Genomic DNA, 72089 nt, shown 5'->3' on the forward strand with positions numbered 1-72089 from the left:
AATAAGAATTTTGGCTATAGGTTATCCAAAGCTTGCATTTTTTCATTTATTGGCTCATGCTTTATTTAAGGCATTATTATTTATATGTGCAGGTTCAATAATTCATAATTTGAAGGATTCTCAGGATATTCGTTTTATAGGATCAATTGTTAATTTCATACCTTTAACTTCAGTTTGTTTTAATGTTTCTAGTTTATCTTTGTGTGGAATACCTTTTTTAGCGGGATTTTATTCAAAGGATTTAATTCTTGAGATGGTTTGTTTAAGATGAATTAATTGTTTAATTTTTTTTCTTTATTTTTTTTTCTACTGGTTTAACTGCTTCTTATTCTTTTCGTTTGTTTTATTATTCAATATCTGGTGATAATAATTTTTATTCTAGATTTTCTTTTGATGATAAGGGTTATTATATTTCATTTGGAATAATTGGTCTATTGTTTGTTGCTGTTTTTGGTGGTAGTCTTTTATCTTGATTAATTTTTCCTATTCCTCATGTGATTGCTTTACCTTATTATTTAAAGTTTTTAACTATTACAGTTGTTATTTTAGGTGCTTATTTAGGTTATTTATTTCTAATTTTGATTTTTCTCATAATTTATTTTCTTTAAGTATACTTTCTTTTGTTAGATTTGCTGGTTCTATATGATTTATACCTTTTCTTTCAACTAAGTTTATTAGATATATTCCTTTAAAAATAGGTTATTATTCATCTAAGTCATTTGATTATGGTTGAGGTGAATTACTTGGTGGTCAAGGTTTATATAGATTATTTATTTATTTAATTGGTTATATTCAAGGTTGATATGATTCTAATTTCAAGATTTATCTTTTAACTTTTATTTTTTGAATATTTATTTTGGTAATATTGTTTTTCGTTTACTTAAATAGCTTAAAATTAGAGCGTGACACTGAAGATGTTAAGGAAGTATTTTTACTTTTAAGTATTTATAAATATAGATATATTATTTTTACAGTGAAAATGTAATGTTTTATTTAAACTATATAAATTTTAGAAATGTTAACGGAGTTTAACCGCTAATATAAAAAGTTAGCAGCTTTCATATTGGCTTTACATTTCCTTAATTGGAACTATTATAGTTCAATTATAGTATTAACAGTAATACGCCTCTTTTTGGCTTCAATTAATAAGAATAAGGGTAGTACATACCAATCTTCCAGGTCGAAACTGACTGCAATATTTCGCTTCTTATTCTATTTAAGGTTGATTGATAATATCAATACTTTTTGAATGCAACCCAAATGTTATATTTAACTACAACCCTTTATTCTGCTCATTGTAATGCTCCTTGGTTTCATTCATGGTATAGTCCTCCTAATAGAACTAGAATAAAAAATATTGTTGATACTGTTCAGATTATAATGTCTGAAGTTTTAAAAATAATTACAATTGGTAGAATTAGTGCAATTTCTACATCAAAAATTAAAAAGATTACTGCGATTAGGAAGAATCGTATTGAGAATGGTATTCGTGCTGATCTTTTTGGATCAAACCCACATTCAAATGGTGATCTTTTTTCTCAATCATTAATTAATTTTTTTGATAGTGTTGTTGCCAGGATTATAACAATTATTGGAATAATAAATCTAATGAAAACTCTTGTTGATAGAATTAGAATTGTTTTTCTTGATTTATATCAAGCTTTCTGATTGGAAGTCAAATGTACTATTTATACTAGAAAAACAAATATCTACCTCATCAATAAATAGAGATAAATAAGAATAATCATACTACGTCTACGAAGTGTCAGTATCATGCTGCTGCTTCAAATCCAAAGTGATGTCTTGGTGAAAATTGATTTATTGAGTGTCGAAGTAGACATGTTGATAAAAAGATTGTTCCAATAATTACGTGTAAACCATGGAATCCTGTTGCAACAAAGAATGTTGATCCATAAACTGCATCTGCAATGGTAAAAGGTGCTTCTCAATATTCATATGCTTGAAGTATTGTAAAGTATAGTCCTAATAACACTGTGAAGAATAATCCTTGTAGTGCTTGAGTATGATTAGATTCCATTAAACTATGATGTGCTCATGTTACTGTTACTCCTGATGCTAAAAGAATAGCTGTATTAAGTAATGGAATTTGTATAGGGTTAAAGGGTTGAATTCCTATTGGAGGTCATAGTATTCCTAGTTCAATTGTTGGTGCTAATCTTCTTCTAAAGAATGCTCAAAAAAAAGAAACGAAAAATAATACCTCTGATGCCATAAATAAAATTATTCCTCATCGTAATCCAATTGATACAAATCCTGTATGTAATCCTTGATATGTTCCTTCTCGTACTACATCTCGTCATCATTGAATTATAGTTAGTAGGGTAATTCCAAATCCAATTATGAATAAGTTAATATTAAATAGGTGGAATCATTTTGCTAGTCCTGATACTAGGACTATTGCTCCAATTGCTCCTGTTAATGGTCAAGGTCTATAGTCTACTAAGTGGAATGGGTGGTTTGAGTGAGTTGTTAACATAGGTTTAATATACTTCTCTAGAATATAGAGTTCTTAGAATTGAGAAAACATAGGCTTGAATTATTGCTACTGCTGATTCTAGAATTAATAGAAGTATTTGTCCAATAATTAGTAATGAGATTAAGTTTATTGCTATAGATGGTCCTGTGTTTCCTAATAAGGTTAATAATAAGTGTCCTGCAATTATATTTGCTGCCAACCGTACTGCTAATGTACCTGGTCGAATAACATTACTAATTGTTTCAATTAGTACTATAAATGATATTAATGCAGGCGGTGTACCTTGTGGTACAAGGTGTGTAAATATATGATTAGTATGGTTAATTCATCCAAATAATATAAATCTTAGCCATATAGGTAGGGCAATTGCAAATGTTAATGCTAAATGTCTTGTTCTAGTAAAAATATAAGGGAATAATCCTATGAAATTGTTAAATAATATTATAATAAAAATTGAGATGAAAATGAATGTTGTTCCATTAAATGATTTTGGTCCAAGAAGTGTTTTAAATTCATTATGTAAGGTTAAATTTAGTTTATTTCAGATAATGTTAATTCGTGATGGTGTAAGTCAAAATAGTGATGGGATTAATAATAGTCCTAGAAATGTTCTAGTTCAATTTAATGATAAATTAAAGATGTTAGTTGATGGGTCAAATGTTGAGAATAGATTTGTTATCATTTTCAATTTAAGTTTTTTATTTCAATTGTTCCTTTTTCTGCTCTTTTAATAAGGTTAGGTTTAAATGAGAAGAAGTTTATTTGATTAAACAAGATTAATGTAGCTGAAAATATAATGAATAGTGAGAATCATATAAGAGGGGATATTTGAGGGATTTGGATATAATTTCCCCATCAGAAGTAGTCGTTAATTTACTATTATTTGGTTTAAGAGACCATTACTTACTTTCAGTCATCTGATGAATTTCAAGGTGTACTAATTTTTTTTAGTTACTTTAGATTGACACTCTAATGTTATTTATTTTAACTAACTCCTTAAATTATCGTAGATAATCACTTAATAAATAAATTTACTGAAGTTCTTTCAATTACAATTGGTATAAATCTGTGGTTTGCTCCACAGATTTCTGAGCATTGTCCAAAGAATAATCCAGGTCGATTTATTGTGAATGTTCCTTGATTTAACCGACCTGGCGTTGCATCAATTTTAACCCCTAATGCAGGAACTGCTCATGAGTGAAGAACATCTGATGCTCTTGTTAATACTCGTACTTCTGTATTTATTGGTAGGATTGTTCGGTTATCTACATCTAGTAGTCGGAATCCATCATTTTCTAGGTCTTGTTCTGGTGTTATATAAGTGTCAAATTCTACGTCTATGAAGTCTGAATATTCATATCTTCAATATCATTGTCGTCCAATGGTTTTAATTGTAATTATTGCATCTACTGAATCATCAAGTAAATATAATAGTCGTAATGATGGAAGGGCAATAAAAATTAATGTAATTGCTGGTAAAGCTGTTCAGATTGTTTCAATTAAATGTCCATGAAGTATATTACGGTTAGTATAGGCAATAAATAATATATAACTTAGGGCATAACCTACAATTACTGTAATTAATAATAATACGACCATAGTATGATCATGAAAGAATGATAATTGCTCCATTAATGGTGAAGCTCCATCTTGAAGAGATAAATTTGATCATGTTGCCATTAATAAATATTTTCTAATAAAAGGTCAAACCTTTATTTGTAGAGCTTAAATCTACTGCACTAATCTGCCATATTAGAATCTAGACATTAATGGTAATTCTGAGTAACTATGTTCTGCAGGAGGGTTATTTTGTAGTCATTCTGTTGATCTTCTTATGTTAGCTCTAAATATAATTGCTCGGTTTGTAATCATTCTTTCTCATAGAATTACAATGAATATAATGATTCCTACAATAGAAATTGTAGACCCAATTCTTGATACTACGTTTCATGATGTATATGCGTCTGGGTAGTCAGAGTATCGTCGAGGTATTCCTGCTAATCCTAGGAAGTGTTGAGGAAAGAATGTTAAATTTACTCCAATGAATATAATTGTAAATTGGATTTTTAATCATGTATTATTTATAGTTAATCCTGAAAATAGTGGATATCATTGAATGACACCTCCTATAATTGCAAATACTGCTCCTATAGATAATACATAATGAAAGTGGGCTACTACATAATATGTATCATGTAATACAATATCAAGTGATGAATTTGCTAATACTAATCCTGTTAATCCACCAATTGTAAATAGGAAAATAAATCCTAGAGCTCATAATAATGGTGGATTGAACTTGAATTTAGTTCCATATAATGTAGCTAATCATCTAAATACCTTAATTCCTGTAGGTACAGCAATAATTATTGTTGCTGATGTAAAATATGCTCGTGTGTCAACATCCATTCCTACTGTAAATATATGATGTGCTCATACAATAAATCATATTAGTCCAATTGATAGTATAGCATAAATTATACCTAATGTTCCAAATGATTCAATTTTTCCTCTTTCTTGACATACAATATGTGAAATAATTCCGAACCCCGGTAGAATTAAAATATAAACTTCTGGGTGTCCAAAGAATCAAAATAGATGTTGATATAGAATTGGGTCACCCCCTCCTGCAGGGTCAAAGAATGATGAATTTAAATTTCGATCTGTTAATAATATAGTAATAGCTCCTGCTAAAACTGGAAGTGAAAGAAGGAGAAGTAATGCTGTAATAGCTACAGATCATACAAATAAAGGTGTTTGATCTAAAGTTATACTTTCTGAAGGTATATTAATTGCTGTTGTAATGAAATTCACTGCACCAAGAATAGATGATACACCTGCTAAGTGCAGTGAAAAAATAGCTAGATCTACAGATGCACCCCCGTGTGCAATAGCTCCTGCTAGAGGAGGGTAAACTGTTCATCCTGTACCAGCACCAATATCTACTATAGAAGATGTAAGAAGAAGGGTTAGTGAAGGTGGTAGTAATCTAAAACTTATATTATTTATTCGTGGAAATGCTATATCTGGTGCACCAATTATTAGTGGAACAAGTCAATTACCAAATCCACCAATTATAATAGGTATTACTATAAAGAAAATTATTACGAATGCGTGAGCTGTAATAATAACATTATAAATCTGGTCATCCCCAATTAGAGATCCGGGTTGGCCAAGTTCAGCACGAATAAGTATTCTTATTGATGTTCCTACTATTCCTGCTCATGCTCCAAATATGAAGTATAAAGTACCAATGTCCTTATGGTTTGTTGAGAATAATCATTTTTGCGGTAAGATGGCTGAATTTTAGGTGGTAGACTGTAAATCTACTTATGAGATGTTTTCTCTCTTATCATATTTAGGTCTTATATTCAATTATGATTCTAGACTGCAATTCTAGAGGTGTAAAATTTTACTAAGGCCTAAAAGATTATTCTTTTAATTATAACTTTGAAGGTTATTAGTTTGATTAACTTAAGTCCTTAGTATAATGAAATTAAGGTTGACGTTGAAATCAATCCTATTGTTGAAATTATTACTGTTATAGGAAGAATGTTTCTTGATTTTTGGGACTTTATCTTTATAGATCACGAATTTTCTGTGTATGATATAATTAGAGCTGAGAATCTAATACGTATATAGTAGTAGAGTGTAATTGTAGTTAATACAACTATAATAGTTATAATAGTTGTTATATTGTTTTCTATTAATGATTGTATTACAATTCATTTTGGTAAGAATCCAAGGAATGGTGGTAGTCCACCTAAAGATAATAAAGATAAGAATATTATGAATTTAATTTCGGTTTTTATATTTCTGGCTGAATAAATTTGATTTATGAAAAATAAATTTATTTGCTTAAATAATAAAACTATAATTAATCTTAATAGTGAGTAAATAATGAAGTATAGTTCTCAGATGTTTTCTCTGACTGTTAATGATCTAATTATTCAACCTAGATGTCTGATTGATGAATATGCTAAAAGTTGTCGTAAGGATGTTTGATTTAAACCTCCTATTGCCCCAATAATAATTCTTAAGATAATAATTGTTCAAATAAAAGTTCTTAATTGAATACAATAAGATAAGACCATTATTGGGGCGATTTTTTGTCATGTTATTAATGTTAAACAATTATTTCATCTTGATGCTCCTATAACTTCTGGAAATCAGAAATGGAAAGGTGCAGCTCCAATCTTTAATAATAGTCTAGATCTAATTATTATTGATGGGATAAATTCTGTTTCCCATCCCATGGGATATTTTATTTGAATTAGCAAAATTGAAAATAATAATATTGTCGATGCTATTGCTTGGACAATAAAATATTTAATTGATGATTCATTTATTATTATATTTTTATTTCTTGTTAGGAGCGGAATAAATGAAAGTAAGTTGATCTCAAGTCCTATTCAAACCCCAAATCAGGAATTTGATGAAATGGACAGGATCGTTCCTATCATTAATGTTGATAGGAAGAGAAGTTTTGTAGAGTTGTTGGTCATTAAAAAGGAGAGGATTGATACCTCTATAAATGGGGTATGAACCCATTAGCTTGTTTAGCTTACCTTTTTACATTAAGGTGTATGATGCACGTTAGTTTTTGATACTAAAGGAGGTAGTTTAATTCTATCTTATGTAATTTTAATGAAGGTAATTTTATTTACTTTATTTACCCTATCAAGGTAACCCTTTAATCAGGCACTTCATTTATTTAATATATAAATCGAAAGTTTTTTTTTTGAAATTCTTTTATGTATTATTTTGTTTAATTAGGATTAATTTATCCTGCTCATTTTATTTTTTTAATATATATATATATAATAAATAATTTATATTAATATATTACATTTAATTGAAATTAAAGTATTATAAGTTCATCTTACCATTATCAATTGATTATTTTAATGCAATTATTTACCTAGGATTATAGCTACTTATGTTTTAGCTTAAAATAGGTTATTATAATATAATATATATAATAATATGTAATTTAATATTTAATATTATTATAATTGGATATAATAAATAAAATTATTAATTTAAATATAAAATATTATAATTAATATAAATAATTATATTAATTATAATAATATAATTATGTAAATTATCTATAATTAGATTATTTAACTAATATATATGAAAGTTAACTTAATATAAAAAAAAGAATTCATATTAATAACATATTATATTAAATTACATACTTATATAAAATATATTTATTATATTGTTTAATCTTTCTTTATTTATTAGTGAAAAGAAAGATTAAATAAGAAAGAATATAATACATTTATTGCTATAGTTGTTCCATATTAATCTTTAATTATATATAATAGAGAAGTTGTTGTGGTCATACATAGGGGCGTTTCTTTTTTTTTGTTAATGTTTGTGGTTTTTTTCTTTTTTTTTTCTTTAAATATTTGAATCTTTTATTTTTTCCTGAATTAATAGATTTAAAATTTTCTTATTTTTTATTTTTAAAAGTTTTATTCTTGCTTGTTTATTCACTTTTTCTTTGTATTATATGTAAGTTTTGTTAGACTAAATGTTCTTTTTGCAGTAATTTGATTTAATTAATAAGTGATTTTGGATTTAGCAATTGATTTAGTATCGGCATAATTCGTGCCAGCAGCCGCGGTTATACGATTGATACAAGTGAATATTATTGGTGAAAACAGTTGTTTATATTATTAGGGTTGAAATATAAATTTGTAAGGTGAAATGTTAAAATTTATTTGTGGCCCTTTTTATGAATCTGTGAAATTTAAATAATAAACTAGGATTAGATACCCTATTATTTTAAATGTTAATTATATTTACCAGGGTACTATTAGTTAAGGTCTTTAAACCCAAAGAATTTGGCGGTATCTCATTCCATTCAGAGGAACCTACCCCATGATTGATAATACACGATTTACTCTACTTAATTTATTTGTTTGTATATCTCCGTTATCAGAGAATCTTTTTAGAGTTATAATTCTCAAGATTTATAATTATAAAATATTTCAGGTCAAGGTGCAGCTTATAGTTAAGAGGAGGTGGATTACAATAGATTTTTGTTTATAACGGATTTGATAGTGAAATACTGTTAATGAAGGTGGATTTGATAGTAATTTAATTTATTTAATTTAACTGATATTGGCTCTGAGATGTGTACACATCGCCCGTCGCTCTCATTATTGATTATTCTATTTTATTTTAAAGTAGCTTCAATTTAGATGAGATAAGTCGTAACATAGTAGATGTACTGGAAAGTGTATCTAGGAAGAGTTTCAAGATATAACTTATTAGTAAAGTGTTTCATTTACACTGAAAATTTTTCTGTGCAAATCAGGATATCTTGATTATTTATTTTATTATATTTATTTTTTGTTTATTTAATTATTTAATATAAATAATTTTATTGTATTTTTGTCTTAGTATATTTTATAGAATTGATTTTTTAAATTATAGTTTATTGGTAATGTAAGTGTTTTATGAAATATTATTTTAAATTTTTTAAGTAGATTTTATTTATTGTACCTTTTGTATCAGGGTTTATCAAAATTTTAGTATTTATTTTACTTGTCTCGATTTGGGTTGATTTATAAATAATTTATAGTTAATGTATCTTAATTATTATTAAATTATTTATAGAAATGAGATGTTAATCGTTTCCCAAGATATCTAGTTTCTTAAGAAAAAATTTAATTTTTTAAAGTTATTTGTTTTTATTTAATTTTTTAAGTAAAAATATTAACTTATTTATTCTTTAAGGGATAAGCTTTGAAGTTAATCACCTATAATTTATTTTATAGAAATATAATAGTAAGCTTTAAACCAGCTATCTTTAAGATTACGTTTTAGTTCATTATTTTTTATTTTGATTTTATAAATATTTTAGGTTTTTTATTAAGATTATTAATTTAATTTTAAAATTTTTGTAATAATGATAGAATTAGTATATTTATTTGTATGAAATTTTTACCTTGTGAACTTATTATAAGGAACTAGGCAAAATAGATTTCCGCCTGTTTATCAAAAACATGTCCTCTTGTTTATATTTTGAGGTCTGGCCTGCTCACTGAGCGTATTTTTAAAGAGCCGCGGTATTTTGACCGTGCAAAGGTAGCATAATCATTAGTCTCTTAATTAGTGGCTGGAATGAATGGCTTGACGAGAAATCAACTGTCTCTTAATAAATTTTTGAATTTAACTTTTGAGTCAAAAGGCTTAAATTCTTCTTTAGGACGAGAAGACCCTATAGAGCTTGACATTTTACTTTTATATAGTTTTTTGTTTGTCTTTCTATATTTAATGATGATGTTTTGTTGGGGTGACATGAAGAATAGATAAACTCTTCATTATTATATCATTTATTTATGTTTGTTATTTTGATCCATAATTTATGATCATAAGATTAAGTTACCTTAGGGATAAGAGCGTAATTGTTTTTGAGAGCTCATATCGACAAAGCAGATTGCGACCTCGATGTTGGATTAAGAAAAATTTTGGGTGCAGGAGCCCAATGATTAGGTCTGTTCGACCTTTAAATTCTTACATGATCTGAGTTCAGACCGGCGTGAGCCAGGTCGGTTTCTATCCTAAGATTGTTAATCCATATTAGTACGAAAGGACCATATGGTTAAAATATTTTTTGTTATATTGATTAATATTAATTTATTTACTATTTTGACAGATTAATGTGTTGAATTTAGAATTCATTTATGTAGATTTTTTCTACAAATAGTATTGATACTTTATGATTTATTTATATTTATTTTGAATTTTCTTTTATTGGTTATTTGTGTTTTAATTAGTGTTGCATTTTTAACTTTACTAGTGCGTAAGGTTTTAGGTTATATTCAGATTCGAAAGGGTCCAAATAAGGTAGGTTTTGTTGGAATTTCTCAGCCATTTAGAGATGCTATTAAGTTAATTTGTAAGGAGCAGCCAATTCCTATTATATCTAATTACCTACTTTATTATTTTTCCCCTGTTTTTAATTTAATGATTTCTTTAGCCGTTTGAGTAATTTTTCCTTATTTAACTTATATGTGTTCTTTTTCTTATGGATTTTTATTTTTTTTATGTTGTACTAGATTAGGTGTTTATACTGTTATAATTGCTGGTTGATCTTCTAATTCAAATTATTCATTATTAGGTTCTCTTCGTTCTGTTGCTCAAACAATTTCTTATGAAGTTAGTTTAGCTTTAATTTTATTGTCTTTAATTATTTTAATTGGTAGTTTTAATATGTTTGATTTTATAAACTATCAGCTTTATTGTTGATTTATTATTATTTCTTTTCCTTTAGCTTTAGCTTGTTTTGCTTCTTGCTTAGCTGAAACTAATCGTACTCCTTTTGATTTTGCTGAAGGGGAATCTGAGTTAGTTTCAGGATTTAATATTGAGTATGGTGCGGGTGGTTTTACTTTAATTTTTTTAGCTGAATATACTAGAATTGTCTTCATAAGAATGTTATTGGCTTTAATTTTTTTGGGCGGTGATTTTTATTCCTTTACATTTTTTTAAAGCTTGCTATTATATCTTTTGGTTTTATTTGGGTTCGTGGAACATTACCACGGTTCCGTTATGATAAATTAATGTACTTAGCTTGAAAAAGTTTTTTACCTTTATCTTTGAATTTTTTTATTTTCTTTGTTGGTTTAAAGATTTTATTTATCTCATTTGTTTAGTGAAATTTTTTGAGAAAAGTTAATAGAAGAGTTAAACTTCTAATTTTATGTTTTCAAAACATATGCTTTTCCTAAGCTAATTAACTTTATTCCTTAATTAATTTATCTCATGCGTTTGCGACATGGACATTAATTAAGAAATATGTGAAGTAAATAATTGTTAAGATTTGACCTGTTATAATATAAGGTTCTTCAGCAGGTCGTTTACCAATTCACGTTAGTAAGCATACAACAACTACTATAATTCAGAATAAAATTTGATTAATAGGGTAAAATTGAATGCCTCGGAATGGTGTTTTATTATAAAATGGTAAAATTATTAAGATTCTAATTGATAAAAATAATGCAATAACACCTCCTAACTTATTAGGGATAGATCGTAGAATTGCATATGCAAATAGGAAATATCATTCTGGTTGAATGTGAACTGGTGTTACTAATGGGTTGGCAGGTACAAAGTTATCTGGATCTCCTAATAGGTAAGGATTAATTAAACATAGTATAATTAATAATGATGTTATTATTACAAATGTAATAGAATCCTTAAAGGTAAAGTATGGATGGAATGGAATTTTTTCAATATCTCCATTTAGTCCAAGAGGATTATTAGATCCTGTTTGGTGAAGAAAAAATAAATGAATTGCTGCTATAGCAGCAATAATAAATGGTAATACAAAATGGAATGTGAAGAATCGATTTAATGTTGCATTATCAACAGCGAATCCTCCTCATACTCATTGGACTAAATCTGTTCCTAAGTATGGGATTGCTGATAATAAATTAGTAATTACTGTTGCACCTCAAAAAGATATTTGGCCTCAGGGTAAGACATATCCTATAAATGCAGTTGCTATAACTAAAAATAAAATCACTGTACCAATTATTCAGGTATGTATATATATATAAGATCCATAGTAAATTCCCCGTCCTACATATAAGTAAATACAAATAAAAAATATAGGTGCTCCATTTGCGTGTAAGGTTCGGATAATTCAACCATTATTTACGTCTCGGCAGATGTGTACTACACTACTGAATGCTATTTCAATATTTGATGTATAATGTATAGCTAAAAATAGTCCAGTTACGATTTGAATTACCAAACATAACCCTAATAGGGATCCAAAATTTCATCAAAATGAAATATTTGTTGGGGCAGGTAAGTCAATTAAAGAGTTATTAATAATTTTAATTAAAGGATGTCTTAATCGTAAGGGTTTATTCATTAGTAATTATCTTATTTTACGAATAGGTCCCTGATTAATATTGGTGATTTTAACAACTGCTAGTAGTGCTAAAAATAAATAAATTATTATTATTATTGTAATAATGAATGTTGGTCTATTATATAATTTTTCTAAAGATATTGTTATTTCTTGATAATTGATTGAATTATCAATATTTATAGTTTCGGTGTTTTTGAAAAAGTCTATAAATATAGATATATCTAGAATAATTAATATTAATATGATAAATACTCACATTATTAATGTAATAATTATAGTGATTGATTTAGGCTGAAATATTTCGTTTGATGCAATTCTTGTAATGTAAATAAATAATACTAGTATACCACCAAGAAATGTTAAAAATAAAATATATGATAATCAATACCTTTCTATTATTGTTCCTGTTATTAATCCAACTAGGAAGGTTTGAAGGATAATAAAAAGCATTATTGATATTGGGTGTCTTAATTTAATAAAATTAATATTTATTACATTTGATAATGATATAATTATTATTTTGATCATTTCAGGGGTTAGTTTATTTAAAATACCGGTTTTGGGGACCGATGATGGAAGCTTTTCCACCTCTGAAGTTTTAAAAGTGGGGGCTGGACTTATTTCCGGTTTACAAGACCGGCGTTTTTTTTAAACTATTAAAACTAATGTTTATATTCTCTATTTTTACTTCTTTATTGATTTATTTTGCTGGTGTTTATGTTTTTTCTTCTAAACGTAAACATTTATTAATGGTTCTTTTGAGATTAGAATATATTGTTCTTTCTTTATTTATGTTAGTTATTGTTTTTCTTATTGAGTTTGATTATGATTATTTTTTTCCTGTTATTTTTTTAGTTTTTTCTGTTTGTGAGGGTGCTTTAGGTCTTTCTATTTTAGTTTCAATAATTCGTTCTCATGGTAATGATTTTTTTAATTCTTTTGGTTTATCTTTAGGTTAAAGTATTTATTTATAACTATTTTTTGATCCCTCTTTGTTTATTAAATAATTGTTGATGGTTGGTTCATTCTTTAATGTTTCTGTCGGGTTTTGTTTTTATAATTTGTGTTTATTCATATGCTGATTTGAATATAATTAGATATTATTTTGGTATTGATTATTTTTCTTTTAGTTTAATTTTACTTAGTTTTTGGATTTGTTCTTTAATAATCACTGCTAGAGGTTCAGTTTATTTAAGTTCATATTATTCTAATTTTTTTGTTTTTATGGTTTTGATTTTAATAATTATGCTTTATTGTTCATTTGCTAGATTAAGTCTTCTTTCTTTTTATATTTTTTTTGAGGCTAGATTAGTTCCTACTTTACTTTAAATTTTGGGTTGGGGTTATCAACCTGAGCATTTGCAGGCTGGTGTTTATTTAATTTTTTATACTTTGGTTGCTAGATTACCTTTATTATTAGTTTTATTTAAGGTTTATGATTTTTCTAATACTTTATATTTTCCTTTATTGGTTGATTTTGATTCTTATTATTTTATGTTTTATGTATTTATAATTTTGGCTTTTTTAGTTAAGATACCTATGTTTTTGGTTCATTTATGACTTCCTAAGGCTCATGTAGAGGCCCCTATTTCAGGTAGAATAATTCTTGCTGGTGTTTTATTAAAGTTAGGTGGTTATGGTATTTTTCGTGTTATAAAGGTTATTTCTTATTTCGGTTTAAAGTTTAATTATTTTTGATTGTCTTTAGGTTTATCTGGGGGTGTTATTGTAAGATTTATTTGTTTTCGTCAGGTTGATTTAAAGTCTTTAATTGCATATTCTTCTGTTGCTCATATAAGAATGGTTATTGGTGGATTGATGACTATGAATTGATGAGGTTGTGTAGGTTCTCTTTCTCTAATGGTTGGTCATGGTTTATGTTCTTCTGGTTTATTTTGTTTATCTAATATTATTTATGAACGTTTAGGTAGACGAAGATTATTAATTAACAAGGGTATAATTAATTTGATGCCAAGAATGGCTTTATGATGATTTCTTTTAAGATCATCAAATATGGCTGCTCCTCCTTCTTTAAATTTGGTAGGTGAAATTAGATTATTAAATAGAATTATATCTTGATCTTCTTTTAGATTCTTTGCTTTGATTTTTTTATCTTTTTTCAGAGCTGTTTATACTTTGTATATATATTCTTATTCTCAGCATGGGAATTATTATTCTGGTGTTTATACTTGTTCTCTTGGTTATTTTCGTGAATATCATCTTTTACTTTTACATTGATTGCCTTTAAATATTCTCTGTTTAAAGGGTGAATATTTCTTTGTTTAGTTTGCTTAAGTATTTTAATTAAAAATATTGTTTTGTGGAATCAATGATATGAAGTTTTTCATCTTAGGCCGTGAATTTATTTTCTATTTGTTCTTTGAGTTTTTTTTCTTTGTTTATTTCGAGAACTATAATTTTTATTTTAGGTATTTATTATTTAATAATTGATTATAGAGTTTTTGTTGAGTGAGAGCTTTTCAATTTAAATGGTTCTATAGTTGTTATAACTTTAATTTTGGATTGAATATCTCTTATTTTTATATCTTTTGTTATATATATTTCTTCTTTGGTTATTTATTATAGAGAGGATTATATATCTAGTGAAAAGAATATAAATCGTTTTATTATTATTGTTTTAATATTTATTCTTTCTATAGGTTTTTTAATTATTAGTCCTAATTTAATTAGAATTTTATTAGGTTGAGATGGTTTAGGTTTAGTTTCTTATTGTTTAGTTATTTATTATCAAAATGTAAAATCTTATAGTGCTGGTATATTAACTGCACTTTCTAATCGTATTGGTGATGTTGTTATTTTAATTTCTATTGCATGAATGTTACATTTTGGTGGTTGAAATTATATTTATTATTATGATTTTATTTCTAATTCTTTTGAAATAAAGCTCATTACTATATTAATTGTTTTAGCAGCTATAACTAAGAGAGCTCAGATTCCTTTCTCTTCATGACTTCCTGCTGCTATAGCAGCTCCTACTCCTGTTTCTGCTTTAGTTCATTCTTCTACTCTTGTTACTGCTGGTGTTTATTTATTAATTCGTTTTAGACCAATATTGGATACTTATAATTGTGGTTGATTTTTACTTTTAATTGGTTGTATAACTATATTTATGGCTGGATTGGGCGCTAATTTTGAGTTTGATTTAAAGAAGATTATTGCTCTTTCTACTTTAAGACAACTTGGTTTAATAATAAGAATTTTGGCTATAGGTTATCCAAAGCTTGCATTTTTTCATTTATTGGCTCATGCTTTATTTAAGGCATTATTATTTATATGTGCAGGTTCAATAATTCATAATTTGAAGGATTCTCAGGATATTCGTTTTATAGGATCAATTGTTAATTTCATACCTTTAACTTCAGTTTGTTTTAATGTTTCTAGTTTATCTTTGTGTGGAATACCTTTTTTAGCGGGATTTTATTCAAAGGATTTAATTCTTGAGATGGTTTGTTTAAGATGAATTAATTGTTTAATTTTTTTCTTTATTTTTTTTCTACTGGTTTAACTGCTTCTTATTCTTTTCGTTTGTTTTATTATTCAATATCTGGTGATAATAATTTTTATTCTAGATTTTCTTTTGATGATAAGGGTTATTATATTTCATTTGGAATAATTGGTCTATTGTTTGTTGCTGTTTTTGGTGGTAGTCTTTTATCTTGATTAATTTTTCCTATTCCTCATGTGATTGCTTTACCTTATTATTTAAAGTTTTTAACTATTACAGTTGTTATTTTAGGTGCTTATTTAGGTTATTTATTTCTAATTTTGATTTTTCTCATAATTTATTTTCTTTAAGTATACTTTCTTTTGTTAGATTTGCTGGTTCTATATGATTTATACCTTTTCTTTCAACTAAGTTTATTAGATATATTCCTTTAAAAATAGGTTATTATTCATCTAAGTCATTTGATTATGGTTGAGGTGAATTACTTGGTGGTCAAGGTTTATATAGATTATTTATTTATTTAATTGGTTATATTCAAGGTTGATATGATTCTAATTTCAAGATTTATCTTTTAACTTTTATTTTTTGAATATTTATTTTGGTAATATTGTTTTTCGTTTACTTAAATAGCTTAAAATTAGAGCGTGACACTGAAGATGTTAAGGAAGTATTTTTACTTTTAAGTATTTAGAAATATAGATATATTATTTTTACAGTGAAAATGTAATGTTTTATTTAAACTATATAAACTTTAGAAATGTTAACGGAGTTTAACCGCTAATATAAAAAGTTAGCAGCTTTCATATTGGCTTTACATTTCCTTAATTGGAACTATTATAGTTCAATTATATTATTAACAGTAATACGCCTCTTTTTGGCTTCAATTAATAAGAATAAGGGTAGTACATACCAATCTTCCAGGTCGAAACTGACTGCAATATTTCGCTTCTTATTCTATTTAAGGTTGATTGATAATATCAATACTTTTTGAATGCAACCCAAATGTTATATTTAACTACAACCCTTTATTCTGCTCATTGTAATGCTCCTTGGTTTCATTCATGGTATAGTCCTCCTAATAGAACTAGAATAAAAAATATTGTTGATACTGTTCAGATTATAATGTCTGAAGTTTTAAAAATAATTACAATTGGTAGAATTAGTGCAATTTCTACATCAAAAATTAAAAAGATTACTGCGATTAGGAAGAATCGTATTGAGAATGGTATTCGTGCTGATCTTTTTGGATCAAACCCACATTCAAATGGTGATCTTTTTTCTCGATCATTAATTAATTTTTTTGATAGTGTTGTTGCCAGGATTATAACAATTATTGGAATAATAAATCTAATGAAAACTCTTGTTGATAGAATTAGAATTGTTTTTCTTGATTTATATCAAGCTTTCTGATTGGAAGTCAAATGTACTATTTATACTAGAAAAACAATTATCTACCTCATCAATAAATAGAGATAAATAAGAATAATCATACTACGTCTACGAAGTGTCAGTATCATGCTGCTGCTTCAAATCCAAAGTGATGTCTTGGTGAAAATTGATTTATTGAGTGTCGAAGTAGACATGTTGATAAAAAGATTGTTCCAATAATTACGTGTAAACCATGGAATCCTGTTGCAACAAAGAATGTTGATCCATAAACTGCATCTGCAATGGTAAAAGGTGCTTCTCAATATTCATATGCTTGAAGTATTGTAAAGTATAGTCCTAATAACACTGTGAGGAATAATCCTTGTAGTGCTTGAGTATGATTAGATTCCATTAAACTATGATGTGCTCATGTTACTGTTACTCCTGATGCTAAAAGAATAGCTGTATTAAGTAATGGAATTTGTATAGGGTTAAAGGGTTGAATTCCTATTGGAGGTCATAGTATTCCTAGTTCAATTGTTGGTGCTAATCTTCTTCTAAAGAATGCTCAAAAAAAAGAAACGAAAAATAATACCTCTGATGCAATAAATAAAATTATTCCTCATCGTAATCCAATTGATACAAATCCTGTATGTAATCCTTGATATGTTCCTTCTCGTACTACATCTCGTCATCATTGAATTATAGTTAGTAGGGTAATTCCAAATCCAATTATGAATAAGTTAATATTAGATAGGTGGAATCATTTTGCTAGTCCTGATACTAGGACTATTGCTCCAATTGCTCCTGTTAATGGTCAAGGTCTATAGTCTACTAAGTGGAATGGGTGGTTTGAGTGAGTTGTTAACATAGGTTTAATATACTTCTCTAGAATATAGAGTTCTTAGAATTGAGAAAACATAGGCTTGAATTATTGCTACTGCTGATTCTAGAATTAATAGAAGTATTTGTCCAATAATTAGTAATGAGATTAAGTTTATTGCTATAGATGGTCCTGTGTTTCCTAATAAGGTTAATAATAAGTGTCCTGCAATTATATTTGCTGCCAACCGTACTGCTAATGTACCTGGTCGAATAACATTACTAATTGTTTCAATTAGTACTATAAATGATATTAATGCAGGCGGTGTACCTTGTGGTACAAGGTGTGTAAATATATGATTAGTATGGTTAATTCATCCAAATAATATAAATCTTAGCCATATAGGTAGGGCAATTGCAAATGTTAATGCTAAATGTCTTGTTCTAGTAAAAATAAAAGGGAATAATCCTATGAAATTGTTAAATAATATTATAATAAAAATTGAGATGAAAATGAATGTTGTTCCATTAAATGATTTTGGTCCAAGAAGTGTTTTAAATTCATTATGTAAGGTTAAATTTAGTTTATTTCAGATAATGTTAATTCGTGATGGTGTAAGTCAAAATAGTGATGGGATTAATAATAGTCCTAGAAATGTTCTAGTTCAATTTAATGATAAATTAAAGATGTTAGTTGATGGGTCAAATGTTGAGAATAGATTTGTTATCATTTTCAATTTAAGTTTTTTATTTCAATTGTTCCTTTTTCTGCTCTTTTAATAAGGTTAGGTTTAAATGAGAAGAAGTTTATTTGATTAAACAAGATTAATGTAGCTGAAAATATAATGAATAGTGAGAATCATATAAGAGGGGATATTTGAGGGATTTGGATATAATTTCCCCATCAGAAGTAGTCGTTAATTTACTATTATTTGGTTTAAGAGACCATTACTTACTTTCAGTCATCTGATGAATTTCAAGGTGTACTAATTTTTTTTAGTTACTTTAGATTGACACTCTAATGTTATTTATTTTAACTAACTCCTTAAATTATCTTAGATAATCACTTAATAAATAAATTTACTGAAGTTCTTTCAATTACAATTGGTATAAATCTGTGGTTTGCTCCACAGATTTCTGAGCATTGTCCAAAGAATAATCCAGGTCGATTTATTGTGAATGTTCCTTGATTTAACCGACCTGGCGTTGCATCAATTTTAACCCCTAATGCAGGAACTGCTCATGAGTGAAGAACATCTGATGCTCTTGTTAATACTCGTACTTCTGTATTTATTGGTAGGATTGTTCGGTTATCTACATCTAGTAGTCGGAATCCATCATTTTCTAGGTCTTGTTCTGGTGTTATATAAGTGTCAAATTCTACGTCTATGAAGTCTGAATATTCATATCTTCAATATCATTGTCGTCCAATGGTTTTAATTGTAATTATTGCATCTACTGAATCATCAAGTAAATATAATAGTCGTAATGATGGAAGGGCAATAAAAATTAATGTAATTGCTGGTAAAGCTGTTCAGATTGTTTCAATTAAATGTCCATGAAGTATATTACGGTTAGTATAGGCAATAAATAATATATAACTTAGGGCATAACCTACAATTACTGTAATTAATAATAATACGACCATAGTATGATCATGAAAGAATGATAATTGCTCCATTAATGGTGAAGCTCCATCTTGAAGAGATAAATTTGATCATGTTGCCATTAATAAATATTTTCTAATAAAAGGTCAAACCTTTATTTGTAGAGCTTAAATCTACTGCACTAATCTGCCATATTAGAATCTAGACATTAATGGTAATTCTGAGTAACTATGTTCTGCAGGAGGGTTATTTTGTAGTCATTCTGTTGATCTTCTTATGTTAGCTCTAAATATAATTGCTCGGTTTGTAATCATTCTTTCTCATAGAATTACAATGAATATAATGATTCCTACAATAGAAATTGTAGACCCAATTCTTGATACTACGTTTCATGATGTATATGCGTCTGGGTAGTCAGAGTATCGTCGAGGTATTCCTGCTAATCCTAGGAAGTGTTGAGGAAAGAATGTTAAATTTACTCCAATGAATATAATTGTAAATTGGATTTTTAATCATGTATTATTTATAGTTAATCCTGTAAATAGTGGATATCATTGAATGACACCTCCTATAATTGCAAATACTGCTCCTATAGATAATACATAATGAAAGTGGGCTACTACATAATATGTATCATGTAATACAATATCAAGTGATGAATTTGCTAATACTAATCCTGTTAATCCACCAATTGTAAATAGGAAAATAAATCCTAGAGCTCATAATAATGGTGGATTGAACTTGAATTTAGTTCCATATAATGTAGCTAATCATCTAAATACCTTAATTCCTGTAGGTACAGCAATAATTATTGTTGCTGATGTAAAATATGCTCGTGTGTCAACATCCATTCCTACTGTAAATATATGATGTGCTCATACAATAAATCATATTAGTCCAATTGATAGTATAGCATAAATTATACCTAATGTTCCAAATGATTCAATTTTTCCTCTTTCTTGACATACAATATGTGAAATAATTCCGAACCCCGGTAGAATTAAAATATAAACTTCTGGGTGTCCAAAGAATCAAAATAGATGTTGATATAGAATTGGGTCACCCCCTCCTGCAGGGTCAAAGAATGATGAATTTAAATTTCGATCTGTTAATAATATAGTAATAGCTCCTGCTAAAACTGGAAGTGAAAGAAGGAGAAGTAATGCTGTAATAGCTACAGATCATACAAATAAAGGTGTTTGATCTAAAGTTATACTTTCTGAAGGTATATTAATTGCTGTTGTAATGAAATTCACTGCACCAAGAATAGATGATACACCTGCTAAGTGCAGTGAAAAAATAGCTAGATCTACAGATGCACCCCCGTGTGCAATAGCTCCTGCTAGAGGAGGGTAAACTGTTCATCCTGTACCAGCACCAATATCTACTATAGAAGATGTAAGAAGAAGGGTTAGTGAAGGTGGTAGTAATCTAAAACTTATATTATTTATTCGTGGAAATGCTATATCTGGTGCACCAATTATTAGTGGAACAAGTCAATTACCAAATCCACCAATTATAATAGGTATTACTATAAAGAAAATTATTACGAATGCGTGAGCTGTAATAATAACATTATAAATCTGGTCATCCCCAATTAGAGATCCGGGTTGGCCAAGTTCAGCACGAATAAGTATTCTTATTGATGTTCCTACTATTCCTGCTCATGCTCCAAATATGAAGTATAAAGTACCAATGTCCTTATGGTTTGTTGAGAATAATCATTTTTGCGGTAAGATGGCTGAATTTTAGGTGGTAGACTGTAAATCTACTTATGAGATGTTTTCTCTCTTATCATATTTAGGTCTTATATTCAATTATGATTCTAGACTGCAATTCTAGAGGTGTAAAATTTTACTAAGGCCTAAAAGATTATTCTTTTAATTATAACTTTGAAGGTTATTAGTTTGATTAACTTAAGTCCTTAGTATAATGAAATTAAGGTTGACGTTGAAATCAATCCTATTGTTGAAATTATTACTGTTATAGGAAGAATGTTTCTTGATTTTTGGGACTTTATCTTTATAGATCACGAATTTTCTGTGTATGATATAATTAGAGCTGAGAATCTAATACGTATATAGTAGTAGAGTGTAATTGTAGTTAATACAACTATAATAGTTATAATAGTTGTTATATTGTTTTCTATTAATGATTGTATTACAATTCATTTTGGTAAGAATCCAAGGAATGGTGGTAGTCCACCTAAAGATAATAAAGATAAGAATATTATGAATTTAATTTCGGTTTTTATATTTCTGGCTGAATAAATTTGATTTATGAAAAATAAATTTATTTGCTTAAATAATAAAACTATAATTAATCTTAATAGTGAGTAAATAATGAAGTATAGTTCTCAGATGTTTTCTCTGACTGTTAATGATCTAATTATTCAACCTAGATGTCTGATTGATGAATATGCTAAAAGTTGTCGTAAGGATGTTTGATTTAAACCTCCTATTGCCCCAATAATAATTCTTAAGATAATAATTGTTCAAATAAAAGTTCTTAATTGAATACAATAAGATAAGACCATTATTGGGGCGATTTTTTGTCATGTTATTAATGTTAAACAATTATTTCATCTTGATGCTCCTATAACTTCTGGAAATCAGAAATGGAAAGGTGCAGCTCCAATCTTTAATAATAGTCTAGATCTAATTATTATTGATGGGATAAATTCTGTTTCCCATCCCATGGGATATTTTATTTGAATTAGCAAAATTGAAAATAATAATATTGTCGATGCTATTGCTTGGACAATAAAATATTTAATTGATGATTCATTTATTATTATATTTTTATTTCTTGTTAGGAGCGGAATAAATGAAAGTAAGTTGATCTCAAGTCCTATTCAAACCCCAAATCAGGAATTTGATGACATGGACAGGATCGTTCCTATCATTAATGTTGATAGGAAGAGAAGTTTTGTAGAGTTGTTGGTCATTAAAAAGGAGAGGATTGATACCTCTATAAATGGGGTATGAACCCATTAGCTTGTTTAGCTTACCTTTTTACATTAAGGTGTATGATGCACGTTAGTTTTTGATACTAAAGGAGGTAGTTTAATTCTATCTTATGTAATTTTAATGAAGGTAATTTTATTTACTTTATTTACCCTATCAAGGTAACCCTTTAATCAGGCACTTCATTTATTTAATATATAAATCGAAAGTTTTTTTTTGAAATTCTTTTATGTATTATTTTGTTTAATTAGGATTAATTTATCCTGCTCATTTTTTTAATATATATATATATATAATAAATAATTTATATTAATATATTACATTTAATTGAAAATAAAGTATTATAAGTTCATCTTACCATTATCAATTGATTATTTTAATGCAATTATTTACCTAGGATTATAGCTACTTATGTTTTTAGCTTAAAATAGGTTATTATAATATAATATATATAATAATATGTAATTTAATATTATTATAATTGGATATAATAAATAAAATTATTAATTTAAATATAAAATATTATAATTAATATAAATAATTATATTAATTATAATAATATAATTATGTAAATTATCTATAATTAGATTATTTAACTAATATATATGAAAGTTAACTTAATATAAAAAAAAGAATTCATATTAATAACATATTATATTAAATTACATACTTATATAAAATATATTTATTATATTGTTTAATCTTTCTTTATTTATTAGTGAAAAGAAAGATTAAATAAGAAAGAATATAATACATTTATTGCTATAGTTGTTCCATATTAATCTTTAATTATATATAATAGAGAAGTTGTTGTGGTCATACATAGGGGCGTTTCTTTTTTTTTGTTAATGTTTGTGGTTTTTTCTTTTTTTTTCTTTAAACATTTGAATCTTTTATTTTTTCCTGAATTAATAGATTTAAAATTTTCTTATTTTTTATTTTTAAAAGTTTTATTCTTGCTTGTTTATTCACTTTTTCTTTGTATTATATGTAAGTTTTGTTAGACTAAATGTTCTTTTTGCAGTAATTTGATTTAATTATCAAGTGATTTTGGATTTAGCAATTGATTTAGTATCGGCATAATTCGTGCCAGCAGCCGCGGTTATACGATTGATACAAGTGAATATTATTGGTTAAAACAGTTGTTTATATTATTAGGGTTGAAATATAAATTTGTAAGGTGAAATGTTAAAATTTATTTGTGGCCCTTTTTATGAATCTATGAAATTTAAATAATAAACTAGGATTAGATACCCTATTATTTTAAATGTTAATTATATTTACCAGGGTACTATTAGTTAAGGTCTTTAAACCCAAAGAATTTGGCGGTATCTCATTCCATTCAGAGGAACCTACCCCATGATTGATAATACACGATTTACTCTACTTAATTTATTTGTTTGTATATCTCCGTTATCAGAGAATCTTTTTAGAGTTATAATTCTCAAGATTTATAATTATAAAATATTTCAGGTCAAGGTGCAGCTTATAGTTAAGAGGAGGTGGGTTACAATAGATTTTTGTTTATAACGGATTTGATAGTGAAATACTGTTAATGAAGGTGGATTTGATAGTAATTTAATTTATTTAATTTAACTGATATTGGCTCTGAGATGTGTACACATCGCCCGTCGCTCTCATTATTGATTATTCTATTTTATTTTAAAGTAGCTTTAATTTAGATGAGATAAGTCGTAACATAGTAGATGTACTGGAAAGTGTATCTAGGAAGAGTTTCAAGATATAACTTATTAGTAAAGTGTTTCATTTACACTGAAAATTTTTGTGTGCAAATCAGGATATCTTGATTATTTATTTTATTATATTTATTTTTTGTTTATTTAATTATTTAATATAAATAATTTTATTGTATTTTTGTCTTAGTATATTTTATAGAATTGATTTTTTAAATTATAGTTTATTGGTAATGTAAGTGTTTTATGAAATATTATTTTAAATTTTTTTAAGTAGATTTTATTTATTGTACCTTTTGTATCAGGGTTTATCAAAATTTTAGTATTTATTTTACTTGTCTTGATTTGGGTTGATTTATAAATAATTTACAGTTAATGTATCATAATTATTATTAAATTATTTATAGAAATGAGATGTTAATCGTTTCCCATGATATCTAGTTTCTTAAGAAAAAATTTAATTTTTTAAAGTTATTTGTTTTTATTTAATTTTTTAAGTAAAAATATTAACTTATTTATTCTTTAAGGGATAAGCTTTGAAGTTAATAACCTATAATTTATTTTATAGAAATATAATAGTAAGCTTTAAACCAGCTATCTTTAAGATTACGTTTTGACCGTGCAAAGGTAGCATAATCATTAGTCTCTTAATTAGTGGCTGGAATGAATGGCTTGACGAGAAATCAACTGTCTCTTAATAAATTTTTGAATTTCACTTTTGAGTCAAAAGGCTTAAATTCTTCTTTAGGACGAGAAGACCCTATAGAGCTTGACATTTTACTTTTATATAGTTTTTTGTTTGTCTTTCTATATTTAATGATGATGTTTTGTTGGGGTGACATGAAGAATAGATAAACTCTTCATTATTATATCATTTATTTATGTTTGTTATTTTGATCCATAATTTATGATCATCAGATTAAGTTACCTTAGGGATAACAGCGTAATTGTTTTTGAGAGCTCATATCGACAAAGCAGATTGCGACCTCGATGTTGGATTAAGAAAAATTTTGGGTGCAGGAGCCCAATGATTAGGTCTCTTCGACCTTTAAATTCTTACATGATCTGAGTTCAGACCGGCGTGAGCCAGGTCAGTTTCTATCCTAAGATTGTTAATCCATATTAGTACGAAAGGACCATATGGTTAAAATATTTTTTGTTATATTGATTAATATTAATTTATTTACTATTTTGACAGATTAATGTGTTGAATTTAGAATTCATTTATGTAGATTTTTTCTACAAATAGTATTGATACTTTATGATTTATTTATATTTATTTTGAATTTTCTTTTATTGCTTATTTGTGTTTTAATTAGTGTTGCCTTTTTAACTTTATTAGAGTGTAAGGTTTTAGGTTATATTCAGATTCGAAAGGATCCAAATAAGGTAGGTAATGTTGGAATTCCTCAGCCATTTAGAGATGCTATTAAGTTAATTTGTAAGGAGCAGCCAATTCCTATTATATCTAATTACCTACTTTATTATTTTTCCCCTGTTTTTAATTTAATGATTTCTTTAGCCGTTTGAGTAATTTTTCCTTATTTAACTTATATGTGTTCTTTTTCTTATGGATTTTTATTTTTTTTATGTTGTACTAGATTAGGTGTTTATACTGTTATAATTGCTGGTTGATCTTCTAATTCAAATTATTCATTATTAGGTTCTCTTCGTTCTGTTGCTCAAACAATTTCTTATGAAGTTAGTTTAGCTTTAATTTTATTGTCTTTAATTATTTTAATTGGTAGTTTTAATATGTTTGATTTTATAAACTATCAGCTTTATTGTTGATTTATTATTATTTCTTTTCCTTTAGCTTTAGCTTGTTTTGCTTCTTGCTTAGCTGAAACTAATCGTACTCCTTTTGATTTTGCTGAAGGGGAATCTGAGTTAGTTTCAGGATTTAATATTGAGTATGGTGCGGGTGGTTTTACTTTAATTTTTTTAGCTGAATATACTAGAATTGTCTTCATAAGAATGTTATTGGCTTTAATTTTTTTGGGCGGTGATTTTTATTCTTTTATATTTTTTATTAAGCTTGCTATTATATCTTTTGGTTTTATTTGGGTTCGTGGAACATTATCACGGTTCCGTTATGATAAATTAATGTACTTAGCTTGAAAAAGTTTTTTACCTTTATCTTTGAATTTTTTTATTTTCTTTGTTGGTTTAAAGATTTTATTTATTTCATTTGTTTAGTGAAATTTTTTGAGAAAAGTTAATAGAAGAGTTAAACTTCTAATTTTATGTTTTCAAAACATATGCTTTTCCTAAGCTAATTAACTTTATTCCTTAATTAATTTAACTCATGCGTTTGCGACATGGACATTAATTAAGAAATATGTGAAGTAAATAATTGTTAAGATTTGACCTGTTATAATATAAGGTTCTTCAACAGGTCGTTTACCAATTCACATTAGTAAGCATACAACAACTACTATAATTCAGAATAAAATTTGATTAATAGGGTAAAATTGAATGCCTCGGAATGGTGTTTTATTATAAAATGGTAAAATTATTAAGATTCTAATTGATAAAAATAATGCAATAACACCTCCTAACTTATTAGGGATAGATCGTAGAATTGCATATGCAAATAGGAAATATCATTCTGGTTGAATGTGAACTGGTGTTACTAATGGGTTGGCAGGTACAAAGTTATCTGGATCTCCTAATAGGTAAGGATTAATTAAACATAGTATAATTAATAATGATGTTATTATTACAAATGTAATAGAATCCTTAAAGGTAAAGTATGGATGGAATGGAATTTTTTCGATATCTCCATTTAGTCCAAGAGGATTATTAGATCCTGTTTGGTGAAGAAAAAATAAATGAATTGCTGCTATAGCAGCAATAATAAATGGTAATACAAAATGGAATGTGAAGAATCGATTTAATGTTGCATTATCAACAGCGAATCCTCCTCATACTCATTGGACTAAATCTGTTCCTAAGTATGGGATTGCTGATAATAAATTAGTAATTACTGTTGCACCTCAAAAAGATATTTGGCCTCAGGGTAAGACATATCCTATAAATGCAGTTGCTATAACTAAAAATAAAATCACTGTACCAATTATTCAGGTATGTATATATATATAAGATCCATAGTAAATTCCCCGTCCTACATGTAAGTAAATACAAATAAAAAATATAGATGCTCCATAAGCGTGTAAGGTTCGGATAATTCAACCATTATTTACGTCTCGGCAGATGTGTACTACACTACTGAATGCTATTTCAATATTTGATGTATAATGTATAGCTAAAAATAGTCCAGTTACGATTTGAATTACCAAACATAACCCTAATAGGGATCCAAAATTTCATCAAAATGAAATATTTGTTGGGGCAGGTAAGTCAATTAAAGAGTTATTAATAATTTTAATTAAAGGATGTCTTAATCGTAAGGGTTTATTCATTAGTAATTATCTTATTTTACGAATAGGTCCCTGATTAATATTGGTGATTTTAACAACTGCTAGTAGTGCTAAAAATAAATAAATTATTATTATTATTGTAATAATGAATGTTGGTCTATTATATAATTTTTCTAAAGATATTGTTATTTCTTGATAATTGATTGAATTATCAATATTTATAGTTTCGGTGTTTTTGAAAAAGTCTATAAATATAGATATATCTAGAATAATTAATATTAATATGATAAATACTCACATTATTAATGTAATAATTATAGTGATTGATTTAGGCTGAAATATTTCGTTTGATGCAATTCTTGTGATGTAAATAAATAATACTAGTATACCACCAAGAAATGTTAAAAATAAAATATATGATAATCAATATCTTTCTATTATTGTTCCTGTTATTAATCCAACTAGGAAGGTTTGAAGGATAATAAAAAGCATTATTGATATTGGGTGTCTTAATTTAATAAAATTAATATTTATTACATTTGATAATGATATAATTATTATTTTGATCATTTCAGGGGTTAGTTTATTTAAAATACCGGTTTTGGGGACCGATGATGGAAGCTTTTCCACCTCTGAAGTTTTAAAAGTGGGGGCTGGACTTATTTCCGGTTTACAAGACCGGCGTTTTTTTTAAACTATTAAAACTAATGTTTATATTCTCTATTTTTACTTCTTTATTGATTTATTTTGATGGTGTTTATGTTTTTTCTTCTAAACGTAAACATTTATTAATGGTTCTTTTGAGATTAGAATATATTGTTCTTTCTTTATTTATGTTAGTTATTGTTTTTCTTATTGAGTTTGATTATGATTATTTTTTTCCTGTTATTTTTTTAGTTTTTTCTGTTTGTGAGGGTGCTTTAGGTCTTTCTATTTTAGTTTCAATAATTCGTTCTCATGGTAATGATTTATCTTTATGTTAAAGTATTTATTTATAACTATTTTTTTGATCCCTCTTTGTTTATTAAATAATTGTTGATGGTTGGTTCATTCTTTAATGTTTCTGTCGGGTTTTGTTTTTATAATTTGTGTTTATTCATATGCTGATTTGAATATAATTAGATATTATTTTGGTATTGATTATTTTTCTTTTAGTTTAATTTTACTTAGTTTTTGGATTTGTTCTTTAATAATCACTGCTAGAGGTTCAGTTTATTTAAGTTCATATCATTCTAATTTTTTTTGTTTTTATGGTTTTGATTTTAATAATTATGCTTTATTGTTCATTTGCTAGATTAAGTCTTCTTTCTTTTTATATTTTTTTTGAGGCTAGATTAGTTCCTACTTTACTTTTAATTTTGGGTTGGGGTTATCAACCTGAGCATTTGCAGGCTGGTGTTTATTTAATTTTTTATACTTTGGTTGCTAGATTACCTTTATTATTAGTTTTATTTAAGGTTTATGATTTTTCTAATACTTTATATTTTCCTTTATTGGTTGATTTTGGTTCTTATTATTTTATGTTTTATGTATTTATAATTTTGGCTTTTTTAGTTAAGATACCTATGTTTTTGGTTCATTTATGACTTCCTAAGGCTCATGTAGAGGCCCCTATTTCAGGTAGAATAATTCTTGCTGGTGTTTTATTAAAGTTAGGTGGTTATGGTATTTTTCGTGTTATAAAGGTTATTTCTTATTTGGGTTTAAAGTTTAATTATTTTTGATTGTCTTTAGGTTTATCTGGGGGTGTTATTGTAAGATTTATTTGTTTTCGTCAGGTTGATTTAAAGTCTTTAATTGCATATTCTTCTGTTGCTCATATAAGAATGGTTATTGGTGGATTGATGACTATGAATTGATGAGGTTGTGTAGGTTCTCTTTCTCTAATGGTTGGTCATGGTTTATGTTCTTCTGGTTTATTTTGTTTATCTAATATTATTTATGAACGTTTAGGTAGACGAAGATTATTAATTAGCAAGGGTATAATTAATTTGATGCCAAGAATGGCTTTATGATGATTTCTTTTAAGAACATCAAATATGGCTGCTCCTCCTTCTTTAAATTTGGTAGGTGAAATTAGATTATTAAATAGAATTATATCTTGATCTTCTTTTAGATTCTTTGCTTTGATTTTTTTATCTTTTTTTAGAGCTGTTTATACTTTGTATATATATTCTTATTCTCAGCATGGGAATTATTATTCTGGTGTTTATACTTGTTCTCTTGGTTATTTTCGTGAATATCATCTTTTACTTTTACATTGATTGCCTTTAAATATTCTCTGTTTAAAGGGTGAATATTTCTTTGTTTAGTTTGCTTAAGTATTTTAATTAAAAATATTGTTTTGTGGAATCAATGACATGAAGTTTTTCATCTTAGGCCGTGAATTTATTTTCTATTTGTTCTTTGAGTTTTTTTTCTTTGTTTATTTCGAGAACTATAATTTTTATTTTACGTATTTATTATTTAATAATTGATTATAGAGTTTTTGTTGAGTGAGAGCTTTTCAATTTAAATGGTTCTATAGTTGTTATAACTTTAATTTTGGATTGAATATCTCTTATTTTTATATCTTTTGTTATATATATTTCTTCTTTGGTTATTTATTATAGAGAGGATTATATATCTGGTGAAAAGAATATAAATCGTTTTATTATTATTGTTTTAATATTTATTCTTTCTATAGGTTTTTTAATTATTAGTCCTAATTTAATTAGAATTTTATTAGGTTGAGATGGTTTAGGTTTAGTTTCTTATTGTTTAGTTATTTATTATCAAAATGTAAAATCTTATAGTGCTGGTATATTAACTGCACTTTCTAATCGTATTGGTGATGTTGCTATTTTAATTTCTATTGCATGAATGTTAAATTTTGGTGGTTGAATTTATATTTATTATTATGATTTTATTTCTAATTCTTTTGAAATAAAGCTCATTACTATATTAATTGTTTTAGCAGCTATAACTAAGAGAGCTCAGATTCCTTTCTCTTCATTCAAATGGTGATCTTTTTTCTCGATCATTAATTAATTTTTTTGATAGTGTTGTTGCTAGGATTATAACAATTATTGGAATAATAAATCTAATGAAAACTCTTGTTGATAGAATTAGAATTGTTTTTCTTGATTTATATCAAGCTTTCTGATTGGAAGTCAAATGTACTATTTATACTAGAAAAACAATTATCTACCTCATCAATAAATAGAGATATATAAGAATAATCATACTACGTCTACGAAGTGTCAGTATCATGCTGCTGCTTCAAATCCAAAGTGATGTCTTGGTGAAAATTGATTTATTGAGTGTCGAAGTAGACATGTTGATAAAAAGATTGTTCCAATAATTACGTGTAAACCATGGAATCCTGTTGCAACAAAGAATGTTGATCCATAAACTGCATCTGCAATGGTAAAAGGTGCTTCTCAATATTCATATGCTTGAAGTATTGTAAAGTATAGTCCTAATAACACTGTGAAGAATAATCCTTGTAGTGCTTGAGTATGATTAGATTCCATTAAACTATGATGTGCTCATGTTACTGTTACTCCTGATGCTAAAAGAATAGCTGTATTAAGTAATGGAATTTGTATAGGGTTAAAGGGTTGAATTCCTATTGGAGGTCATAGTATTCCTAGTTCAATTGTTGGTGCTAATCTTCTTCTAAAGAATGCTCAAAAAAAAAGAAACGAAAAATAATACCTCTGATGCCATAAATAAAATTATTCCTCATCGTAATCCAATTGATACAAATCCTGTATGTAATCCTTGATATGTTCCTTCTCGTACTACATCTCGTCATCATTGAATTATAGTTAGTAGGGTAATTCCAAATCCAATTATGAATAAGTTAATATTAAATAGGTGGAATCATTTTGCTAGTCCTGATACTAGGACTATTGCTCCAATTGCTCCTGTTAATGGTCAAGGTCTATAGTCTACTATGTGGAATGGGTGGTTTGAGTGAGTTGTTAACATAGGTTTAATATACTTCTCTAGAATATAGAGTTCTTAGAATTGAGAAAACATAGGCTTGAATTATTGCTACTGCTGATTCTAGAATTAATAGAAGTGTTTGTCCAATAATTAGTAATGAGATTAAGTTTATTGCTATAGATGGTCCTGTGTTTCCTAATAAGGTTAATAATAAGTGTCCTGCAATTATATTTGCTGCCAACCGTACTGCTAATGTACCTGGTCGAATAACATTACTAATTGTTTCAATTAGTACTATAAATGATATTAATGCAGGCGGTGTACCTTGTGGTACAAGGTGTGTAAATATATGATTAGTATGGTTAATTCATCCAAATAATATAAATCTTAGCCATATAGGTAGGGCAATTGCAAATGTTAATGCTAAATGTCTTGTTCTAGTAAAAATATAAGGGAATAATCCTATGAAATTGTTAAATAATATTATAATAAAAATTGAGATGAAAATGAATGTTGTTCCATTAAATGATTTTGGTCCAAGAAGTGTTTTAAATTCATTATGTAAGGTTAAATTTAGTTTATTTCAGATAATGTTAATTCGTGATGGTGTAAGTCAAAATAGTTATGGGATTAATAATAGTCCTAGAAATGTTCTAGTTCAATTTAATGATAAATTAAAGATGTTAGTTGATGGGTCAAATGTTGAGAATAGATTTGTTATCATTTTCAATTTAAGTTTTTTATTTCAATTGTTCCTTTTTCTGCTCTTTTAATAAGGTTAGGTTTAAATGAGAAGAAGTTTATTTGATTAAACAAGATTAATGTAGCTGAAAATATAATGAATAGTGAGAATCATATAAGAGGGGATATTTGAGGGATTTGGATATAATTTCCCCATCAGAAGTAGTCGTTAATTTACTATTATTTGGTTTAAGAGACCATTACTTACTTTCAGTCATCTGATGAATTTCAAGGTGTACTAATTTTTTTTAGTTACTTTAGATTGACACTCTAATGTTATTTATTTTAACTAACTCCTTAAATTATCTTAGATAATCACTTAATAAATAAATTTACTGAAGTTCCTTCAATTACAATTGGTATAAATCTGTGGTTTGCTCCACAGATTTCTGAGCATTGTCCAAAGAATAATCCAGGTCGATTTATTGTGAATGTTCCTTGATTTAACCGACCTGGCGTTGCATCAATTTTAACCCCTAATGCAGGAACTGCTCATGAGTGTAGAACATCTGATGCTCTTGTTAATACTCGTACTTCTGTATTTATTGGTAGGATTGTTCGGTTATCTACATCTAGTAGTCGGAATCCATCATTTTCTAGGTCTTGTTCTGGTGTTATATAAGTGTCAAATTCTACGTCTATGAAGTCTGAATATTCATATCTTCAATATCATTGTCGTCCAGTGGTTTTAATTGTAATTATTGCATCTACTGAATCATCAAGTAAATATAATAGTCGTAATGATGGAAGGGCAATAAAAATTAATGTAATTGCTGGTAAAGCTGTTCAGATTGTTTCAATTAAATGTCCATGAAGTATATTACGGTTAGTATAGGCAATATATAATATATAACTTAGGGCATAACCTACAATTACTGTAATTAATAATAATACGACCATAGTATGATCATGAAAGAATGATAATTGCTCCATTAATGGTGAAGCTCCATCTTGAAGAGATAAATTTGATCATGTTGCCATTAATAAATATTTTCTAATAAAAGGTCAAACCTTTATTTGTAGAGCTTAAATCTACTGCACTAATCTGCCATATTAGAATCTAGAGATTAATGGTAATTCTGAGTAACTATGTTCTGCAGGAGGGTTATTTTGTAGTCATTCTGTTGATCTTCTTATGTTAGCTCTAAATATAATTGCTCGGTTTGTAATCATTCTTTCTCATATAATTACAATGAATATAATGATTCCTACAATAGAAATTGTAGACCCAATTCTTGATACTACGTTTCATGATGTATATGCGTCTGGGTAGTCAGAGTATCGTCGAGGTCAAAGAATGATGTATTTAAATTTCGATCTGTTAATAATATAGTAATAGCACCTGCTAAAACTGGAAGTGAAAGAAGGAGAAGTAATGCTGTAATAGCTACAGATCATACAAATAAAGGTGTTTGATCTAAAGTTATACTTTATGATCGTATATTAATTGCTGTTGTAATGAAATTCACTGCACCAAGAATAGATGATACACCTGCTAAGTGCAGTGAAAAAATAGCTAGATCTACAGATGCACCCCCGTGTGCAATAGCTCCTGCTAGAGGACGGTAAACTGTTCATCCTGTACCAGCACCATTATCTACTATGGAAGATGTAAGAAGAAGGGTTAGTGAAGGTGGTAGTAATCAAAAACTTATATTATTTATTCGTGGAAATGCTATATCTGGTGCTCCAATTATTAGTGGAACAAGTCAATTACCAAATCCACCAATTATAATAGGTATTACTATAAAGAAAATTATTACGAATGCGTGAGCTGTAATAATAACATTATAAATCTGGTCATCCCCAATTAGAGATCCGAGTTGGCCAAGTACAGCACGAATAAGTATTCTTATTGATGTTCCTACTATTCCTGCTCATGCTCCAAATATGAAGTATAAAGTACCAATGTCCTTATGGTTTGTTGAGAATAATAATTTTTGCGGTAAGATGGCTGAATTTTAGGTGGTAGACTGTAAATCTACTTATGAGATGTTTTCTCTCTTATCATATTTAGGTCTTATATTCAATTATGATTCTAGACTGCAATTCTAGAGGTGTAAAATTTTACTAAGGCCTAAAAGATTATTCTTTTAATTATAACTTTGAAGGTTATTAGTTTGATTAACTTTTGTCCTTAGTATAATGAAATTAAGGTTGATGTTGAAATCAATCCTATTGTTGAAATTATTACTGTTATAGGAAGAATGATTCTTGATTTTTGGGACTTTATCTTTATAGATCACGAATTTTCTGTGTATGATATAATTAGAGCTGAGAATCTAATACGTATATAGTAGTAGAGTGTAATTGTAGTAAATACAACTATAATAGTTATAATAGTTGTTATATTGTTTTCTATTAATGATTGTATTACAATTCATTTTGGTAAGATTCCAAGGAATGGTGGTAGTCCACCTAAAGATAATAAAGATAAGAATATTATGAATTTAATTTCGGTTTTTATATTTCTGGCTGAATAAATTTGATTTATGAAAAATAAATTTATTTGCTTAAATAATAAAACTATAATTAATCTTAATAGTGAGTAAATAATGAAGTATAGTTCTCAGATGTTTTCTCTGACTGTTAATGATCTAATTATTCAACCTAGATGTCTGATTGATGAATATGCTAAAAGTTGTCGTAAGGATGTTTGATTTAAACCTCCTATTGTCCCAATAATAATTCTAAAGATAATAATTGTTCAAATAAAAGTTCTTAATTGAATACAATAAGATAAGACCATTATTGGGGCGATTTTTTGTCATGTTATTAATGTTAAACAATTATTTCATCTTGATGCTCCTATAACTTCTGGAAATCAGAAATGGAAAGGTGCAGCTCCAATGTTTAATAATAGTCTAGATCTAATTATTATTGATGGGATAAATTCTGTTTCCCATCCCATGGGATATTTTATTTGAGTCAGCAAAATTGAAAATAATAATATTGTCGATGCTATTGCTTGGACAATAAAATATTTAATTGATGATTCATTTATTATTATATTTTTATTTCTTGTTAGGAGTGGAATAAATGAAAGTAAGTTGATCTCAAGTCCTATTCAAACCCCAAATCAGGAATTTGATGAAATGGACAGGATCGTTCCTATCATTAATGTTGATAGGAAGAGAAGTTTTGTAGAGTTGTTGGTCATTAAAAAGGAGAGGATTGATACCTCTATAAATGGGGTATGAACCCATTAGCTTGTTTAGCTTACCTTTTTACATTAAGGTGTATGATGCACGTTAGTTTATGATACTAAAGGAGGTAGTTTAATTCTATCTTATGTAATTTTAATGAAGGTAATTTTATTTACTTTATTTACCCTATCAAGGTAACCCTTTAATCAGGCACTTCATTTATTTAATATATAAATCGAAAGTTTTTTTTTGAAATTATTTTATGTATTATTTTGTTTAATTAGGATTAATTTATCCTGCTCATTTTATTTTTTTTATATATATATATATAATAAATAATTTATATTAATATATTACATTTAATTGAAATTAAAGTATATAAGTTCATCTTACCATTATCAATTGATTATTTTAATGCAATTATTTACCTAGGATTATAGCTACTTATGTTTTTAGCTTAAAATAGGTTATTATAATATAATATATATAATAATATGTAATTTAATATTTAATATTATTATAATTGGATATAATAAATAAAATTATTAATTTAAATATAAAATATTATAATTAATATAAATAATTATATTAATTATAATAATATAATTATGTAAATTATCTATAATTAGATTATTTAACTAATATATATGAAAGTGAACTTAATATAAAAAAAAGAATTCATATTAATAACATATTATATTAAATTACATAATTGTATAAAATATATTTATAATATTATTTAATCTTTATTTATTTATTAGTGAAAAGAAAGATTAAATAAGAAAGAATATAATACATTTATTGCTATACATGTTCCATATTAATCTTTAATTATATATAATAGAGAAGTTGTTGTGGTCATACATAGGGGCGTTTCTTTTTTTTTTGTTAATGTTTGTGGTTTTTTTCTTTTTTTTTCTTTAAATATTTGAATCTTTTATTTTTTCCTGAATTAATAGATTTAAAATTTTCTTATTTTTTATTTTTAAAAGTTTTATTCTTGCTTGTTTATTCACTTTTTCTTTGTATTATATGTAAGTTTTGTTAGACAAAATGTTCTTTTTGCAGTAATTTGATTTAATTATCAAGTGATTTTGGATTTAGCAATTGATTTAGTATCGGCATAATTCGTGCCAGCAGCCGCGGTTATACGATTGATACAAGTGAATATTATTGGTTAAAACAGTTGTTTATATTATTAGGGTTGAAATATAAATTTGTAAGGTGAAATGTTAAAATTTATTTGTGGCCCTTTTTATGAATCTGTGAAATTTAAATAATAAACTAGGATTAGATACCCTATTATTTTAAATGTTAATTATATTTACCAGGGTACTATTAGTTAAGGTCTTTAAACCCAAAGAATTTGGCGGTATCTCATTCCATTCAGAGGAACCTACCCCATGATTGATAATACACGATTTACTCTACTTAATTTATTTGTTTGTATATCTCCGTTATCAGAGAATCTTTTTAGAGTTATAATTCTCAAGATTTATAATTATAAAATATTTCAGGTCAAGGTGCAGCTTATAGTTAAGAGGAGGTGGGTTACAATAGATTTTTGTTTATAACGGATTTGATAGTGAAATACTGTTAATGAAGGTGGATTTGATAGTAATTTAATTTATTTAATTTAACTGATATTGGCTCTGAGATGTGTACACGTCGCCCGTCGCTCTCATTATTGATTATTCTATTTTATTTTAAAGTAGCTTCAATTTAGATGAGATAAGTCGTAACATAGTAGATGTACTGGAAAGTGTATCTAGGAAGAGTTTCAAGGTATAATTTATTAGTAAAGTGTTTCATTTACACTGAAAATTTTTCTGTGCAAATCAGGATATCTTGATTATTTATTTTATTATATTTATTTTTTGTTTATTTAATTATTTAATATAAATAATTTTATTGTATTTTTGTCTTAGTATATTTTATAGAATTGATTTTTTAAATTATAGTTTATTGGTAATGTAAGTGTTTTATGAAATATTATTTTAAATTTTTTTAAGTAGATTTTATTTATTGTACCTTTTGAATCAGGGTTTATCAAAATTTTAGTATTTATTTTACTTGTCTCGATTTGGGTTGATTTATAAATAATTTATAGTTAATGTATCATAATTATTATTAAATTATTTATAGAAATGAGATGTTAATCGTTTCCCAAGATATCTTAAGAAAAAATTTAATTTTTTAAAGTTATTTGTTTTTATTTAATTTTTTAAGTAAAAATATTAACTTATTTATTCTTTAAGGGATAAGCTTTGAAGTTAATAACCTATAATTTATTTTATAGAAATATAATAGTAAGCTTTAAACCAGCTATCTTTAAGATTACGTTTTAGTTCATTATTTTTTATTTTGATTTTATAAATATTTTAGGTTTTTTATTAAGATTATTAATTTAATTTTAAAATTTTTGTAATAATGATAGAATTAGTATATTTATTTGTATGAAATTTTTACCTTGTGAACTTATTATAAGGAACTAGGCAAAATTGATTTCCGCCTGTTTATCAAAAACATGTCCTCTTGTTTATATTTTGAGGTCTGGCCTGCTCACTGAGCGTATTTTTAAAGAGCCGCGGTATTTTGACCGTGCAAAGGTAGCATAATCATTAGTCTCTTAATTAGTGGCTGGAATGAATGGCTTGACGAGAAATCAACTGTCTCTTAATAAATTTTTGTATTTCACTTTTGAGTCAAAAGGCTTAAATTCTTCTTTAGGACGAGAAGACCCTATAGAGCTTGACATTTTACTTTTATATAGTTTTTTGTTTGTCTTTCTATATTTAATGATGATGTTTTGTTGGGGTGACATGAAGAATAGATAAACTCTTCATTATTATATCATTTATTTATGTTTGTTATTTTGATCCATAATTTATGATCATAAGATTAAGTTACCTTAGGGATAACAGCGTAATTGTTTTTGAGAGCTCATATCGACAAAGCAGATTGCGACCTCGATGTTGGATTAAGAAAAATTTTGGGTGCAGGAGCCCAATGATTAGGTCTGTTCGACCTTTAAATTCTTACATGATCTGAGTTCAGACCGGCGTGAGCCAGGTCGGTTTCTATCCTAAGATTGTTAATCCATATTAGTACGAAAGGACCATATGGTTAAAATATTTTTTGTTATATTGATTAATATTAATTTATTTACTATTTTGACAGATTAATGTGTTGAATTTAGAATTCATTTATGTAGATTTTTTCTACAAATAGTATTGATACTTTATGATTTATTTATATTTATTTTGAATTTTCTTTTATTGCTTATTTGTGTTTTAATTAGTGTTGCCTTTTTAACTTTATTAGAGCGTAAGGTTTTAGGTTATATTCAGATTCGAAAGGGTCCAAATAAGGTAGGTTTTGTTGGAATTCCTCAGCCATTTAGAGATGCTATTAAGTTAATTTGTAAGGAGCAGCCAATTCCTATTATATCTAATTATCTACTTTATTATTTTCCCCCTGTTTTTAATTTAATGATTTCTTTAGCCGTTTGAGTAATTTTTCCTTATTTAACTTATATGTGTTCTTTTTCTTATGGATTTTTATTTTTTTTATGTTGTACTAGGTTAGGTGTTTATACTGTTATAATTGCTGGTTGATCTTCTAATTCAAATTATTCATTATTAGGTTCTCTTCGTTCTGTTGCTCAAACAATTTCTTATGAAGTTAGTTTAGCTTTAATTTTATTGTCTTTAATTATTTTAATTGGTAGTTTTAATATGTTTGATTTTATAAACTATCAGCTTTATTGTTGATTTATTATTATTTCTTTTCCTTTAGCTTTAGCTTGTTTTGCTTCTTGCTTAGCTGAAACTAATCGTACTCCTTTTGATTTTGCTGAAGGGGAATCTGAGTTAGTTTCAGGATTTAATATTGAGTATGGTGTGGGTGGTTTTACTTTAATTTTTTTAGCTGAATATACTTGAATTGTCTTCATAAGAATGTTATTGGCTTTAATTTTTTTGGGCGGTGATTTTTATTCTTTTATATTTTTTATTAAGCTTGCTATTATATCTTTTGGTTTTATTTGGGTTCGTGGAACATTACCACGGTTCCGTTATGATAAATTAATGTACTTAGCTTGAAAAAGTTTTTTACCTTTATCTTTGAATTTTTTTATTTTCTTTGTTGGTTTAAAGATTTTATTTATCTCATTTGTTTAGTGAAATTTTTTGAGAAAAGTTAATAGAAGAGTTAAACTTCTAATTTTATGTTTTCAAAACATATGCTTTTCCAAAGCTAATTAACTTTATTCCTTAATTAATTTATCTCATGCGTTTGTGACATGGACATTAATTAAGAAATATGTGAAGTAAATAATTGTTAAGATTTGACCTGTTATAATATAAGGTTCTTCAACAGGTCGTTTACCAATTCACGTTAGTAAGCATACAACAACTACTATAATTCAGAATAAAATTTGATTAATAGGGTAAAATTGAATGCCTCGGAATGGTGTTTTATTATAAAATGGTAAAATTATTAAGATTCTAATTGATAAAAATAATGCAATAACACCTCCTAACTTATTAGGGATAGATCGTAGAATTGCATATGCAAATAGGAAATATCATTCTGGTTGAATGTGAACTGGTGTTGCTAATGGGTTGGCAGGTACAAAGTTATCTGGATCTCCTAATAGGTAAGGATTAATTAAACATAGTATAATTAATAATGATGTTATTATTACAAATGTAATAGAATCCTTAAAGGTAAAGTATGGATGGAATGGAATTTTTTCAATATCTCCATTTAGTCCAAGAGGATTATTAGATCCTGTTTGGTGAAGAAAAAATAAATGAATTGCTGCTATAGCAGCAATAATAAATGGTAATACAAAAAGGAATGTGAAGAATCGATTTAATGTTGCATTATCAACAGCGAATCCTCCTCATACTCATTGGACTAAATCTGTTCCTAAGTATGGGATTGCTGATAATAAATTAGTAATTACTGTTGCACCTCAAAAAGATATTTGGCCTCAGGGTAAGACATATCCTATAAATGCAGTTGCTATAACTAAAAATAAAATCACTGTACCAATTATTCAGGTATGTATATATATATAAGATCCATAGTAAATTCCCCGTCCTACATGTAAGTAAATACAAATAAAAAATATAGATGCTCCATTTGCGTGTAAGGTTCGGATAATTCAACCATTATTTACGTCTCGGCAGATGTGTACTACACTACTGAATGCTATTTCAATATTTGATGTATAATGTATAGCTAAAAATAGTCCAGTTACGATTTGAATTACCAAACATAACCCTAATAGGGATCCAAAATTTCATCAAAATGAAATATTTGTTGGGGCAGGTAAGTCAATTAAAGAGTTATTAATAATTTTAATTAAAGGATGTCTTAATCGTAAGGGTTTATTCATTAGTAATTATCTTATTTTACGAATAGGTCCCTGATTAATATTGGTGATTTTAACAACTGCTAGTAGTGCTAAAAATAAATGAATTATTATTATTATTGTAATAATGAATGTTGGTCTATTATATAATTTTTCTAAAGATATTGTTATTTCTTGATAATTGATTGAATTATCAATATTTATAGTTTCGGTGTTTTTGAAAAAGTCTATAAATATAGATATATCTAGAATAATTAATATTAATATGATAAATACTCACATTATTAATGTAATAATTATAGTGATTGATTTAGGCTGAAATATTTCGTTTGATTCAATTCTTGTAATGTAAATAAATAATACTAGTATACCACCAAGAAATGTTAAAAATAAAATATATGATAATCAATATCTTTCTATTATTGTTCCTGTTATTAATCCAACTAGGAAGGTTTGAAGGATAATAAAAAGCATTATTGATATTGGGTGTCTTAATTTAATAAAATTAATATTTATTACATTTGATAATGATATAATTATTATTTTGATCATTTCAGGGGTTAGTTTATTTAAAATACCGGTTTTGGGGACCGATGATGGAAGCTTTTCCACCTCTGAAGTTTTAAAAGTGGGGGTTGGACTTATTTCCGGTTTACAAGACCGGCGTTTTTTTAAACTATTAAAACTAATGTTTATATTCTCTATTTTTACTTCTTTATTGATTTATTTTGCTGGTGTTTATGTTTTTTCTTCTAAAGGTAAACATTTATTAATGGTTCTTTTGAGATTAGAATATATTGTTCTTTCTTTATTTATGTTAGTTATTGTTTTTCTTATTGAGTTTGATTATGATTATTTTTTTCCTGTTATTTTTTTAGTTTTTTCTGTTTGTGAGGGTGCTTTAGGTCTTTCTATTTTAGTTTCAATAATTCGTTCTCATGGTAATGATTTTTTTAATTCTTTTGGTTTATCTTTATGTTAAAGTATTTAATTATAACTATTTTTTTGACCCTCTTTGTTTATTAAATAATTGTTGATGGTTGGTTCATTCTTTAATGTTTCTGTCGGGTTTTGTTTTTATAATTTGTGTTTATTCATATGCTGATTTGAATATAATTAGATATTATTTTGGTATTGATTATTTTTCTTTTAGTTTAATTTTACTTAGTTTTTGGATTTGTTCTTTAATAATCACTGCTAGAGGTTCAGTTTATTTAAGTTCATATCATTCTAATTTTTTTGTTTTTATGGTTTTGATTTTAATAATTATGCTTTATTGTTCATTTGCTAGATTAAGTCTTCTTTCTTTTTATATTTTTTTGAGGCTAGATTAGTTCCTACTTTACTTTTAATTTTGGGTTGGGGTTATCAACCTGAGCGTTTGCAGGCTGGTGTTTATTTAATTTTTTATACTTTGGTTGCTAGATTACCTTTATTATTAGTTTTATTTAAGGTTTATGATTTTTCTAATACTTTATATTTTCCTTTATTGGTTGATTTTGGTTCTTATTATTTTATGTTTTATGTATTTATAATTTTGGCTTTTTTAGTTAACATACCTATGTTTTTGGTTCATTTATGACTTCCTAAGGCTCATGTAGAGGCCCCTATTTCAGGTAGAATAATTCTTGCTGGTGTTTTATTAAAGTTAGGTGGTTATGGTATTTTTCGTGTTATAAAGGTTATTTCTTATTTGGGTTTAAAGTTTAATTATTTTTGATTGTCTTTAGGTTTATCTGGGGGTGTTATTGTAAGATTTATTTGTTTTCGTCAGGTTGATTTAAAGTCTTTAATTGCATATTCTTCTGTTGCTCATATAAGAATGGTTATTGGTGGATTGATGACTATGAATTGATGAGGTTGTGTAGGTTCTCTTTCTCTAATGGTTGGTCATGGTTTATGTTCTTCTGGTTTATTTTGTTTATCTAATATTATTTATGAACGTTTAGGTAGACCAAGATTATTAATTAACAAGGGTATAATTAATTTGATGCCAAGAATGGCTTTATGATGATTTCTTTTAAGATCATCAAATATGGCTGCTCCTCCTTCTTTAAATTTGGTAGGTGAAATTAGATTATTAAATAGAATTATATCTTGATCTTCTTTTAGATTCTTTGCTTTGATTTTTTTATCTTTTTTTAGAGCTGTTTATACTTTGTATATATATTCTTATTCTCAGCATGGGAATTATTATTCTGGTGTTTATACTTGTTCTCTTGGTTATTTTCGTGAATATCATCTTTTACTTTTACATTGATTGCCTTTAAATATTCTCTGTTTAAAGGGTGAATATTTCTTTGTTTAGTTTGCTTAAGTATTTTAATTAAAAATATTGTTTTGTGGAATCAATGATATGAAGTTTTTCATCTTAGGCCGTGAATTTATTTTCTATTTGGTCTTTGAGTTTTTTTTCTTTGTTTATTTCGAGAACTATTATTTTTTTTAGGTATTTATTATTTAATAATTGATTATAGAGTTTTTGTTGAGTGAGAGCTTTTCAATTTAAATGGTTCTATAGTTGTTATAACTTTAATTTTGGATTGAATATCTCTTATTTTTATATCTTTTGTTATATATATTTCTTCTTTGGTTATTTATTATAGAGAGGATTATATATCTGGTGAAAAGAATATAAATCGTTTTATTATTATTGTTTTAATATTTATTCTTTCTATAGGTTTTTTAATTATTAGTCCTAATTTAATTAGAATTTTATTAGGTTGGGATGGTTTAGGTTTAGTTTCTTATTGATTAGTTATTTATTATCAAAATGTAAAATCTTATAGTGCTGGTATATTAACTGCACTTTCTAATCGTATTGGTGATGTTGCTATTTTAATTTCTATTGCATGAATGTTAAATTTTGGTGGTTGAAATTATATTTATTATTATGATTTTATTTCTAATTCTTTTGAAATAAAGCTCATTACTATATTAATTGTTTTAGCAGCTATAACTAAGAGAGCTCAGATTCCTTTCTCTTCATGACTTCCTGCTGCTATAGCAGCTCCTACTCCTGTTTCTGCTTTAGTTCATTCTTCTACTCTTGTTACTGCTGGTGGTTATTTATTAATTCGTTTTAGCCCAATATTGGATACTTATAATTGTGGTTGATTTTTACTTTTAATTGGTTGTATAACTATATTTATGGCTGGATTGGGCGCTAATTTTGAGTTTGATTTAAAGAAGATTATTGCTCTTTCTACTTTAAGACAACTTGGTTTAATAATAAGAATTTTGGCTATAGGTTATCCAAAGCTTGCATTTTTTCATTTATTGGCTCATGCTTTATTTAAGGCATTATTATTTATATGTGCAGGTTCAATAATTCATAATTTGAAGGATTCTCAGGATATTCGTTTTATAGGATCAATTGTTAATTTCATACCTTTAACTTCAGTTTGTTTTAATGTTTCTAGTTTATCTTTGTGTGGAATACCTTTTTTAGCGGGATTTTATTCAAAGGATTTAATTCTTGAGATGGTTTGTTTAAGATGAATTAATTGTTTAATTTTTTTTCTTTATTTTTTTTCTACTGGTTTAACTGCTTCTTATTCTTTTCGTTTGTTTTATTATTCAATATCAGGTGATAATAATTTTTATTCTAGATTTTCTTTTGATGATAAGGGTTATTATATTTCATTTGGAATAATTGGTCTATTGTTTGTTGCTGTTTTTGGTGGTAGTCTTTTATCTTGATTAATTTTTCCTATTCCTCATGTGATTGCTTTACCTTATTATTTAAAGTTTTTAACTATTACAGTTGTTATTTTAGGTGCTTATTTAGGTTATCTTATTTCTAATTTTGATTTTTCTCATAATTTATTTTTTTTAAGTATACTTTCTTTTGTTAGATTTGCTGGTTCTATATGATTTGTAACTTTTCTTTCAACTAAGTTTATTAGATATATTCCTTTAAAAATAGGTTATTATTCATCTAAGTCATTTGATTATGGTTGAGGTGAATTACTTGGTGGTCAAGGTTTATATAGATTATTTATTTATTTAATTGGTTATATTCAAGGTTGATATGATTCTAATTTCAAGATTTATCTTTTAACTTTTATTTTTCGAATATTTATTTTGGTAATATTGTTTTTCGTTTACTTAAATAGCTTATAATTAGAGCGTGACACTGAAGATGTTAAGGAAGTATTTTTACTTTTAAGTATTTATAAATATAGGTATATTATTTTTAGAGTGAAAATGTAATGTTTTATTTAAACTATATAAATTTTAGAAATGTTAACGGAGTTTAACCGCTAATATAAAAAGTTAGCAGCTTTCATATTGGCTTTACATTTCCTTAATTAGAACTATTACAGTTCAATTATATTATTAACAGTAATACGCCTCTTTTTGGCTTCAATTAATAAGAATAAGGGTAGTACATACCAATCTTCCAGGTCGAAACTGACTGCAATATTTCGCTTCTTATTCTATTTAAGGTTGATTGATAATATCAATACTTTTTGAATGCAACCCAAATGTTATATTTAACTACAACCCTTTATTCTGCTCATTGTAATGCTCCTTGGTTTCATTCATGGTATAGTCCTCCTAATAGAACTAGAATAAAAAATATTGTTGATACTCTTCAGATTATAATGTCTGAAGTTTTAAAAATAATTACAATTGGTAGAATTAGTGCAATTTCTACATCAAAAATTAAAAAGATTACTGCGATTAGGAAGAATCGTATTGAGAATGGTATTCGTGCTGATCTTTTTGGATCAAACCCACATTCAAATGGTGATCTTTTTTCTCGATCATTAATTAATTTTTTTGATAGTGTTGTTGCCAGGATTATAACAATTATTGGAATAATAAATCTAATGAAAACTCTTGTTGATAGAATTAGAATTGTTTTTCTTGATTTATATCAAGCTTTCTGATTGGAAGTCAAATGTACTATTTATACTAGAAAAACAATTATCTACCTCATCAATAAATAGAGATATATAAGAATAATCATACTACGTCTACGAAGTGTCAGTATCATGCTGCTGCTTCAAATCCAAAGTGATGTCTTGGTGAAAATTGATTTATTGAGTGTCGAAGTAGACATGTTGATAAAAAGATTGTTCCAATAATTACGTGTAAACCATGGAATCCTGTTGCAACAAAGAATGTTGATCCATAAACTGCATCTGCAATGGTAAAAGGTGCTTCTCAATATTCATATGCTTGAAGTATTGTAAAGTATAGTCCTAATAACACTGTGAAGAATAATCCTTGTAGTGCTTGAGTATGATTAGATTCCATTAAACTATGATGTGCTCATGTTACTGTTACTCCTGATGCTAAAAGAATAGCTGTATTAAGTAATGGAATTTGTATAGGGTTAAAGGGTTGAATTCCTATTGGAGGTCATAGTATTCCTAGTTCAATTGTTGGTGCTAATCTTCTTCTAAAGAATGCTCAAAAAAAAGAAACGAAAAATAATACCTCTGATGCAATAAATAAAATTATTCCTCATCGTAATCCAATTGATACAAATCCTGTATGTAATCCTTGATATGTTCCTTCTCGTACTACATCTCGTCATCATTGAATTATAGTTAGTAGGGTAATTCCAAATCCAATTATGAATAAGTTAATATTAAATAGGTGGAATCATTTTGCTAGTCCTGATACTAGGACTATTGCTCCAATTGCTCCTGTTAATGGTCAAGGTCTATAGTCTACTAAGTGGAATGGGTGGTTTGAGTGAGTTGTTAACATAGGTTTAATATACTTCTCTAGAATATAGAGTTCTTAGAATTGAGAAAACATAGGCTTGAATTATTGCTACTGCTGATTCTAGAATTAATAGAAGTATTTGTCCAATAATTAGTAATGAGATTAAGTTTATTGCTATAGATGGTCCTGTGTTTCCTAATAAGGTTAATAATAAGTGTCCTGCAATTATATTTGCTGCCAACCGTACTGCTAATGTACCTGGTCGAATAACATTACTAATTGTTTCAATTAGTACTATAAATGATATTAAGGCAGGCGGTGTACCTTGTGGTACAAGGTGTGTAAATATATGATTAGTATGGTTAATTCATCCAAATAATATAAATCTTAGCCATATAGGTAGGGCAATTGCAAATGTTAATGCTAAATGTCTTGTTCTAGTAAAAATATAAGGGAATAATCCTATGAAATTGTTAAATAATATTATAATAAAAATTGAGATGAAAATGAATGTTGTTCCATTAAATGATTTTGGTCCAAGAAGTGTTTTAAATTCATTATGTAAGGTTAAATTTAGTTTATTTCAGATAATGTTAATTCGTGATGGTGTAAGTCAAAATAGTGATGGGATTAATAATAGTCCTAGAAATGTTCTAGTTCAATTTAATGATAAATTAAAGATGTTAGTTGATGGGTCAAATGTTGAGAATAGATTTGTTATCATTTTCAATTTAAGTTTTTTATTTCAATTGTTCCTTTTTCTGCTCTTTTAATAAGGTTAGGTTTAAATGAGAAGAAGTTTATTTGATTAAACAAGATTAATGTAGCTGAAAATATAATGAATAGTGAGAATCATATAAGAGGGGATATTTGAGGGATTTGGATATAATTTCCCCATCAGAAGTAGTCGTTAATTTACTATTATTTGGTTTAAGAGACCATTACTTACTTTCAGTCATCTGATGAATTTCAAGGTGTACTAATTTTTTTTAGTTACTTTAGATTGACACTCTAATGTTATTTATTTTAACTAACTCCTTAAATTATCTTAGATAATCACTTAATAAATAAATTTACTGAAGTTCTTTCAATTACAAATGGTATAAATCTGTGGTTTGCTCCACAGATTTCTGAGCATTGTCCAAAGAATAATCCAGGTCGATTTATTGTGAATGTTCCTTGATTTAACCGACCTGGCGTTGCATCAATTTTAACCCCTAATGCAGGAACTGCTCATGAGTGTAGAACATCTGATGCTCTTGTTAATATTCGTACTTCTGTATTTATTGGTAGGATTGTTCGGTTATCTACATCTAGTAGTCGGAATCCATCATTTTCTAGGTCTTGTTCTGGTGTTATATAAGTGTCAAATTCTACGTCTAAAGTCCTTAGTATAATGAAATTAAGGATGATGTTGAAATCAATCCTATTGTTGAAATTATTACTGTTATAGGAAGAATGATTCTTGATTTTTGGGACTTTATCTTTATAGATCACGAATTTTCTGTGTATGATATAATTAGAGCTGAGAATCTAATACGTATATAGTAGTAGAGTGTAATTGTAGTTAATACAACTATAATAGTTATAATAGTTGTTATATTGTTTTCTATTAATGATTGTATTACAATTCATTTTGGTAAGAATCCAAGGAATGGTGGTAGTCCACCTAAAGATAATAAAGATAAGAATATTATGAATTTAATTTCGGTTTTTATATTTCTGGCTGAATAAATTTGATTTATGAAAAATAAATTTATTTGCTTAATCAATAAAACTATAATTAATCTTAATAGTGAGTAAATAATGAAGTATAGTTCTCAGATGTTTTCTCTGACTGTTAATGATCTAATTATTCAACCTAGATGTCTGATTGATGAATATGCTAAAAGTTGTCGTAAGGATGTTTGATTTAAACCTCCTATTGCCCCAATAATAAATCTTAAGATAATAATTGTTCAAATAAAAGTTCTTAATTGAATACAATAAGATAAGACCATTATTGGGGCGAATTTTTGTCATGTTATTAATGTTAAACAATTATTTCATCTTGATGCTCCTATAACTTCTGGAAATCAGAAATGGAAAGGTGCAGCTCCAATCTTTAATAATAGTCTAAATCTAATTATTATTGATGGGATAAATTCTGTTTCCCATCCCATGGGATAATTTATTTGAATCAGCAAAATTGAAAATAATAATATTGTCGATGCTATTGCTTGGACAATAAAATATTTAATTGATGATTCATTTATTATTATATTTTTATTTCTTGTTAGGAGCGGAATAAATGAAAGTAAGTTGATCTCAAGTCCTATTCAAACCCCAAATCAGGAATTTGATGAAATGGACAGGATCGTTCCTATCATTAATGTTGATAGGAAGAGAAGTTTTGTAGAGTTGTTGGTCATTAAAAAGGAGAGGATTGATACCTCTATAAATGGGGTATGAACCCATTAGCTTGTTTAGCTTACCTTTTTACATTAAGGTGTATGATGCACGTTAGTTTTTGATACTAAAGGAGGTAGTTTAATTCTATCTTATGTAATTTTAATGAAGGTAATTTTATTTACTTTATTTACCCTATCAAGGTAACCCTTTAATCAGGCACTTCATTTATTTAATATATAAATCGAAAGTTTTTTTTTGAAATTCTTTTATGTATTATTTTGTTTAATTACGATTAATTTATCCTGCTCATTTTAATTTTTATATATATATAATAAATAATTTATATTAATATATTACATTTAATTGAAATTAAAGTATTATAAGTTCATCTTACCATTATCAATTGATTATTTTAATGCAATTATTTACCTAGGATTATAGCTACTTATGTTTTTAGCTTAAAATAGGTTATTATAATATAATATATATAATAATATGTAATTTAATATTTAATATTATTATAATTGGATATAATAAATAAAATTATTAATTTAAATATAAAATATTATAATTAATATAAATAATAATATTAATTATAATAATATAATTATGTAAATTATCTATAAATAGATTATTTAACTAATATATATGAAAGTGAACTTAATATAAAAAAAAGAATTCATATTAATTACATATTATATTAAATTACATAATTGTATAAAATATATTTATTATATTATTTATCTTTCTTTATTTATTAGTGAAAAGAAAGATTAAATAAGAAAGAATATAATACATTTATTGCTATACATGTTCCATATTAATCTTTAATTATATATAATAGAGAAGTTGTTGTGGTCATATATAGGGGCGTTTCTTTTTTTTTGTTAATGTTTGTGGTTCTTTTCTTTTTTTTCTTTAAATATTTGAATCTTTTATTTTTTCCTGAATTAATAGATTTAAAATTTTCTTATTTTTTATTTTTAAAAGTTTTATTCTTGCTTGTTTATTCACTTTTTCTTTGTATTATATGTAAGTTTTGTTAGACTAAATGTTCTTTTTGCAGTAATTTGATTTAATTATCAAGTGATTTTGGATTTAGCAATTGATTTAGTATCGGCATAATTCGTGCCAGCAGCCGCGGTTATACGATTGATACAAGTGAATATTATTGGTTAAAACAGTTGTTTATATTATTAGGGTTGAAATATAAATTTGTAAGGTGAAATGTTAAAATTTATTTGTGGCCCTTTTTATGAATCTGTGAAATTTAAATAATAAACTAGGATTAGATACCCTATTATTTTAAATGTTAATTATATTTACCAGGGTACTATTAGTTAAGGTCTTTAAACCCAAAGAATTTGGCGGTTTCTCATTCCATTCAGAGGAACCTACCCCATGATTGATAATACACGATTTACTCTACTTAATTTATTTGTTTGTATATCTCCGTTATCAGAGAATCTTTTTAGAGTTATAATTCTCAAGATTTATAATTATAAAATATATCAGGTCAAGGTGCAGCTTATAGTTAAGAGGAGGTGGGTTACAATGGATTTTTGTTTATAACGGATTTGATAGTGAAATACTGTTAATGAAGGTGGATTTGATAGTAATTTAATTTATTTAATTTAACTGATATTGGCTCTGAGATGTGTACACATCGCCCGTCGCTCTCATTATTGATTATTCTATTTTATTTTAAAGTAGCTTCAATTTAGATGAGATAAGTCGTAACATAGTAGATGTACTGGAAAGTGTATCTAGGAAGAGTTTCAAGATATAACTTATTAGTAAAGTGTTTCATTTACACTGAAAATTTTTGTGTGCAAATCAGGATATCTTGATTATTTATTTTATTATATTTATTTTTTGTTTATTTAATTATTTAATATAAATAATTTTATTGTATTTTTGTCTTAGTATATTTTATAGAATTGATTTTTTAAATTATAGTTTATTGGTAATGTAAGTGTTTTATGAAATATTATTTTAAATTTTTTTAAGTAGATTTTATTTATTGTACCTTTTGTATCAGGGTTTATCAAAATTTTAGTATTTATTTTACTTGTCTCGATTTGGGTTGATTTATAAATAATTTATAGTTAATGTATCATAATTATTATTAAATTATTTATAGAAATGAGATGTTAATCGTTTCCCAAGATTTCTAGTTTCTTAAGAAAAAATTTAATTTTTTAAAGTTATTTGTTTTTATTTAATTTTTTAAGTAAAAATATTAACTTATTTATTCTTTAAGGGATAAGCTTTGAAGTTAATAACCTATAATTTATTTTATAGAAATATAATAGTAAGCTTTAAACCAGCTATCTTTAAGATTACGTTTTAGTTCATTATTTTTTATTTTGATTTTATAAATATTTTAGGTTTTTTATTAAGATTATTAATTTAATTTTAAAATTTTTGTAATAATGATAGAATTAGTATATTTATTTGTATGAAATTTTTACCTTGTGAACTTATTATAAGGAACTAGGCAAAATTGATTTCCGCCTGTTTATCAAAAACATGTCCTCTTGTTTATATTTTGAGGTCTGGCCTGCTCACTGAGCGTATTTTTAAAGAGCCGCGGTATTTTGACCGTGCATGAAGACATGAAGAATAGATAAACTCTTCATTATTATATCATTTATTTATATTTGTTATTTTGATCCATAATTTATGATCATAAGATTAAGTTACCTTAGGGATAACAGCGTAATTGTTTTTGAGAGCTCATATCGACAACGCAGATTGCGACCTCGATGTTGGATTAAGAAAAATTTTGGGTGCAGGAGCCCAATGATTAGGTCTGTTTGACCTTTAAATTCTTACATGATCTGAGTTCAGACCGGCGTGAGCCAGGTCGGTTTCTATCCTAAGATTGTTAATCCATATTAGTATGAAAGGACCATATGAGTAAAATATTTTTTGTTATATTGATTAATATTAATTTATTTACTATTTTGACAGATTAATGTGTTGAATTTAGAATTCATTTATGTAGATTTTTTCTACAAATAGTATTGATACTTTATGATTTATTTATATTTATTTTGAATTTTCTTTTATTGCTTATTTGTGTTTTAATTAGTGTTGCCTTTTTAACTTTATTAGAGCGTAAGGTTTTAGGTTATATTCAGATTCGAAAGGGTCCAAATAAGGTAGGTTTTGTTGGAATTCCTCAGCCATTTAGAGATGCTATTAAGTTAATTTGTAAGGAGCAGCCAATTCCTATTATATCTAATTACCTACTTTATTATTTTTCCCCTGTTTTTAATTTAATGATTTCTTTAGCCGTTTGAGTAATTTTTCCTTATTTAACTTATTTGTGTTCTTTTTCTTATGGATTTTTATTTTTTTTATGTTGTACTAGATTAGGTGTTTATACTGTTATAATTGCTGGTTGATCTTCTAATTCAAATTATTCATTATTAGGTTCTCTTCGTTCTGTTGCTCAAACAATTTCTTATGAAGTTAGTTTAGCTTTAATTTTATTGTCTTTAATATTTTAATTGGTAGTTTTAATATGTTTGATTTTATAAACTATCAGCTTTATTGTTGATTTATTATTATTTCTTTTCCTTTAGCTTTAGCTTGTTTTGCTTCTTGCTTAGATGAAACTAATCGTACTCCTTTTGATTTTGCTGAAGGGGAATCTGAGTTAGTTTCAGGATTTAATATTGAGTATGGTGCGGGTGGTTTTACTTTAATTTTTTTAGCTGAATATACTAGAATTGTCTTCATAAGAATGTTATTGGCTTTAATTTTTTTGGGCGGTGATTTTTTTCTTTTATATTTTTTATTAAGCTTGCTATTATATCTTTTGGTTTTATTTGGGTTCGTGGAACATTACCACGGTTCCGTTATGATAAATTCATGTACTTAGCTTGAAAAAGTTTTTTACCTTTATCTTTGAATTTTTTTATTTTCTTTGTTGGTTTAAAGATTTTATTTATCTAATTTGTTTAGTGAATTTTTTTGAGAAAAGTTAATAGAAGAGTTAAATTTCTAATTTTATGTTTTCAAAACATATGCTTTTCCTAAGCTAATTAACTTTATTCCTTAATTAATTTATCTCATGCGTTTGCGACATGGACATTAATTAAGAAATATGTGAAGTAAATAATTGTTAAGATTTGACCTGTTATAATATAAGGTTCTTCAACAGGTCGTTTACCAATTCACGTTAGTAAGCATACAACAACTACTATAATTCAGAATAAAATTTGATTAATAGGGTAAAATTGAATGCCTCGGAATGGTGTTTTATTATAAAATGGTAAAATTATTAAGATTCTAATTGATAAAAATAATGCAAAAACACCTCCTAACTTATTAGGGATAGATCGTAGAATTGCATATGCAAATAGGAAATATCATTCTGGTTGAATGTGAACTGGTGTTACTAATGGGTTGGCAGGTACAAAGTTATCTGGATCTCCTAATAGGTAAGGATTAATTAAACATAGTATAATTAATAATGATGTTATTATTACAAATGTAATAGAATCCTTAAAGGTAAAGTATGGATGGAATGGAATTTTTTCAATATCTCCATTTAGTCCAAGAGGATTATTAGATCCTGTTTGGTGAAGAAAAAATAAATGAATTGCTGCTATAGCAGCAATAATAAATGGTAATACAAAATGGAATGTGAAGAATCGATTTAATGTTGCATTATCAACAGCGAATCCTCCTCATACTCATTGGACTAAATCTGTTCCTAAGTATGGGATTGCTGATAATAAATTAGTAATTACTGTTGCACCTCAAAAAGATATTTGGCCTCAGGGTAAGACATATCCTATAAATGCAGTTGCTATAACTAAAAATAAAATCACTGTAACAATTATTCAGGTATGTATATATATATAAGATCCATAGTAAATTCCCCGTCCTACATGTAAGTAAATACAAATAAATAATATAGATGCTCCATTTGCGTGTAAGGTTCGGATAATTCAACCATTATTTACGTCTCGGCAGATGTGTACTACACTACTGAATGCTATTTCAATATTTGATGTATAATGTATAGCTAAAAATAGTCCAGTTACGATTTGAATTACCAAACATAACCCTAATAGGGATCCAAAATTTCATCAAAATGAAATATTTGTTGGGGCAGGTAAGTCAATTAAAGAGTTATTAATAATTTTAATTAAAGGATGTCTTAATCATAAGGGTTTATTCATTAGTAATTATCTTATTTTACGAATAGGTCCCTGATTAATATTGGTGATTTTAACAACTGCTAGTAGTGCTAAAAATAAATGAATTATTATTATTATTGTAATAATGAATGTTGGTCTATTATATAATTTTTCTAAAGATATTGTTATTTCTTGATAATTGATTGAATTATCAATATTTATAGTTTCGGTGTTTTTGAAAAAGTCTATAAATATAGATATATCTAGAATAATTAATATTAATATGATAAATACTCACATTATTAATGTAATAATTATAGTGATTGATTTAGGCTGAAATATTTCGTTTGATGCAATTCTTGTAACGTAAATAAATAATACTAGTATACCACCAAGAAATGTTAAAAATAAAATATATGATAATCAATATCTTTCTATTATTGTTCCTGTTATTAATCCAACTAGGAAGGTTTGAAGGATAATAAAAAGCATTATTGATATTGGGTGTCTTAATTTAATAAAATTAATATTTATTACATTTGATAATGATATAATTATTATTTTGATCATTTCAGGGGTTAGTTTATTTAAAATACCGGTTTTGGGGACCGATGATGGAAGCTTTTCCACCTCTGAAGTTTTAAATGTGGGGGCTGGACTTATTTCCGGTTTACAAGACCGGCGTTTTTTTTAAACTATTAAAACTAATGTTTATATTCTCTATTTTTACTTCTTTATTGATTTATTTTGCTGGTGTTTATGTTTTTTCTTCTAAACGTAAACATTTATTAATGGTTCTTTTGAGATTAGAATATATTGTTCTTCCTTTATTTATGTTAGTTATTGTTTTTCTTATAGAGTTTGATTATGATTATTTTTTTCCTGTTATTTTTTTAGTTTTTTCTGTTTGTGAGGGTGCTTTAGGTCTTTCTATTTTAGTTTCAATAATTCGTTCTCATGGTAATGATTTTTTTAATTCTTTTGGTTTATCTTTATGTTAAAGTATTTATTTATAACTATTTTTTGATCCCTCTTTTTTATTAAATAATTGTTGATGGTTGGTACATTCTTTAATGTTTCTGTTGGGTTTTGTTTTTATAATTTGTGTTTATTCATATGCTGATTTGAATATAATTAGATATTATTTTGGTATTGATTATTTTTCTTTTAGTTTAATTTTACTTAGTTTTTGGATTTGTTCTTTAATAATCACTGCTAGAGGTTCAGTTTATTTAAGTTCATATCATTCTAATTTTTTTGTTTTTATGGTTTTGATTTTAATAATTATGCTTTATTGTTCATTTGCTAGATTAAGTCTTCTTTCTTTTTATATTTTTTTTGAGGCTAGATTAGTTCCTACTTTACTTTTAATTTTGGGTTGGGGTTATCAACCTGAGCGTTTGCAGGCTGGTGTTTATTTAATTTTTTATACTTTGGTTGCTAGATTACCTTTATTATTAGTTTTATTATTAGTTTTATGATTTTTCTAATACTTTATATTTTCCTTTATTGGTTGATTTTGGTTCTTATTATTTTATGTTTTATGTATTTATAATTTTGGCTTTTTTAGTTAAGATACCTATGTTTTTGGTTCATTTATGACTTCCTAAGGCTCATGTAGAGGCCCCTATTTCAGGTAGAATAATTCTTGCTGGTGTTTTATTAAAGTTAGGTGGTTATGGTATTTTTCGTGTTATAAAGGTTATTTCTTATTTGGGTTTAAAGTTTAATTATTTTTGATTGTCTTTAGGTTTATCTGGGGGTGTCATTGTAAGATTTATTTGTTTTCGTCAGGTTGATTTAAAGTCTTTAATTGCATATTCTTCTGTTGCTCATATAAGAATGGTTATTGGTGGATTGATGACTATGAATTGATGAGGTTGTGTAGGTTCTCTTTCTCTAATGGTTGGTCATGGTTTATGTTCTTCTGGTTTATTTTGTTTATCTAATATTATTTATGAACGTTTAGGTAGACAAAGATTATTAATTAACAAGGGTATAATTAATTTGATGCCAAGAATGGCTTTATGATGATTTCTTTTAAGATCATCAAATATGGCTGCTCCTCCTTCTTTAAATTTGGTAGGTGAAATTAGATTATTAAATAGAATTATATCTTGATCTTCTTTTAGATTCTTTGCTTTGATTTTTTTATCTTTTTTTAGAGCTGTTTATACTTTGTATATATATTCTTATTCTCAGCATGGGAATTATTATTCTGGTGTTTATACTTGTTCTCTTGGTTATTTTCGTGAATATCATCTTTTACTTTTACATTGATTGCCTTTAAATATTCTCTGTTTAAAGGGTGAATATTTCTTTGTTTAGTTTGCTTAAGTATTTTAATTAAAAATATTGTTTTGTGGAATCAATGATATGAAGTTTTTCATCTTAGGCCGTGAATTTATTTTCTATTTGTTCTTTGAGTTTTTTTTCTTTGTTTATTTCGAGAACTATAATTTTTATTTTAGGTATTTATTATTTAATAATTGATTATAGAGTTTTTGTTGAGTGAGAGCTTTTCAATTTAAATGGTTCTATAGTTGTTATAACATTAATTTTGGATTGAATATCTCTTATTTTTATATCTTTTGTTATATATATTTCTTCTTTGGTTATTTATTATAGAGAGGATTATATATCTGGTGAAAAGAATATAAATCGTTTTATTATTATTGTTTTAATATTTATTCTTTCTATAGGTTTTTTAATTATTAGTCCTAATTTAATTAGAATTTTATTAGGTTGAGATGGTTTAGGTTTAGTTTCTTATTGTTTAGTTATTTATTATCAAAATGTAAAATCTTATAGTGCTGGTATATTAACTACACTTTCTAATCGTATTGGTGATGTTGCTATTTTAATTTCTATTGCATGAATGTTAAATTTTGGTGGTTGAAATTATATTTATTATTATGATTTTATTTCTAATTCTTTTCAAATAAAGCTCATTACTATATTAATTGTTTTAGCAGCTATAACTAAGAGACCTCAGATTCCTTTCTCTTCATGACTTCCTGCTGCTATAGCAGCTCCTACTCCTGTTTCTGCTTTAGTTCATTCTTCTACTCTTGTTACTGCTGGTGTTTATTTATTAATTCGTTTTAGACCAATATTGGATACTTATAATTGTGGTTGATTTTTACTTTTAATTGGTTGTATTTTAATTTATCCTGCACATTTTTTTTTTATATATATATATAATAAATAATTTATATTAATATATTACATTTAATTGAAATTAAAGTGTTATAAGTTCATCTTACCATTATCAATTGATTATTTTAATGCAATTATTTACCTAGGATTATAGCTACTTATGTTTTTAGCTTAAAATAGGTTATTATAATATAATATATATAATAATATGTAATTTAATATTTAATATTATTATAATTGGATATAATAAATAAAATTATCAATTTAAATATAAAATATTAGATTTAATATAATTATTTATATCCAATAGGAATTCAACCCTTTAACCCTATACAAATTCCATTACTTAATACAGCTATTCTTTTAGCATCAGGAGTAACAGTAACATGAGCACATCATAGTTTAATGGAATCTAATCATACTCAAGCACTACAAGGATTATTCTTCACAGTGTTATTAGGACTATACTTTACAATACTTCAAGCATATGAATATTGAGAAGCACCTTTTACCATTGCAGATGCAGTTTATGGATCAACATTCTTTGTTGCAACAGGATTCCATGGTTTACACGTAATTAATGGAACAATCTTTTTATCAACATGTCTACTTCGACACTCAATAAATTAATTTTCACCAAGACATCACTTTGGATTTGAAGCAGCAGCATGATACTGACACTTCGTAGACGTAGTATGATTATTCTTATATATCTCTATTTATTGATGAGGTAGATAATTGTTTTTCTAGTATAAATAGTACATTTGACTTCCAATCAGAAAGCTTGATATAAATCAAGAAAAACAATTCTAATTCTATCAACAAGAGTTTTCGTTAGATTTATTATTCCAATAATTGTTATAATCCTGGCAACAACACTATCAAAAAAATTAATTAATGATCGAGAAAAAAAATCACCATTTGAATGTGGGTTTGATCCAAAAAGATCAGCACGAATACCATTCTCAATACGATTCTTCCTAATCGCAGTAATCTTTTTAATTTTTGATGTAGAAATTGCACTAATTCTACCAATTGTAATTATTTTTAAAACTTCAGACATTATAATCTGAACAGTATCAACAATATTTTTTATTCTAGTTCTATTAGGAGGACTATACCAAGAATGAAACCAAGGAGCATTACAATGAGCAGAATAAAGGGTTCTAGTTAAATATAACATTTGGGTTGCATTCAAAAAGTATTGATATTATCAATCAACCTTAAATAGAATAAGAAGCGAAATATTGCAGTCAGTTTCGACCTGGAAGATTGGTATGTACTACCCTTATTCTTATTAATTGAAGCCAAAAAGAGGCGTATTACTGTTAATAATATAATTGAACTATAATAGTTCCAATTAAGGAAATGTAAAGCCAATATGAAAGCTGCTAACTTTTTATATTAGCGGTTAAACTCCGTTAACATTTCTAAAATTTATATAGTTTAAATAAAACATTACATTTTCACTGTAAAAATAATATATCTATATTTATAAATACTTAAAAGTAAAAATACTTCCTTAACATCTTCAGTGTCACGCTCTAATTATAAGCTATTTAAGTAAACGAAAAACAATATTACCAAAATAAATATTCAAAAAATAAAAGTTAAAAGATAAATCTTGAAATTAGAATCATATCAACCTTGAATATAACCAATTAAATAAATAAATAATCTATATAAACCTTGACCACCAAGTAATTCACCTCAACCATAATCAAATGACTTAGATGAATAATAACCTATTTTTAAAGGAATATATCTAATAAACTTAGTTGAAAGAAAAGGTATAAATCATATAGAACCAGCAAATCTAACAAAAGAAAGTATACTTAAAGAAAATAAATTATGAGAAAAATCAAAATTAGAAATAAGATAACCTAAATAAGCACCTAAAATAACAACTGTAATAGTTAAAAACTTTAAATAATAAGGTAAAGCAATCACATGAGGAATAGGAAAAATTAATCAAGATAAAAGACTACCACCAAAAACAGCAACAAACAATAGACCAATTATTCCAAATGAAATATAATAACCCTTATCATCAAAAGAAAATCTAGAATAAAAATTATTATCACCAGATATTGAATAATAAAACAAACGAAAAGAATAAGAAGCAGTTAAACCAGTAGAAAAAAAATAAAGAAAAAAAATTAAACAATTAATTCATCTTAAACAAACCATCTCAAGAATTAAATCCTTTGAATAAAATCCCGCTAAAAAAGGTATTCCACACAAAGATAAACTAGAAACATTAAAACAAACTGAAGTTAAAGGTATGAAATTAACAATTGATCCTATAAAACGAATATCCTGAGAATCCTTCAAATTATGAATTATTGAACCTGCACATATAAATAATAATGCCTTAAATAAAGCATGAGCCAATAAATGAAAAAATGCAAGCTTTGGATAACCTATAGCCAAAATTCTTATTATTAAACCAAGTTGTCTTAAAGTAGAAAGAGCAATAATCTTCTTTAAATCAAACTCAAAATTAGCGCCCAATCCAGCCATAAATATAGTTATACAACCAATTAAAAGTAAAAATCAACGACAATTATAAGTATCCAATATTGGTCTAAAACGAATTAATAAATAAACACCAGCAGTAACAAGAGTAGAAGAATGAACTAAAGCAGAAACAGGAGTAGGAGCAGCTATAGCAGCAGGAAGTCATGAAGAGAAAGGAATCTGAGCTCTCTTAGTTATAGCTGCTAAAACAATTAATATAGTAATGAGCTTTATTTCAAAAGAATTAGAAATAAAATCATAATAATAAATATAATTTCAACCACCAAAATTTAACATTCATGCAATAGAAATTAAAATAGCAACATCACCAATACGATTAGAAAGTGCAGTTAATATACCAGCACTATAAGATTTTACATTTTGATAATAAATAACTAAACAATAAGAAACTAAACCTAAACCATCTCAACCTAATAAAATTCTAATTAAATTAGGACTAATAATTAAAAAACCTATAGAAAGAATAAATATTAAAACAATAATAATAAAACGATTTATATTCTTTTCACCAGATATATAATCCTCTCTATAATAAATAACCAAAGCAGAAATATATATAACAAAAGATATAAAAATAAGAGATATTCAATCCAAAATTAAAGTTATAACAACTATAGAACCATTTAAATTGAAAAGCTCTCACTCAACAAAAACTCTATAATCAATTATTAAATAATAAATACCTAAAATAAAAATTATAGTTCTCGAAATAAACAAAGAAAAAAAACTCAAAGAACAAATAGAAAATAAATTCACGGCCTAAGATGAAAAACTTCATGTCATTGATTCCACAAAACAATATTTTTAATTAAAATACTTAAGCAAACTAAACAAAGAAATATTCACCCTTTAAACAGAGAATATTTAAAGGCAATCAATGTAAAAGTAAAAGATGATATTCACGAAAATAACCAAGAGAACAAGTATAAACACCAGAATAATAATTCCCATGCTGAGAATAAGAATATATATACAAAGTATAAACAGCTCTAAAAAAAGATAAAAAAATCAAAGCAAAGAATCTAAAAGAAGATCAAGATATAATTCTATTTAATAATCTAATTTCACCTACCAAATTTAAAGAAGGAGGAGCAGCCATATTTGATGATCTTAAAAGAAATCATCATAAAGCCATTCTTGGCATCAAATTAATTATACCCTTGCTAATTAATAATCTTCGTCTACCTAAACGTTCATAAATAATATTAGATAAACAAAATAAACCAGAAGAACATAAACCATGACCAACCATTAGAGAAAGAGAACCTACACAACCTCATCAATTCATAGTCATCAATCCACCAATAACCATTCTTATATGAGCAACAGAAGAATATGCAATTAAAGACTTTAAATCAACCTGACGAAAACAAATAAATCTTACAATAACACCCCCAGATAAACCTAAAGACAATCAAAAATAATTAAACTTTAAACCCAAATAAGAAATAACCTTTATAACACGAAAAATACCATAACCACCTAACTTTAATAAAACACCAGCAAGAATTATTCTACCTGAAATAGGGGCCTCTACATGAGCCTTAGGAAGTCATAAATGAACCAAAAACATAGGTATCTTAACTAAAAAAGCCAAAATTATAAATACATAAAACATAAAATAATAAGAACCAAAATCAACCAATAAAGGAAAATATAAAGTATTAGAAAAATCATAAAACTAATAATAAAACTAATAATAAAGGTAATCTAGCAACCAAAGTATAAAAAATTAAATAAACACCAGCCTGCAAACGCTCAGGTTGATTACCCCAACCCAAAATTAAAAGTAAAGTAGGAACTAATCTAGCCTCAAAAAAAATATAAAAAGAAAGAAGACTTAATCTAGCAAATGAACAATAAAGCATAATTATTAAAATCAAAACCATAAAAACAAAAAAATTAGAATGATATGAACTTAAATAAACTGAACCTCTAGCAGTGATTATTAAAGAACAAATCCAAAAACTAAGTAAAATTAAACTAAAAGAAAAATAATCAATACCATAATAATATCTAATTATATTCAAATCAGCATATGAATAAACACAAATTATAAAAACAAAACCCGACAGAAACACTAAAGCATGAACCAACCATCAACAATTATTTAATAAACAAAGAGGGATCAAAAAAATAGTTATAAATAAATACTTTAACATAAAGATAAACCAAAAGAATTAAAAAAATCATTACCATGAGAACGAATTATTGAAACTAAAATAGAAAGACCTAAAACACCCTCACAAACAGAAAAAACTAAAAAAATAACAGGAAAAAAATAATCATAATCAAACTCAATAAGAAAAACAATAACTAACATAAATAAAGAAAGAACAATATATTCTAATCTCAAAAGAACCATTAATAAATGTTTACGTTTAGAAGAAAAAACGTAAACACCAGCAAAATAAATCAATAAAGAAGTAAAAATAGAGAATATAAACATTAGTTTTAATAGTTTAAAAGAAACACCGGTCTTGTAAACCGGAAATAAGTCCAGCCCCCACTTTTAAAACTTCAGAGGTGGAAAAGCTTCCATCATCGGTCCCCAAAACCGGTATTTTAAATAAACTAACCCCTGAAATGATCAAAATAATAATTATATCATTATCAAATGTAATAAATATTAATTTTATTAAATTAAGACACCCAATATCAATAATGCTTTTTATTATCCTTCAAACCTTCCTAGTTGGATTAATAACAGGAGCAATAATAGAAAGATATTGATTATCATATATTTTATTTTTAACATTTCTTGGTGGTATACTAGTATTATTTATTTACATTACAAGAATTGCATCAAACGAAATATTTCAGCCTAAATCAATCACTATAATTATTACATTAATAATGTGAGTATTTATCATATTAATATTAATTATTCTAGATATATCTATATTTATAGACATTTTCAAAAACACCGAAACTATAAATATTGATAATTCAATCAATTATCAAGAAATAAAAATATCTTTAGAAAAATTATATAATAGACCAACATTCATTATTACAATAATAATAATAATTAATTTATTTTTAGCACTACTAGCAGTTGTTAAAATCACCAATATTAATCAGGGACCTATTCGTAAAATAAGATAATTACTAATGAATAAACCCTTACGATTAAGACATCCTTTAATTAAAATTATTAATAACTCTTTAATTGACTTACCTGCCCCAACAAATATTTCATTTTGATGAAATTTTGGATCCCTATTAGGGTTATGTTTGGTAATTCAAATCGTAACTGGACTATTTTTAGCTATACATTATACATCAAATATTGAAATAGCATTCAGTAGTGTAGTACACATCTGCCGAGACGTAAATAATGGTTGAATTATCCGAACCTTACACGCAAATGGAGCATCTATATTTTTTATTTGTATTTACTTACATGTAGGACGGGGAATTTACTATGGATCTTATATATATATACATACCTGAATAATTGGTACAGTGATTTTATTTTTAGTTATAGCAACTGCATTTATAGGATATGTCTTACCCTGAGGCCAAATATCTTTTTGAGGTGCAACAGTAATTACTAATTTATTATCAGCAATCCCATACTTAGGAACAGATTTAGTCCAATGAGTATGAGGAGGATTCGCTGTTGATAATGCAACATTAAATCGATTCTTCACATTCCATTTTGTATTACCATTTATTATTGCTGCTATAGCAGCAATTCATTTATTTTTTCTTCACCAAACAGGATCTAATAATCCTCTTGGACTAAATGGAGATATTGAAAAAATTCCATTCCATCCATACTTTACCTTTAAGGATTCTATTACATTTGTAATAATAACATCATTATTAATTATACTATGTTTAATTAATCCTTACCTATTAGGAGATCCAGATAACTTTGTACCTGCCAACCCATTAGTAACACCAGTTCACATTCAACCAGAATGATATTTCCTATTTGCATATGCAATTCTACGATCTATCCCTAATAAGTTAGGAGGTGTTATTGCATTATTTTTATCAATTAGAATCTTAATAATTTTACCATTTTATAATAAAACACCATTCCGAGGCATTCAATTTTACCCTATTAATCAAATTTTATTCTGAATTATAGTAGTTGTTGTATGCTTACTAACGTGAATTGGTAAACGACCTGTTGAAGAACCTTATATTATAACAGGTCAAATCTTAACAATTATTTACTTCACATATTTCTTAATTAATGTCCATGTCGCAAACGCATGAGATAAATTAATTAAGGAATAAAGTTAATTAGCTTAGGAAAAGCATATGTTTTGAAAACTTAAAATTAGAAGTTTAACTCTTCTATTAACTTTTCTCAAAAAATTTCACTAAACAAATGAGATAAATAAAATCTTTAAACCAACAAAGAAAATAAAAAAATTCAAAGATAAAGGTAAAAAACTTTTTCAAGCTAAGTACATTAATTTATCATAACGGAACCGTGGTAATGTTCCACGAACCCAAATAAAACCAAAAGATATTATAGCAAGCTTAATAAAAAATATAAAAGAATAAAAATCACCGCCCAAAAAAATTAAAGCCAATAACATTCTTATGAAGACAATTCTAGTATATTCAGCTAAAAAAATTAAAGTAAAACCACCCGCACCATACTCAATATTAAATCCTGAAACTAACTCAGATTCCCCTTCAGCAAAATCAAAAGGAGTACGATTAGTTTCAGCTAAGCAAGAAGCAAAACAAGCTAAAGCTAAAGGAAAAGAAATAATAATAAATCAACATTAAAGCTGATAGTTTATAAAATCAAACATATTAAAACTACCAATTAAAATAATTAAAGACAATAAAATTAAAGCTAAACTAACTTCATAAGAAATTGTTTGAGCAACAGAACGAAGAGAACCTAATAATGAATAATTTGAATTAGAAGATCAACCAGCAATTATAACAGTATAAACACCTAATCTAGTACAACATAAAAAAAATAAAAATCCATAAGAAAAAGAACACATATAAGTTAAATAAGGAAAAATTACTCAAACGGCTAAAGAAATCATTAAATTAAAAACAGGGGAAAAATAATAAAGTAGGTAATTAGATATAATAGGAATTGGCTGCTCCTTACAAATTAACTTAATAGAATCTCTAAATGGCTGAGGAATTCCAACAAAACCTACCTTATTTGGATCCTTTCGAATCTGAATATAACCTAAAACCTTACGCTCTAATAAAGTTAAAAAGGCAACACTAATTAAAACACAAATAACCAATAAAAGAAAATTCAAAATAAATATAAATAAGTCATAAAGTATCAATACTATTTGTAGAAAAAATCTACATAAATGAATTCTAAATTCAACACATTAATCTGTCAAAATAGTAAATAAATTAATATTAATCAATATAACAAAAAATATTTTACTCATATGGTCCTTTCGTACTAATATGGATTAACAATCTTAGGATAGAAACCGACCTGGCTCACGCCGGTCTGAACTCAGATCATGTAAGAATTTAAAGGTCGAACAGACCTAATCATTGGGCTCCTGCACCCAAAATTTTTCTTAATCCAACATCGAGGTCGCAATCTGCTTTGTCGATATGAGCTCTCAAAAACAATTACGCTGTTATCCCTAAGGTAACTTAATCTTATGATCATAAATTATGGATCAAAATAACAAACATAAATAAATGATATAATAATGAAGAGTTTATCTATTCTTCATGTCACCCCAACAAAACATCATCATTAAATATAGAAAGACAAACAAAAAACTATATAAAAGTAAAATGTCAAGCTCTATAGGGTCTTCGCGTCCTAAAGAAGAATTTAAGCCTTTTGACTCAAAAGTTAAATTCAAAAATTTATTAAGAGACAGTTGATTTCTCGTCAAGCCATTCATTCCAGCCCTAATTAAGAGACTAATGATTATGCTACCTTTGCACGGTCAAAATACCGCGGCTCTTTAAAAATACGCTCAGTGAGCAGGCCAGACCTCAAAATATAAACAAGAGGACATGTTTTTGATAAACAGGCGGAAATCAATTTTGCCTAGTTCCTTATAATAAGTTCACAAGGTAAAAATTTAATACAAATAAATATACTAATTCTATCATTATTACAAAAATTTTAAAATTAAATTAATAATCTTAATAAAAAACCTAAAATATTTATAAAAACAAAATAAAAAATAATGAACTAAAACGTAACCTTAAAGATAGCTGGTTTAAAGCTTACTATTATATTTCTATAAAATAAATTATAGGTTATTAACTTCAAAGCTTATCCCTTAAAGAATAAATAAGTTAATATTTTTACTTAAAAAATTAAATAAAAACAAATAACTTTAAAAAATTAAATTTTTTCTTAAGAAACTAGATATCTTGGGAAACGATTAACATCTCATTTCTATAAATAATTTAATATAATTATGATACATTAACTATAAATTATTTATAAATCAACCCAAATCGAGACAAGTAAAATAAATACTAAAATTTTGATAAACCCTGATACAAAAGGTACAATAAATAAAATCTACTTAAAAAAATTTAAAATAATATTTCATAAAACACTTACATTACCAATAAACTATAATTTAAAAAATCAATTCTATAAAATATAATAAGACAAAAATACAATAAAATTATTTATATTAAATAATTAAATAAACAAAAAATAAATATAATAAAATAAATAATCAAGATATCCTGATTTGCACAGAAAAATTTTCAGTGTAAATGAAACACTTTACTAATAAGTTATATCTTGAAACTCTTCCTAGATACACTTTCCAGTACATCTACTATGTTACGACTTATCTCATCTAAATTGAAGCTACTTTAAAATAAAATAGAATAATCAATAATGAGAGCGACGGGCGATGTGTACACATCTCAGAGCCAATATCAGTTAAATTAAATAAATTAAATTACTATCAAATCCACCTTCATTAACAGTATTTCACTATCAAATCCGTTATAAACAAAAATCTATTGTAACCCACCTCCTCTTAACTATAAGCTGCACCTTGACCTGAAATATTTTATAATTATAAATCTTGAGAATTATAACTCTAAAAAGATTCTCTGATAACGGAGATATACAAACAAATAAATTAAGTAGAGTAAATCGTGTATTATCAATCATGGGGTAGGTTCCTCTGAATGGAATGAGATACTGCCAAATTCTTTGGGTTTAAAGACCTTAACTAATAGTACCCTGGTAAATATAATTAACATTTAAAATAATAGGGTATCTAATCCTAGTTTATTATTTAAATTTCACAGTTTCATAAAAAGGGCCACAAATAAATTTTAACATTTCACCTTACAAATTTATATTTCAACCCTAATAATATAAACAACTGTTTTAACCAATAATATTCACTTGTATCAATCGTATAACCGCGGCTGCTGGCACGAATTATGCCGATACTAAATCAATTGCTAAATCCAAAATCACTTGATAATTAAATAAATTACTGCAAAAAGAACATTTAGTCTAACAAAACTTACATATAATACAAAGAAAAAGTGAATAAACAAGCAAGAATAAAACTTTTAAAAATAAAAATTAAGAAAATTTTAAATCTATTAATTCAGGAAAAAATAAAAGATTCAAATATTTCAAGAAAAAAAAGAAAAAAACCACAAACATTAACAAAAAAAAAAAGAAACGCCCCTATGTATGACCACAACAACTTCTCTATTATATATAATTAAAGATTAATATGGAACATGTATAGCAATAAATGTATTATATTCTTTCTTATTTAATCTTTCTTTTCACTAATAAATAAAGAAAGATTAAATAATATAATAAATATATTTTATACAATTATGTAATTTAATATAATATGTTATTAATATGAATTCTTTTTTTTATATTAAGTTAACTTTCATATATATTAGTTAAATAATCTAATTATAGATAATTTACATAATTATATTATTATAATTAATATAATTATTTATATTAATTATAATATTTTATATTTAAATTAATAATTTTATTTATTATATCCAATTATAATAATATTAAATATTAAATTACATATTATTATATATATTATATTATAATAACCTATTTTAAGCTAAAAACATAAGTAGCTATAATCCTAGGTAAATAATTGCATTAAAATAATCAATTGATAATGGTAAGATGAACTTATAATACTTTAATTTCAATTAAATGTAATATATTAATATAAATTATTTTTTATATATATATATAAAAAAAATAAAATGAGCAGGATAAATAAATCGTAATTAAACAAAATAATACATAAAAGAATTTCAAAAAAAAACTTTCGATTTATATATTAAATAAATGAAGTGCCTGATTAAAGGGTTACCTTGATAGGGTAAATAAAGTAAATAAAATTACCTTCATTAAAATGACATAAGATAGAATTAAACTACCTCCTTTAGTATCAAAAACTAACGTGCATCATACACCTTAATGTAAAAAGGTAAGCTAAACAAGCTAATGGGTTCATACCCCATTTATAGAGGTATCAATCCTCTCCTTTTTAATGACCAACAACTCTACAAAACTTCTCTTCCTATCAACATTAATGATAGGAACGATCCTGTCCATTTCATCAAATTCCTGATTTGGGGTTTGAATAGGACTTGAGATCAACTTACTTTCATTTATTCCGCTCCTAACAAGAAATAAAAATATAATAATAAATGAATCATCAATTAAATATTTTATTGTCCAAGCAATAGCATCGACAATATTATTATTTTCAATTTTGCTGATTCAAATAAAATATCCCATGGGATGGGAAACAGAATTTATCCCATCAATAATAATTAGATCTAGACTATTATTAAAGATTGGAGCTGCACCTTTCCATTTCTGATTTCCAGAAGTTATAGGAGCATCAAGATGAAATAATTGTTTAACATTAATAACATGACAAAAAATCGCCCCAATAATGGTCTTATCTTATTGTATTCAATTAAGAACTTTTATTTGAACAATTACTATCTTAAGAATTATTATTGGGGCAATAGGAGGTTTAAATCAAACATCCTTACGACAACTTTTAGCATATTCATCAATCAGACATCTAGGTTGAATAATTAGATCATTAACAGTCAGAGAAAACATCTGAGAACTATACTTCATTATTTACTCACTATTAAGATTAATTATAGTTTTATTATTTAAGCAAATAAATTTATTTTTCATAAATCAAATTTATTCAGCCAGAAATATAAAAACCGAAATTAAATTCATAATATTCTTATCTTTATTATCTTTAGGTGGACTACCACCATTCCTTGGATTCTTACCAAAATGAATTGTAATACAATCATTAATAGAAAACAATATAACAACTATTATAACTATTATAGTTGTATTTACTACAATGACACTCTACTACTATATACGTATTAGATTCTCAGCTCTAATTATATCATACACAGAAAATTCGTGATCTATAAAGATAAAGTCCCAAAAATCAAGAATCATTCTTCCTATAACAGTAATAATTTCAACAATAGGATTGATTTCAACATCAACCTTAATTTCATTATACTAAGGACTTAAGTTAATCAAACTAATAACCTTCAAAGTTATAATTAAAAGAATAATCTTTTAGGCCTTAGTAAAATTTTACACCTCTAGAATTGCAGTCTAGAATCATAATTGAATATAAGACCTAAATATGATAAGAGAGAAAACATCTCATAAGTAGATTTACAGTCTACCACCTAAAATTCAGCCATCTTACCGCAAAAATGATTATTCTCAACAAACCATAAGGACATTGGTACTTTATACTTCATATTTGGAGCATGAGCAGGAATAGTAGGAACATCAATAAGAATACTTATTCGTGCTGAACTTGGCCAACCCGGATCTCTAATTGGGGATGACCAGATTTATAATGTTATTATTACAGCTCACGCATTCGTAATAATTTTCTTTATAGTAATACCTATTATAATTGGTGGATTTGGTAATTGACTTGTTCCACTAATAATTGGTGCACCAGATATAGCATTTCCACGAATAAATAATATAAGTTTTTGATTACTACCACCTTCACTAACCCTTCTTCTTACATCTTCTATAGTAGATAATGGTGCTGGTACAGGATGAACAGTTTACCCTCCTCTAGCAGGAGCTATTGCACACGGGGGTGCATCTGTAGATCTAGCTATTTTTTCACTGCACTTAGCAGGTGTATCATCTATTCTTGGTGCAGTGAATTTCATTACAACAGCAATTAATATACGATCAGAAAGTATAACTTTAGATCAAACACCTTTATTTGTATGATCTGTAGCTATTACAGCATTACTTCTCCTTCTTTCACTTCCAGTTTTAGCAGGAGCTATTACTATATTATTAACAGATCGAAATTTAAATACATCATTCTTTGACCCTGCAGGAGGGGGTGACCCAATTCTATATCAACATCTATTTTGATTCTTTGGACACCCAGAAGTTTATATTTTAATTCTACCGGGGTTCGGAATTATTTCACATATTGTATGTCAAGAAAGAGGAAAAATTGAATCATTTGGAACATTAGGTATAATTTATGCTATACTATCAATTGGACTAACAGGATTTATTGTATGAGCACATCATATATTTACAGTAGGAATGGATGTTGACACACGAGCATATTTTACATCAGCAACAATAATTATTGCTGTACCTACAGGAATTAAGGTATTTAGATGATTAGCTACATTATATGGAACTAAATTCAAGTTCAATCCACCATTATTATGAGCTCTAGGATTTATTTTCCTATTTACAATTGGTGGATTAACAGGATTAGTATTAGCAAATACATCACTTGATATTGTATTACATGATACATATTATGTAGTAGCCCACTTTCATTATGTATTATCTATAGGAGCAGTATTTGCAATTATAGGAGGTGTCATTCAATGATATCCACTATTTACAGGATTAACTATAAATAATACATGATTAAAAATCCAATTTACAATTATATTCATTGGAGTAAATTTAACATTCTTTCCTCAACACTTCCTAGGATTAGCAGGAATACCTCGACGATACTCTGACGACCCAGACGCATATACATCATGAAACGTAGTATCAAGAATTGGGTCTACAATTTCTATTGTAGGAATCATTATATTCATTGTAATTATATGAGAAAGAATGATTACAAACCGAGCAATTATATTTAGAGCTAACATAAGAAGATCAACAGAATGACTACAAAATAACCCTCCTGCAGAACATAGTTACTCAGAATTACCATTAATCTCTAGATTCTAATATGGCAGATTAGTGCAGTAGATTTAAGCTCTACAAATAAAGGTTTGACCTTTTATTAGAAAATATTTATTAATGGCAACATGATCAAATTTATCTCTTCAAGATGGAGCTTCACCATTAATGGAGCAATTATCATTCTTTCATGATCATACTATGGTCGTATTATTATTAATTACAGTAATTGTAGGTTATGCCCTAAGTTATATATTATTTATTGCCTATACTAACCGTAATATACTTCATGGACATTTAATTGAAACAATCTGAACAGCTTTACCAGCAATTACATTAATTTTTATTGCCCTTCCATCATTACGACTATTATATTTACTTGATGATTCAGTAGATGCAATAATTACAATTAAAACCATTGGACGACAATGATATTGAAGATATGAATATTCAGACTTCATAGACGTAGAATTTGACACTTATATAACACCAGAACAAGACCTAGAAAATGAGGGATTCCGACTACTAGATGTAGATAACCGAACAATCCTACCAATAAATACAGAAGTACGAGTATTAACAAGAGCATCAGATGTTCTACACTCATGAGCAGTTCCTGCATTAGGGGTTAAAATTGATGCAACGCCAGGTCGGTTAAATCAAGGAACATTCACAATAAATCGACCTGGATTATTCTTTGGACAATGCTCAGAAATCTGTGGAGCAAACCACAGATATATACCAATTGTAATTGAAAGAACTTCAGTAAATTTATTTATTAAGTGATTATCTAAGATAATTTAAGGAGTTAGTTAAAATAAATAACATTAGAGTGTCAATCTAAAGTAACTAAAAAAAATTAGTACACCTTGAAATTCATCAGATGACTGAAAGTAAGTAATGGTCTCTTAAACCAAATAATAGTAAATTAACGACTACTTCTGATGGGGAAATTATATCCAAATCCCTCAAATATCCCCTCTTATATGATTCTCACTATTCATTATATTTTCAGCTACATTAATCTTG

At 26.5% G+C, this 72089-nt stretch overlaps 2 long non-coding RNA genes across 2 annotated transcripts; one reads left to right on the plus strand and one right to left on the minus strand.

Annotated features, from left to right (window-relative positions):
* The first annotated feature begins 19811 nt into the window (after positions 1 to 19811).
* LOC126298699 (uncharacterized) lies at positions 19812 to 34089 on the plus strand. The gene is made up of 2 exons (XR_007552650.1): positions 19812 to 21084; positions 34015 to 34089. It is a non-coding gene; the product is annotated as an uncharacterized LOC126298699 (long non-coding RNA).
* Positions 28848 to 42626, minus strand: LOC126298700 (uncharacterized). Its single transcript, XR_007552651.1, has 2 exons — positions 42284 to 42626; positions 28848 to 29084 (listed from the first exon to the last, which is right to left on the minus strand). It is a non-coding gene; the product is annotated as an uncharacterized LOC126298700 (long non-coding RNA).
* Positions 42627 to 72089: the final 29463 nt, after the last annotated feature.

Source organism: Schistocerca gregaria, chromosome X (assembly GCF_023897955.1).
Source record: "Schistocerca gregaria isolate iqSchGreg1 chromosome X, iqSchGreg1.2, whole genome shotgun sequence".
Classification (NCBI taxonomy): domain Eukaryota; kingdom Metazoa; phylum Arthropoda; class Insecta; order Orthoptera; family Acrididae; genus Schistocerca; species Schistocerca gregaria.